Source organism: Herpailurus yagouaroundi, unplaced genomic scaffold (assembly GCF_014898765.1).
Source record: "Herpailurus yagouaroundi ecotype Mexico unplaced genomic scaffold, PumYag 162, whole genome shotgun sequence".
NCBI classification, from domain to species: Eukaryota; Metazoa; Chordata; class Mammalia; order Carnivora; family Felidae; genus Herpailurus; species Herpailurus yagouaroundi.
In genome coordinates this window covers 44052357-44124445 of record NW_024412403.1, presented here as the reverse complement: position 1 = coordinate 44124445, position 72089 = coordinate 44052357, and the positions used below count along the sequence as shown (strand labels likewise).

General features: G+C 35.4%; 1 long non-coding RNA gene across 1 annotated transcript; it reads right to left on the bottom strand.

Moving 5' to 3' along the window:
• Positions 1 to 29192: 29192 nt before the first annotated feature.
• LOC121035779 (uncharacterized) lies at positions 29193 to 52904 on the bottom strand. The gene is made up of 4 exons (XR_005793068.1): positions 52831 to 52904; positions 38012 to 38085; positions 30420 to 30660; positions 29193 to 29412 (listed from the first exon to the last, which is right to left on the bottom strand). It is a non-coding gene; the product is annotated as an uncharacterized LOC121035779 (long non-coding RNA).
• Between the last annotated feature and the right edge of the window lie 19185 nt (positions 52905 to 72089).

The following is a 72089-nucleotide window of genomic DNA, read 5'->3' as shown; positions in this document are numbered from 1 at the left end:
GCCTGCTTCAGGGTCTGTGTCTCCCTCTCTCTCTATCCCTCCCCTGCTCACACTCTGTCTCTGTATCTCAAAAATACACATTAAAAAAATTCTTTAATAAAAATAAATAAAATATAATAAAATAAAATAAAATAATACCTAAGTTTACCCAGACGTCCCTGAACACACTAAGTATAGATTCCAGGGTCTAAATGCTAGATTTAACCAGATTGAAATCTGGGTCTTTCATAACCTCTGCATTAGAGGAACATTGTCATGTAAATGAGCATAAAGAATAAATAATGCTGTAGGAACAAACCTCTAAGTCCACATATCTTATATTAAGTTCTATTAAGCCACTGTGCAAAGACACGGAGTTGTTAATTAATTCAAAGATTATTTGTTCATCAAACAAACATGATTAAGCATATAAACTATGTAAGATACCTGAATAGAATACATGCTTGCCTCTCAGGAAGGTAATGGAAGAAGAGACAGTAAAGGAATTTACTCTTAAAGATACTTCTCTAGCCTTGATAACCTTCGGTCATGTCAAGAACCTATCCACACACCTGAAAAAAAAAAAAAAAAGCTCACATTTAATAGTAGTGAGAAAACATTGTACCGATGCCTCAAGCTTTGACACACAGAATATGAAAATCAAACTAATAATTTAACGTGCTCATGATGAAGAGCAGATCTTTCACTTCTAGGACTTTGTACTTAGTATTACCTCCACCTGGAATCCTTCTTCTTCAGATGCCCGTGTGGTTCCTTCTTTCCTTCACCTTCCAGGTTAGAGCTCTAACTTCACTCTGCTAAATTCAGAGCTGTCACCCCCACAGTTTTTATCTCCCTCTTCTGAAACACGCATTTTTGCTATTTACTGCATATGTACTATTTTTATTGTTATTTGTTATTGTCTGTCTCTAGCATAAAAGCTCTATAAACACAATATTTTTGTCTCTTTTTTATCCACAGCTATGTTATCGGCATCCTTGAAAAGTGTCTAGTATAAAATAGCTCCTCAATAAAGACTTAAGTTGAATGAATGCTTTGGAACGGGGCGGGGGAGGGGGGTAGATTTAGAGGACATACAAAAATAAGTCAAAGGAATTTTAAAGGAAATTTTTCATTAGTTGATTAATTAAATGTAATACTTAAAATCCCCCCAAAAAACAGATTTACAAGTAGTCGACCTTGAAAACTGGAATGATAAGAGCAACCAAGTTTTAACTGCATCCTATTCACTCCACTGATGAGGAAGGGTTTCCTGCTTTGGGCGTATAAGATGGCAGAACACAAAATACCTGACCGACTGCAGTTTATTAGTCCTATATTCTCCCATCCCAGGGGAAAAGGACACTGCCTACCACTTAGGCAACACCGAAGTTATACTTGGGAACCACATAAACAACCAGGGACCGTGGGGGACAAGTTTTGTACCACCAAGAAAGTGACGTCTTCCCTGGTCTCCACAGGAGGATGTGACTGGCTTCTCTGAATAATTTCATGGGCGGTCAGAAACTCGAAACCCACTTCTCAGGGCTAAGCAGAAGCTCTGCTTTGTCTCTGGTAAGGAGGGCTGTTTGGCTCTGGGACTTCATCCATAGGACCAGAGAGGTGAGGAGAGCTTGTGGTTAGGTCATTCAAGGTCCTGCGGATTTTACCAAATATCAAGGCAGCACATGTGACTGACATTAAATTTAGACCCTACACAAGCTCATATTGAAGATAATGTGTGTTTTATCTTCAAGGGAGTTAAAGTTCAGGGGTGGGATGGGATAGGAAATTTTAGTGTCCCCTGGGCTGTTGTCAACCGTGGATACTTCATGGCCAGTGGCTTACACTGAACATGTCACAGTTGACTGCTGTTAACTCAGATCTGAGGATGAAAGAGGGAAGAAGGAAACAGACCTTGCCAACTAAAGGTAAAAAGAAAAATTCTGCAACCTTGTTTATAGAGAAAAAATCTGTTATTTCCTCTACAAAGAAAAAGGCAGATTGTCTTCAGACTTGTTTTTAACACTAATGCTAGAAGGAATAAAGCAATGACTACTGAGTTTCCAGAGGTGAAAAATTAAGGCTTACCCACACATTTTAAAGCCCAAAAGATTTTTCTTTTTTTCTGATGGAGACAATGGAAAATAATTATATATGTTATTAAAATTATATATATCATTTTTGAAAATATGGCATCTTTTTTATGCTTACAAAATAAGTATTTAAAAATAATGCTCTGATGAAATCGATATTTAATTAAAATAAGCAGCTAAAAATGGGGAAAATGAGTTATTCAATGAAAGATATTGAATGAAATAAGTTAGACATAGAATAATGTACATGATTACAAAACACAAAAAATTACATAAAAGGTTTTAATATCCAGCATTAGATCACCTGACAAAGAAAAGAATCAGAAAACTAAACTTAACTAAGTTAAGCATTTTACCTAGGATACAGTCAATATACATATGCAAAACCTTAATTATGTTTGAATAGTTAAAGCAGGTTTTAAAGTGAATATAAAATATGTGTTTATAGGTATAGTTAGATATTCACCATTATATATGATCATTTATATGTATATGAAATATGAGCTTATATAAATATTACACACTGCCATTCCTGAAATAAGTACATCTCAACATTAGTATCTATATCAGTTGGTATAGGATTAGGGGTCATTTTATTTTTGTAATATAGTTTTCTAAACTTCCTGCACACATTTAAATAAGAGACATTTTTTTTTTAAATTTCACAAAAGCAGAAAACATATTTGCATATTTGAAGAATTCCTGCAAATATATTTAAAAACAAGTCATTTTCTTCATCTGCTCCCTTAATTTTTGTTCAAATCCCTTCTGCTCAAATTCTTAAATCTGTTGGCGAGAGGGCTCGCTTATTATGCCCCTGACAGAAATGTTCTTGGTCGAAGATCAATATTATTCTCTTCATTATCCCTCTGCTCTTTTGATCATTGGATCCCAGAGGAGATTCGATCCCCACCTCCACTTGCCCCAGTACCCAAAATATACATAACTCCAAATTCAAAAGTCTGTTTTCAAAATTCCAAGAGTTGCTGTCATTACCTAATAATGGTAGGTGAAGGGGGCTGGGGGTAATGAAACATTAAGAATGGAGTATTTCCAGGTAAAAAGAGCTGACTCAGGATCTCTAGGGAATAACTGCTTTTCCAAAGATTCTTTTCCTCATCTCATGTTTGCTTGCATGACTTGGTACTTAGCTCGGAGATGCCTATTTGAATGAAATGTGTTATTTTCACAGTTTGTACATTGTGAGAAGTGCTTCTCACCATGTGAACCTCACTTCATTGCTGTGCTTGGAAGTTTTAAAAATACAATTTTTTAAATAAATAAGCACTCTCTCAAATATTCTTGAAACACTTGCTCTTTTTAATCTTCATTTTTAATAATAATAAAAAAACCCCACTATGATCCTAGCAAGACTGACATTACCTGTAAGGTTTTACTAAAGTCAACATTCTGTTTTAGCCAATAATTAATTTACTAATGACCATATGTCCCTTTGATACAGAGTATAAAAAACTTCCTTTGGCATTATTTTTTTCATAATTTATTAGCTGTCTACATACTAATTGGTAAAACAAATCAACGCAGTTCCCGGTTCAATGGCTGAAGTGCCTGTGTAAAGCAGTCAAAAGCAGCCAGGCAGAAAAGAGGAGAAAGAGGGACGACTTCAGATGTAAAATGTAGGATTTTTTGTGAAACTATTTACACTATTTCTAATATGTATTAGGGTCAGTTGTTAGGTCACCATTAGACAATTCTAAAGATGCACTATGAGGCACCTCTGATGCTCCTGGAAACTGCCGAGGATTCAGAACTCCCATTTCCCCAGGAAATGCTGATATTGATATTCTTTCCACAATTTAATAGAAGTAAAAGTCAGAATTATTGGTAAAGAGAAGATAAAATGAGCTATTCCATACAAAACCACTGTTCACCACATTAACATATTCTTTTCCATTTGAAAGGATAAAACTAATTATACCCATAATCCCTATTGTCCAGGCAAATACCCTTTTGTCTATAGGACTTGAAGTGCCCACCCACAATGTAGACAAACAAGATGAAATCCACCAAATGTCACCTCCACTTTACTCATCTCTGTCAATATGAAATTGAAAAAGCTCTCTGCACACTCATTAGCTTCTGACCTCTTATTTCCATCTGTCCAATTCGTGAACTCAGCTCATTAGTCTTCTCCTCTCTCCAACCTCTCCTCCCAGTTTATTCCCTGGAATGTCAGTTCACCAAGTACTGTGTACCCTCAAACACATTTCTGAATTTCCCCTTTGCATCTATTCCTTAAATAAGGCATATTTTACCCCCTCGGAATATATCATTTCCTGTAGTCTTTTCAATTGGAACGTTTTTTGTTTGTTTGTTTTGTTTTTTCACATGCCATATATCTTAAATTTGAGCAGAGAATTGGTGTTCTCCTTACTCTTCATTGTTGCTTCTGGATCATTAATTCTTCTCTGTCTTTGGAATTCTCAATATTTAGCCACATACCTGCTCTATACGTGCCCTTAGTGATCCTCAACCACAGTCTCAGGCATTATCCCCTTAGTTACAGACCTTATCAGATAGCCCAGAGCACTTAACTTCCACTCCATTCCTCTCTAGGATATTTCAATGCTCTGTGGACCTCATCTTTCTCCTGAAGATCCTAACATATTCAATTCTAAAGAATTTTCCTTTATTTTTACACTATTACAGGTACACTATTATATTACACTATTATATGTGCATGTTGTCATTATCATAAGATGAACTATCTTTTGAACCAATTCAGACTTCCTACTATAACATTTCCCCAACATCAGTAAGAAGTCAAATGTATTGATCTTGCAAATCTTTCTATGTGACTTTCAAGTTATTTAAGTTCTGTATGTCTTTGTTCCCTCATCTGTTGGATGAACATAACAATATTACTTTTTGATGGATTTGATGTAAGGAATAAATTAATCCATCCAGATAAAATGTTTCAGCAATTCCTGGAAGATAGTAAATGTGCATTAAATATTAGCAGTCACTATTATTAATGTTATGATTACTTTCTAATCTTCACTATCATTTTATCATTCTTTCTGTTCTTAATTTATTTAAGGATCACTTTCCTCTCATGGGCCCTCGATACCACCCAAAACATCTCTTATTTTATTTACTTATTTTTCCCCTTGGCAACTATGCTTTTCCAACAGGATGGAGTCAATTTCATTCTACTACAACATTCCTCAATCTCTGGCTCCCATCTCATTTTCAACTGGTGTGTCTGAAAAAAAAAGAGAAGGCATCTTTCTGCCATCAAATTTATAACTCATCCATAGTTGTAAGTATATGTATTCTTTTTCCCTCATTTCTTCACTTGTGTACTCTATTCTGTTTATTTCTCATTATTCCCATTATGTTCTCCATTAGGATATTCAACTCTTTAGTGAGAAAGAGTCTTCTGAGTCTGTCTTCTGAATCTTTCCGCTTCTTAACAGAATCATATCCATATTCATTCAGACAAACTCCAGTACAGAGATGAAGAATAAACTGTCTTAAGGGACAAGTAAGTTATTTTCTAATTGTGACAAAGCCAGATGCAGGATAGGCAGTGATAGAGCTCAATGCAAACTCAAGAAGACATATTTCATTCTTTGAACACGCTGCTACCTACCAAACATACTTGAAGGGCAAACTCAGCCAGTAAGAGGCCAATTTATTCTCATATCTCCCAAAGTAAAAACAAACAGGTAAATAAGAATAAGATAGACATGTCCCTTTGCATATCTACCACTATCTCTATAAAAATAGAACACTTGAAATTTATGCCTCCAAAATGTCTTTTTTTGGTGACACTGGACCATTGTTATCTGTCTCTTATTTTGATATGCCCTAGACCTTGTCATTTTTTAATAATCAAAACCACTATTTACTAATTTATTCAAGTCAGAAACCTGGGAATCATACTTTACCTGTTACTTTCGCTTAATTACCATGTCTAACACAAAAACTTACTAGTGGATTCTACCTTAAAAATATATCTTACTAGATCAACTTCTGGCACGACAGTGTGAGGACCTCCGTTGATCTGCTTCCCATTGAAACTAGTGAAACTTATACAAATCAGCCATGTAAAGCCCCTGGAAATGTTCTTAAGGACTAAAAGCCAATAAAGAAACATATACTCAAAGAACATCTTCAAAAATTGCTTAATAAAGGTGAGAGTCTGTGATTTTGAACCAACACCACTTCCTCTTTTCTTCTCCCTCCCCCTCATCTCAATGATGTGCCAACTCCACTCCAGCCTCCACATGGCCAAGACCACAGTGATCTATCTCTTCCCAGATCTTAGAGGGATTTTTTTCCTGGGAGCAATAAGGTGTCAGTGTTTCTGATCCAGCCTCCAGCTAGGTGCACTAAGTCTCAGATGAGGTCATAAAATAAACTTCAACAAGCTTAGAAGAATAGAAAAAATATAAAGTATTATTTCATTTATATATGGAATCTAAGAAACAGAACAAATGAATAAATGACAAAATAAGCAACAACAAACAGAAACATATTCAGAAGGCCAGAGAACAAACTGGTGGTTACTGGGCAAGAAGAGAGGGCAAGGATGGGCAAAAAAAAAAAAAAAAAAAAAAGTGAAAGGGATTAAGAAATACAGGCTTCCAATTATTATTTTTTTATTTTTTAAACAATTTTGTTAATGTTTATTTATTTTTAAGACAGAGAGACAGAGAGAGAGAGAGAGAGAGAGAGAAGCAGAGAGAGAAGGAGACACAGAATCCAAAGCAGGCTCCAGGCTCTGAGCTGTCAGCACAGAGCCTAATGTGGGGCCCGAACCCACGAACCGCGAGATCATGACCTGAGTCGACATCGGGCACTCAACCGACTGAGCCACCCAGGTGCCCCACTACCAATTATTTTTAAGAGATGGGGAGGGGTAAATAAAAAAAGAAAGAAATGGTAAACTACCAAATAGGAGAAAGTATTTGGAAAAAATTATCTTTGGTAATGGTTGCACATATCTGCAAATATGCTAGAAACAATTAAATTGTACATTTTAAATTGATAAATTATAAGTATGCAAAGTGTATCTCAATAAATTTGCTAAAAATACATATTAAATATATCTACATTTCTATCCACAGCACAATCCATGCCACTGTCCTATCTTACTTAAAACTGTAGTATCCCTGTAATATCTTCTTTTACTTATATTTTGCCTACTCCAATGATCTCACTACACAGAAGAGTGCATTTTAAATAAATTTTAATTAATTTTTTTTTAATGTTTATTCATTTTTGAGACAGAGAGACACAGGGCATAAACTGGGAGGGTCAGAGAGAGAGGGAGACACAGAATCCAAAGCAGGCTCCAGGCTCCGAGTTGTCAGCAAAGGGCCTGACGTGGGTCTCCAACTTACAGACCCCGAGATCATGACCTGAACCGAAGTCAGAGGCTTAGCTGACTGAGCCACCCAGGCGCCCCTAAATAAATTTTAATTAAATCACATCACATTGATGCTTAAAACATTTCAATGACTTCTAGTGACATCTAGAAGGGAATACAATCTTCATAAAATAATTATTAGAGCCATATATGATCTGACTTCAACGTAACTTTCCAATATCATATCAAGCCATTCTTCCATTTTGCTCTTTATGTTTGAGATTACCTTCTTAATCTTTCATTATGGCATGCTTCATATCCTCCCCCTTGCCTCTTCTTCCTGGATGCCTACTCAGTTATGTTGGTATTTTTCCGATTTCCCAGACAGGGCTCCCCGATCACACAATTTGAATTAGCTTCTCATTTTATATTCTTGTTAATATACTGAAAATTAATGTACTTTGTAGACATTTTAATATTTGGTATTACTTTTAAATGTCTATCCTATTAATTGATATAAGCAGCCTATTTAGAAGGCACTTCCATATCCTCAAAAGCAGGGTGGGGGGGCAGGATTGAGGGAAGGGAAAGAAAAAGAAGAGAAAAAAAGAAGAGAAGGAAAAGAAGAAAACACTGGACAAAATGCTAATTCTAGACCTAGGTAAAGGAGGTAAGTAAATACATGCAAGCACACCGAACCATGCTTTAAACTTTTTAGTATATATAAATTATTTTAAAATAAGGGATGGGAGAACTGAATTCCTACTTCCATAACCCCAAGACTGTAAACTTCAATGGAAAGGAACAAAGTTACTAAAATAATGTCTGGCTTTTAATAGGCGTCTAAAATGTTTGCTTAATAAGTGTATGCACATTATTAAAATTCTATTATTTATGGATTGATGTAAAGTCAATTTCCCTCAGAATATAGAACCAGGAGATTTTTGTCCCTCTTGAATTAAAGGTATGTTCCTGTAAATCAAGCAATATAAACTAAATTTGACATCATGACATCATTTTTTCTTATCAACCAAGGGGTTTAAAATGAAATGTAATCATGAAATTCAAGGTATGTATTAACTTAAGTTCATGATCAAATATTTCCTCATTATTTACCTTGTTTTATATGTATATATCATTATTATTTTGATTTTATGCTTATATAAGCAGATGAACTATGGAAAATGCTATTCCAATGGTTCATGTTGTAAAATAAATTACCTAAAAACTCAGTGCCTTATAACCACTTTATTTAGCTCAAAATTGTATAGATCAGAACTTAAGGAAAGTGGGCAAGACTGCATAGGATTGTTATCTGTTGTAAATGGTTCTGCAATGTGAAGGTTTGCTTTGGCTGGACTTTCAAGATGATTTATTCTGAACTGGCAGTTCAACCAGACTATCAAGCAGAGTGCCTATATATGATCTCTCCAAGATCTTAAAATATTCTTTCTTCTTACACCATAGCTTAATTCCTCCAGATGAAGCTTTTTAAGAGGCTCCTAATAGTTATTTCCCTTTTATAGCTGGATTCATGGAGAAGAGTCATTTAAGACTCTATTCCTCCAACTTGAGTCTTAAACTTAGCAGTAAACTATCTACTTTCTTTTTTAAGTCAGTTGGAAGAGGGTGCATGGTGGTCAATGCTTCTGTCAGCTTCAGCACATTAGACTTTTTGCCAGAGACCATTAGGCTCAGAATGAAGCATTGCCTTCCCTTTCAAGTCCAGAGTCTCTTTTCCATCATTATCACACCTTGCAAGAGACATCCACCAGGATCCTCAGTCTCCCTCCAACCTCCCCAGTAATCTTTACTACAGTGTCTTGAATGGCTTTCATGGATCTAACATCAATATGAACTGAAGTGTATTTTCTTTCATAGAAATATGGAAAAAGACTTGGGGGCTGGGGACATTGAGGAAGTTTTAAAATCAGAGTTAACTCTCATTGGTATCAGTAGAGTCTCAGGGGTTCCCAAGTATGTTCCATTGGTGTTTGAAGAGAAAAGTACCTGGGCAGAGGAAAGAGCCAGTGGGTCTTTTGAAATTCTACCTCAACCATATATAGGGGTATTGCATAGGTCTTTTCAAGAAAGGCTTCTGCTACTAATTTTCTAAAACTGCTAACATACATAATATTCCAATAAATCAATTCAGTTTTCAATGTAACATTGATGTTACTTGTCCAGAAGTAAATAACCCTGAGGAAAGAGTTCATATTTCATTACTCTTTTGATCCTGTTTAGAGATTTTAATGCTTAGCTGTGCATCTGGTGTTGCAAAGGGAAATGCTGTTGAGATACACTGTTTGGCTAAGTCATTTAACCCAACACTTCAGGTTGGCATTTTGCACAGCTAATACTTTAAAGCTGATATTTCACAAAAATATCTTTTAAAAAAGATGTCCTCTCCATTATATACTTTTTGTAAAGGTTAAGTGCACCGTGTTTCACTTTTAAGGTGATTCTTGAATTGATAACAAAGTTACTCCCTTGTTTTAGAGATGTCAACCATAATACATGGTTCATTAAAAAATGACCCCCTGGTCTTTCTTGCTCTTAATGTCTTCCTTTTGGTATTTGAAATAAAAACCTGTGCTTGACTCCCTCACCTGAAAAATTTATTGTCATTGACTTTTCTATGTAAGAATTAAGCAGTATAATTCATCTCTTTGTACACCACCTAAAATGATTTATTTTTCTGTATAAGTTAAACCAATTGCTGGTTGAGGTTAGATATGCATGCTTCTTCTAGTTTTTGTAGTTGTTTTTATATATGCATGCTTCTAAATATCTGCCTTTGACCAACCACAGAAGATAACACAGTGCAGAACATAATGTACTGTTCACCTCCGATAATGTGAAAATATGTATGTTAGCTAATTGTTGGTAGTTCAGATGACATTAGATTATAAGTAATGGTTTATTTATTTTGTAAGGTGCAATCAAATGAAATGTTATACAATTATGTGAATAGTATATAGATTTACTGTGACGTTCCCTGTTCTTAAATCATTGAGTAGATGTCTCCAATTACACAGAAAAATTCAAACACACATACACACACACAGACACATACACATGGACACACACACACTGGTTTAAATAAATGACTTTGAGAACTTTAGAATTCAATCTTAATATGCATACAACACATTGACTTCGGAGTTTTTCAATAATTCCAGCTGAGTGATAGATTATGTCTCCTTTAAGTCCTGAAAATGAATGCAAATTAATGCATTCACTAAAGCAAATTGGTATTAAAGCTTTATTTTATTTTCCTCTTCTGCACCTGACAATACAAAAAACAAAAACAAAAACAAAAACAAAAACTCTCTTTTGAACCCTGCATCGGTGTGTTTATGGTATGTGATTTTAATATTGCTGTTTTTTCTCTTTTGATCACTAATTGATCCGATTATGATCGGTTGGATTTATGTACCTTTGAACAAGTATAGATGACAGAAACGATTCCTTACAGACTTTGTCACTATGTACATAGTGAATGTGAACTTTGGTTAGTGTCACATTCTTAAAGGGTACTTCCTAATCAGTGAAAATATCAGTGCGAACTGCATCGCCTTACCTGAGAGCCTAAGAAACCAAGACTCCTACTCAATAACTCCTTTATCAAGTGTTTCTCCTTCCCAATCCTTGCTTAGTCTTCCTCTGTTCAAAATACTTGATACTGCAAGAAATCTCCCATTTCTCCACATCAAAGAATATAGGGAGTTTCTGAGCAAAAATTGATAAAATTTCTTCTCTAAAGTATTTTATTCTCTAAAGTGTTTATTAACAATAAATATGTGTCTCTTTTTTCTTTTGAAACCAGAACAACAGCAGTTTTTAAAAATCTGTGTTTTCTACCGTGTAGACAGGTCTGCCGTCACTCTTTTGGCTTTTGTTATACCCAGCCATGTTCTCCCCCACTCAAAACTACAACTTTCTCTCCAATTCCAAGTGCAGGGTGCAAAATAATGGACTCTATACTTTGTACTCTCTTAAGCAGCATTTGCATGGTTAAATGCAATTCTGAAAAAGTGAGGATAAAAAATACAGTATGTTTAATATTTAAGAATATTCGAAGTCTTTATGTTTTATATACCATCACACGGAGGAAGGGGAATATTAATGTTGGCTTCACATATACTTTTCAAATGGACAATACACATCGGAAATAACCTTTCAATTATCAGCCACAGTTAGCTCCATGAAGAACCCTGACTATTTGGCTGGGTTTGAAGCAGTTCTGAAAAAAAACCCTTCCTAACCAAACAGCTGGAAATTTATTGCTTTTTCACTTTTCTTAAATGACTTTCACACCAAGTCTCATCTCATCCTAGTAACCACAGTGGGATTTTATATTTTATTTTATTTTTTTTTGCTTCAAGTAAGCTTAGATATCTTAAAATTGTAAACAGTTATTTAATTACTCAATTTTATCCTGTCTTTCGACAAATTTCTTGATAGTAATAAGCAATAACATATGATAAATAATTTTACAAGAAATAAAATCCAGTATAATGACTCCAAAACAACATTGACCAGCCAACATTATTCCTCAGAACAAAAGCTCATATTTGAAATAAATGCACTTATGAAAAAATGATAATTAAAAAAAATATGCCTAGAGAAATCTCCACATGTAAACCAGTTCTGCATCAAATCGGTCATGGAATCTTCCCTGCTAAGTTGTTGTGGCTCTTGCAACAGAACGAAACTGAGAGACAATCTTTTGGATAAGAAAAATTAGATTAATGGATGGTTTTCATAAAAACAACATATCCTTAAAAACTGAGGCAAATCCCCAGATACTCTGAATTATTAGATGTTGATCAAACATCGGCACATGTAACCAAAATTTTGATATCCTAACGGTGGTATAATGACAAAAATTCTAGACCGGGAGCTAGGAAGCTGATTCTGCCACTAATGGGACAGCAGGGCTCAATTTCTTCTGCCTATCAGATATCTGTCATTTCTAACTTTCTGTGAAATTCTGCATTTACATATTATGTACATAAGTATAGCCAGAGAAATGAACAGGGATTCTAAATGCACATTTGTTTTTGTGAGCTATTGCTTTTGCATGTGGATGCTTGTCAACACAGAAACAATTCCTGCCACTTACTATTCTTCCTACACAAATGAACGAGAGCGGGTACACCAATTATGCTCTAAAAAAAAAAAAAAAAAAAAAAAATTCACACTTATCTTGACTTCTAATTTTAGTTACTTTTAGGATTGAAACTGGTGATCTCAAATGTAGTAAATGAAATATTTTACCATAGCCGACCAAACCACATTTCCCACCATGTATCGTTTATCTAATCTCTACCCCAAGTAGATTTTCTGAAATCATCAGAGGTGAAACAATAAATGGCTAAAGTGTGCAATACACATCTCAGGGTTGGTAATAATAACAAAAAGGAATTAGTCTTCCTATTAGAAAATGGTTAAAGGGGCGCCTGGGTGGCTCAGTCGGTTGGACGTCCGACTTCGGCTCAGGGCATGATCTCGCGGTATGTGAGTTCGAGCCCCGCGTCGGGCTCTGTGCTGACAGCTCAGAGCCTGGAGCCTGTTTTCGGATTCTGTGTCTCCCTCTCTCTCTCTGACCTTCCCCCGTTCATGCTCTGTCTCTCTCTGTCTCAAAAATGAATAAATGTTAAAAAAAAATTTAAAAAAAGAAAATGGTTAAAAAGATTATGATTTTTCCACATCATGAAATAATTCATAGGCATTAAATCACGGTTTTGAATCATATTTACTGGTTGGGAAGTGTTGACAGTATGTTTTTAAAGAGATAAAGAATTCAAATTTTAGAGATAACAATGCCAATGGTGCAGGTGTGTGTGCATGTAAATACTCTGGACTTTGTAACAGTAGTGTATGTTTTTTACAATCTTCCTAAACTGTTCTGCATGCTTCTTTCTGCATGATGCTTCAGTGTGGAGTTAGCTGAGCATTAGGGGGTGAGGTTGGAGGAAAATACAGCAAAGAACCTAGTTATTAGAAGGCAAGAGGTGAAGTGAGAAATGTGAAGCAGGGGTCCCTAGCAGGATGTGACAAAGGAGAAACCGTGATACATTTCTGCAACTTGTGAACAATCTTATCAGCTATGCTAAAGAAGGATATGACAAAAACTGAAATTCTGCATTTACTCAAGTTTGGGGACTCAGATAACATCAGTTACATATTATTGAAATGAGAGCTGGAGAACCTGGACTCGTGTGCATTGTATGAAAATCACGGAGCAGTTTTGACACCTTACTAGCTCAAAAGCAAAATGCTTGAAACATAATATAGCATTTTATCTATTGTCTCATTATAGCAATCTAATTTATGAAAGCTAGAATGTCCTCTTGTTTTCATTTCATGGCTTCCATTTATTTTCTCCTGACTAAATGACAAGGTTTTGTCCCTAAATCATGATAAGTAACTATAAAACTTCAGTTTTTCCCTGATTTTACTGGTCATTTCTATTTAAAAAAAAAAGTTAACAGTAATTATCCAAGTAGACCTGGTCTAATCCTGGACTATATTTAATATGTTTAAAGCAAGTTAATATAAAAATACATTATGATATTTTTGATGTTCAGTTTTTGTTTTTAAACTTTTTTAAAAAGTTTATTTAATTTTTGAGAGAGAGTGCGAGCAGAGAAGGGGCAAAGAGAGAGAAAAAGAGAGGGAATCCCAAGCAGGCTCCACACTGTCAGCATGGAGCCAGATGTGGGGTTTGAACCCATGAAACTGTGAGATCATGACCTGAGCTAAAACCAAGAGTCGTATGCTTAACCGACTGAGCATTCAGGCACCCCTTGTGATGCCCAGTTTACATCTCAGTAAGGTCACCATAGAGTAGGACATAGGCTTTCAACCAGGAAATCCAGAATCTTACAGTTTCCTTCATCTAGTGATGGTCAGGTTCTAGAGAATGTGTTTCTGCTACTGAAAATCACATGAAATTGAACTGTTTCATAGCAAATTTATTCATAAGCCTGGGTCAAGAATCACTTTGTTACGTACTTACACACCCCTCTGTTAGCTCTATTCAGGAAGTAAATTCATACGTCAGCTGATTGCTTTAAACATGAAGCAAACACAACTGCAGATTTTCAACCATGATTTTAAAACACGAAACAAAAGAAAAACACTGCAATAGTCATTTGCCATTAGAAAAAACTTAGCATTTGAATTTTGCTGCATAAAGAATAAACCATTTTCTTTCTTCACTCTTTTCATAGAATCTATGAGCTTCCAACCTTCAGAAAGCCATGATTAAATATTACGGCACCTCATTTATTTTATTTTATTTCCTAATTTCTTTTATTCCCGAATTTTTGCATGTACTCTCTGTCCCAATTTTAATCAACAGTTCTTAGAGTTTCTTGAATAAACTTTAAGCCTCTTGTGTTACTTTCAGTTAGATTCAATTTTCTCCTGCCTGACCTACTGCATTCACCTTTCACTCTTTTTAGATGCCATGCAGATGGCCTCTTGCCTTTCAACATCTATAACATTTTTTCTCCAACCTCTCTATCTGTTTCTTGGCAGCATCATGATATATTTGGACTTAGAATGAGGTACATGAGTAATTTTTCAGCAAGTTAGAGATCTTGAATATGTTTTTTATTTATTTTGCAAAACACACTTATTGCTTTTTTGGCAGACATAGGAAAGTTCCTACAAAATAACTGTTGTTTACCTCCTATGCTTTTATGAGGCATATTTACCCTAAAATATTAATATCTATGACATAGTCTGACTTCATTTTTTACTATTTGACAGCTGATGGCCTCCCAGCCCCACCTCGCCTCTCTCCTTGCTATGGTCTGAATGTTTGTGTTCCCTGAAATTCATTATGATGAAATTTTTAACCCCAAAGATGATGGCTTTAGGACGTGCTGCCATTAAGACATGCTAAAGTCATGAGAGCGGAGCCCTCAGGGATGGGATTAGTGCCATATAAAAGAAACCCCACTCAGCAACCTAGCTACTTCCATAATACAGGCAGACCCAGTGAGAAGCCGCCGCCTAAGAACCAGTAAGCAGGCACTCACTTGACCATGTGGGCACCTTACCTGGAACTTCCAGCCTCCGGAACTGTGGGAAGTAAGTTCCTGTTGTTTATAACCCACCCGGTCTGTGGCGCTTTGTTACAGCAGCTCAAATGAACCAAGACACCCTTCTACCTCAGGTCTGGGTGAGCTGATACGAAAGCCCATGAGCTCCCTGTTTTGCCTCCGAAAAGAAATTCAAACCTGACAACGCCTGGCTGACTAGTGGGAACTTCTCCCAGGTGTACTCTCTCTCCGAACTCACTCTCTGGCTCACTCAGCTGGGACCATCTTGAACCTGCCATGCTCTCCCCAGGTTTCCCTTGTAGGAGTAACAAATTATCTTGCCGCGTGGAGTATCATCAGACTCAACATTCAACTTGTTAATTGGGAAGGAGCCTACCTCCATGGGTGACTACAAAATACTTAAAAAGCTGTGCCATTTCCCTGTGTTTAAATGGCAATGCTAAATCACAAAAGTAGAAAGTCCCAAGTACCTGAAAAAGCAGAAGTCGTTCGTCTCGCAAGGTTACCCAAGAAGGGCTATGAATTCACCTAAAACAGATCTCATTGTCCAGATTTCCTGTCATTTTAGCACTTGAGATATAAATTTAAAAGCATGGCCATGTACACATGTTGGGTGTGAACTTTTGAAGTGAGCCAAGAAAAGTATGTAGATATATTATTCTACGTGAAACAAATCCACATTTAGATTTGTAATAGTAACCACATGAATGAACTACACATGCTATCACCTACTCCCCGTTTTACAGAAAAAGAAGACTCATAAATGGATTTAAATAAATCTATAACTGAATTACCAAAAGAGTTCAAATAATTGACTAGGTAGGTTACTGTCAGAAATTATTGAGGTTTTGAAAAAGTTATTGAGAAAGATAAAATTTAATTTATCAGATATACAAAAGCCTAGAAATTTCTAAATTTTGTGTTTTTTTTAATTTCTAAATCTTGGATGTGAAATTATACATCTGCATAGTTTTATATGAGAATTCATTAAAATAGGATCCATAGTGAAATATTTTTCTTATTTTTGTTGTGATTAGATGTATAAATTTATATAATTGACGTAAATCTTTCATGTGTTAGTTTCTTCATTTAAAAGGTATTAAAATCTATAGGACAGTTTTATATTGAAAATAAATTAAAATAATATAGTCGTTTTTTATGACTTGTCATGTGAAGATCTACATAATTGATACTTCTAACCGATTTCCCCCCTTCCATATTGACTAAAACTATTCTGTTCTGTTTTAAATAAACTTGTAAATGGATTTTGATCTACTTTTTATTTTCCATTTAAAATTACATCTGGGGTGGGGGACACCTTGGTGGCTCAGTTGGTTAAGTGTCCGACTCTTGCTTTGGGCTCAGGTCATGATCTCATGGTTTGTGAGTTCGAGCCCACATCAGGCTCCATGCTGACAGTGAGAAGCCTGCTTGAGATTCTCTCTTCTTCTCTCTCTGCCCCTTCCCTGCTTTTGCTCTCTGTCTCTCCCTCTCCTTCAAAATAAATAAATAAAAACCTTAAAAATTTAAAATTACATCGGGGAAATATGTTAACCAATTAGAATTTAAATAAAAACTTGAAATAATTAAATAGGTAAAATTACATCTGGGACATTGACTTTTATATCAAAATTTGTTTCACAGATTCTACCTTTACAATAATTCATACAGTTTTAAAATTTGATAGTCAAATTGGTGCCTGGTATAATTCTGTGATGGAATTGCAATTTACTCATTGGCTGTACAGGGAACAGGTTTGTGTATTGATTCTAGATCCGTATTTACACAGGTTAAAAAAAAATCACATTACACACTTGTTAAAAGTCCTAAAATAAAACTCACACCAAGCAAAGAATGAATACTATTTTTAACAAAAAGAGAAAGAAAAATATAGAATCAATAAGATAAATGCTATACTTCCCTATCATTACTTTTTGTTGTACTTTGGAAGATGACTCTCCATCCAATAGAATTCTTTGTTGTGTCACCAATTAGTTTATTTTCCGAAACCTTCAATGACTTTGACTCCGTTCTAGGGCCTCCAGCCAACAGTAACAAACAAACAAACAAAAAATGTTTAATCTGTTACTTTTTCACTGTTGAGGTAGGGAATTGTTTCTTTAGCTCCTTTATTTTATCTTTATCAGATTTAAAAAAAAAAAATGTTAAGACCAAGCTGTCTGGGTAGTTGAATTTTAGACCTGCACCTGGTACTCACTAGCTTTATTGCTCAGAAGCTTCAGATTGTTGTCACTTGCATAAAGAATGCCAAACTAGATTTTTATCTAGAGACTCCTTCATCTTTAAAATTCTATGTATAGAGTCTTCATTATTTCTCCTCTACTCATGCATGTCAGATTATAATCTTTCTCTAAGGGGTAGAAAGAAGGAAGTAGAAACTATATGCAGCATTTTTTTTTCTGTTAAATCTTGCACTTTCTCTAAAGAAAGACATTGGGAAATGTTATCTTTTCTCTCATTTATGAATTGACCATGTTAGCTAAAACTTGTTGTATTCTAAATCCTCATATACAATGTATCTTTGCTTTTTTCAATGATTAGCAACAACTTTAAACAGAAGTCTTATTCAGGTTCAAAGATGTTAATGATTTACCAGAGAAGGGAGATTTTGTTAAGAAATTTGCAAAGAGCATATTTTTAGAATCAGTTGGTGTCACCACACCATCTCACTGCGTTTCTTCTTATTGATTATATGTGAGACAATGTAACATAATTCATAAAAGTGATTAAGATATTCTCATACTCTTATGGATAAGGTAAATATGTTTTGTCTGGTTGCTTGTTTTTTGTTTGGTTGGTTGGTTGTTTTTCAGCTCTAGAGCAGATAATCTATGAGTTAAAATATTGGTTTTGTTGCATAGAACATCCAGGCCTTCAGAAGAGCCACCGGTTTACCCAGAGGGGTTAAAAAAAATAAACCTTTATGTTTAGAGAATTGAAAACAGTCAATATTAATGGTCAAGTTTGGATCTTTGAAAATTGAGAAAGGTTGGAGATCCTGAAAGTGATGAGGACCCAAAAGTGAGTGCCAGTGGGAGGTGACACCTCAAAGGGGAAAAGGAGGCACTTGGTGTAGTGATTGTACAGTTCATGAAGTTCCATGTGTCTCAGCTTTGCAGAGCCAGTGTGGAGATGATCATCTCGAAATGGATCATCCAGATCAGGGCAAGAAGGCACCATACTTCTAATACTACATATGTAAACGTAGATTCTCCACCGTTTTCCTAGGGCTACATAAGCCTCTGGTTCTGGTATTTCACAATGGATAGAGACAGATATCCTGTCAATGACAAATACTAGATTATTGCCAATATTGGTAAGGATTTCAAATAATTTAGAGGGCGTCAGGGTGCCTCCATCATTAAGCATCTGACTTCACTCAGCTCATGATCTCATGGTTTGTCAGTTTGAGTCCCACATTGGGTAAGCACAAGTTTTGCTTTGGGTGAGCTGGAGCCCAGCTTTGGGTGGGTTCTGCCTTTCTTATGCCCTCCATCTCTCTCTCTCTCAAAACTTAATTAATTAAGAATAAATTAGAATGATTTAAAATAATTTTTACCATGTGGCATTTACTGACATCCAATTGCTCTGTAGTAATTTATAGATTTTACACACACACACATACAGCATCACTTCCTCTGTTCCAGGAAGTGTAATAAACATGAGGGATACAACATTCAAGAGGACAGAATTCATGCAACTCTATTCCATTGAGAGAGATGGGGAGGGGGGATAAATTCAAATATAAAATAACCTCAGAAAGTGATAAATGTCATGAGAAAAATAAAACAAAGTCCTTTGACAAGTTATTCACTAGAGAAGATGAATAGGCCCTCAGAGGAGGTGCATGTAACCTGTGACCTGAATGATAAAAAGGCGTCAGCTTTAGGGATATCTAGTAATAATCAAGGAAGAAAAATAAGTGAATAAGGTCTGAGTGGGATCCTGTTCACATTTTAAGAATTGAATATATGCTAAAATGGCCCCAGGAATATTACCTCCCATCAGATTTCTCTTTCATTATAAGCTGCCTTAGGTTTCCTGGTTGGGTACAACTGATTTTAGACTTTTCACATGGGATTATGGTACCTCTCATTCCCTTTTTGCCTCAGGAGAGAGGGGCATATATCTTAAGGATTCCCTAGTAGCTTAAATCTGCAGGAGTTCATAAGGCATCAGGAAAAACGTCCACATTCTAGAAAATATCAGTAAAAAATCAGTAAAAATACATTTACAAGAGTGATATATTTAGTTAAAGAAGGGACAAATCTTTTCAAGATACATTTATGGTTAGCCACATACCAAATGTAATAGTACCATTAAACTTAAGTAAAATTCTTAAAACAACAACAAAATAAAAAAAAAAAAACAACTTTCATCCATTAAGGACCTTCCTTTCCATTACCTAAAATCTAAGCCACAGGAAAGAAGGGTAAAAATTACCATGAAACATAGCTTATTTGAATAGAGCCAGTGGAACAAGAGGCACCAAATTTTTCATTAATTATCAAAGTGTGTTACCAAGTAATGCTGAATTAATTGCTCCGCTCTTATTTTGGATATTTAATCACCTTTCTAAGGAAAACAACTGACAAAACATTTATCAATGTACCTTGAACATCCCTGTTCATGCATTTTTCTCATTTAGCTTCTCTAGATTATAAACATACCTATTTGCATTAAAATATCCCAAGAATTAGCTTTCCGTGCAAATAAGAACACGCTAGGAAATACACCAAGATTCCCATGTGTGAGCACTATTCTCTGATTTACTTATCCCTGTTTTCTCTAGTGCTGACTCCTTGGAATTACTAGATAATCAGGGTAGAGATTTCTCTCACATTAGTAAATGTAAAACTGATGTTTCTCTTAAGTGAAAGAATTTGTGAAATTTGCCAGCAGTCTCATCTCAAGTGTGCAACCCAGTGAAATATTTTTTTTTATTTTTAATTGTGGTAAAATAAATATAGCAAAAAAGTGACCATCTTAACCATTTTTAAGCATATGATTCAGTAATGTTAAAGACGTTTAAATTGTTGCACAGCCAGTCTCCAGAATATTTTCAACTTGCAAATCAAAACTTTATATTCATTAAACAACTCCTTCCTCTGGCCCCTGGCAACCATTGTTCTTTCTGTCTCTATGAATCTGACAGTTTTAGGTACTTCATATAAGTGAAATCACACAGGGCGTGTCTTTCTGTGACTGGTATATTTCAGTTAGCATTTTTTCTGATGGTTCATACATGCTGTAGCATGTGTCAGATTTTGGGTTTTTTTAAGCTGAATAATATTCCGTTGTATGTATATACTACATTTTACTTATCCATTTGTGCACTGATGGACACCTGGGTGGCCACCACCTTTTGTCTATTGTGAATAATGCTGCTATAAACATAGAAACTCACGTCTCTTCAAGACCCTGCTTTCAATTCTTTTGGGTATATACCCGAAAGTGAAATTGCTAGGTTACATGATACTACTATTTTTAATTTTTTGAGGAACTACCATGCTGTTTTCCATTTTTATCCCTACCAAAATTGCACAAGATTCCGATTTCTACACATTTTTGACAACATTTGTTATTTCTATTGTTATCTGTAGTCATCCTAATGGATGTGATGTGATATCTCATTGTGATTTTGATTTGTATTTCACTAATTATTAGTGATGTTGAGTATCTTTTCATGTACTTATTGGTCATTTGTATGTCTTGTTAGGAGAAATGTTTATTCAGAAATGTTTATTCAAATCTTTTACTCATTATTTAATTGGGTTGTTTTGTGTTGCTGACTTTTATATACTATGGATACTAACCCCTTATCATGTTATTAGATTTATAACCTTAACAGGTAAATGATTTACAAATATTCTCTTTCAATGGGTTGCCTATTCAACCTGTTAGTTGTATTCTTAACGCACAGAAGTTTTAAATTTTGATGTAGTCTACTTTATCAATTTTTTTCTTGCCTGTGCTTTTGCTGTCATAGCCAAGAAATCATTATAAAGCCTTTCCCTGTTCTTTGTTTCCTATGAGTTTTATAGTTTTAGATCTTATGTTTAGTTTTTTTTTTTAATTTTAATTCCAATATAGTTAGTGTACGATATTATATTAGTTTCTGGTGTGTAATATAGTGATTCAACAATTCCATACATCATCCAGGGCTCATTATAAGTGCACTCCTTAATCCCCATCACCCATTTCACTCATCATCCCACCCACCTCCCCTCTGATGATCTTCTCTATACTTACAAGTCTGTTGCTTGGTTTCTCTCTCTCTCTCTCTCTCTCTCTCTCGATATATATATATCTCACCTCTTCTTCTTTTTTAAAATGTTTATTTATTTATTTATTTTGAGAGAAAGAGAGCATGAGCAGGGAAAGGGCAGAGACAGAGAATCTCAAGCAGGCTCTGTGCTGACAGCACAGAGATTGACATGCGGCTCAATCTCCCAAACAGTGAGATCATGACCTGAGCCAAAATCAAGAGTTGGACACTCAACCAACTGAGCAACCCAGGCACTCCCACCTCTTCTTTATCTACTCATCTGTTGGACACTTGGGCTGCTTTCATAATTTCACTATTATGAATAATGCTACTATAAACAGAGGGGAGCAAGTATCCCTCTGAATTAGTGTTTTGTATTTTTGGGGTAAATCCCCAGAAGTGCAATTACTGCACAGAATAATACTATTTTTAACTTTCTGAGAAACCTCCATAATGTTTTCCAGAGTGGCTGCACCAGTTTGCATTCAGACCAATAGTGTATAAGTGTTCCTATTTCTCCACATCCTCATCAATACTTGTTGTTTCTTATGTTTTTTTTTTTATTTTATCATTGTAATAGGTGTGAAGTGATATATAATCAGTTTCAACAAAACTGATAAACTTCTAGCTAGACTCATCAAAAAGAGACAGAGAAAGAGAGAGAGAGAGAGAGAAAGGACTCAAAATCACAAATGAAAGAGGAGAAATAACAACCAACACCACAGAAATACAAACAATTGTAAGAGAATACTCTGACAAACTATATGTCAACAAATTAGACAACCTAGAAGAAATAGATAAATTCCTAGAAACATATAACCTATAAAAACTGAATCAGGAAGAAATAGAAAATTCAAACAGACATTATGAGCAAGGAGACTAAATAAATAATTTAAAAACTTCCAACAAACAAAAGTGCAGGACCGGCTGGCTTCTTAGGTGAATTCTACCAAACATTTAAAGAAGAGTTAATACCTATTCTCCTCAAACTATTCCAAAAAATAGAAGAGAAAAAACTTCCAAATTCATTCTATGGAGCATGCATTAGCCTGATACTAAAATCATATAAAGACACCACAAAAAAGAGAAATACAGGTCAATGTAGCTGATGAACATAGGTGTAAAACTGCTTGAAAAATACTAGCAAACTAAATCCAACAATACATTTAAAGAAATTATTCACTATGATCAAGTGGGATTTATTCCTGAGTTGCAAAGGTGGTTTGATATTCACTAAGCAAACCACATTATCTATAACATCAATAAGAGAAAGGATAAAAGACGTATGATGATTTCAATAAATGCAGAGAAAGAATTTGACAAATTAAAGCATCCATTTGTTATAAAATCCCTCAACAAATTAGTTTTACAGGGAACATACCTCAACATAATAAAGGGCATGTATGAAAAACGCACAGCAAACATCATACTCAACTTTCCCCTAAGGTCAGGAACTAAACAAGGATGTCCACTCTCCCACTTTTATTCAACATAATACTGGCAGTCCTAGCTATGACCATCACACAACAAAAAAGAATAAAAGGCGTCCAAATTGGTTAGGAAGAAGTAAAACTTTCACTATTTGCACATGATATGACACTATCATATGCAAACCTGATAGACTCCACCAAAAAGAAATTACCAGAAATGTTGAGATTTTTGATACATTTTTAATTTATTTTGTATATAATGTAAGGTAAGGGTCCAACTTCATTTTTTTTTTTTTTTGCATGTGAAGATCCAGTTTACCCAACACTATTTGTTGAAGTTTTTTTCTCCATTGAGTAGTCTCAGCACTCTCGTTCAAAATCACTTGACCAAATATGCAGGTGAAATACTTTAAACTACATATAAATTATATTTTGGTCTCAGGTAACGTGTATTACCCTGATTAATGTGTTCAAATAATGCCAAAATCTAAATAATGAAAAGTGAGGCTTACAACTTTAAAAAAAAATATTAGTCAAAACTGAACATCTTAAAGTGATACTTTTTTCCCCAAAATACATTTTTTTAACGTTTATTTATTTTTGAGACAGAGAGAGACAGAGCATGAACGGGGGAGGGGCAGAGAGAGAGAGGGAGACACAGAATCGGAAGCAGGCTCCAGGCTCTGAGCCATCAGCCCACAGCCCGACGCGGGCTCGAGCTCACGGACCGTGAGATCGTGACCTGAGCAGAAGTCGGAGGCTTAACCGACTGAGCCACCCAGGCGCCCCATCTAGTGTTTCTGAAGCTTAAAGTCAATGTCATGTCTTAAAGATTAATTGAAAGACTGAATCCATTGAAAATGGGAATCATGTACCTGAATGACCGAAGAAATATTACCTCTGTAAAATATTTGTTGGGGGTAACCAAATAAAAATAAAACGAAATATTACTTTCCATGTCTCTATCACAAGTGGTTCTGACACACTACTAGGGTATCCTGAGGATCCCGAAGGCTGCTGTCTCAGCTGCCTGCTGTGTAGAGGCACGTGTCTTCACTATCAGCAACCGATTACAGGCTCAACCCGCACATCTTTCAGAAAAGCACTATCCTTGCCCCACTCCGTTTCAGCATATTAGCCAATTATCTGACACCCCCTCATCTAACGTACAAACACACTTATGATAAACTAACAATACACAGGTGGGATTCAGGGTGGAGCTGGTAGAATCTGAGTCATCTGCAAGCGTCCAAGAGGTGGTGTTTTGAGAGGAAACCACAGTGAACGGCAGAGAGGCAGGCTCCATGTGGCATCCATCTGAAGGGAATGTTGAAACTACCAAATTCAGGAAATATATAAAGCCCTGTGTTGGGAGAGGCCATCAGGAAGACATGGTCACCAGTTGTCCCTCAGGTTGGACCCAGGAAATTGAAGGTTCCTCACTCCTTCCCTGGTTCTTGGAATGAGCATTCCACTTGCCTTCTGGGCTCCAAAGATACAGCCTTGAGATAGTAAAGTGATGATGAGACTATCTGGACAATGTCTGTGACTGAACCTAGTTAAAGGCCTCTATGTAAACTTTTAAGATTATGGCAGCTAGATTTGGAGAGCTACTTGTCCTGTGGTCACCCAAGTAAGGTCCCTTCCTTATTAAAACTGCCCCCTATCAATCTAAAGTGGTCTGCATCTTTCTTCAGTCTCCTCTGCTGGTTTCAGATTACATCCAGAAAGCTCCCAAGGTTGTGAAGCAACACCCTGGTATCCCACACTAGAACAGGGAAATGAAAAAAACTAAAATTCATCCAGTGTATCAGACAGTGTTAAAGGATGCCTAGGACCTTGCTATACTTGTGAAGTAAACCAGGAATGATTAATGGACTGGAACATAGTTTTAGGAAAGTGAAAATTAGGGAGAGAGAGGAAGAGAGAGAGAGAGAGAAAAGGGAGAGAGAGAATGAGAATAAGAAATGGAAGGTATACATTCCTTTACTTGTAGTAACACACACACACACACACACACACACACACATAGCACACACTGTTAGATAATAAGTGATAAGAAAAACTTAAAGCAACAAAGACCTAAATAACAGGGTGAGAAGAAAAGTTACCTTTTTAGGTAGGATGGTGGACAGGAAAGGGCTCACTGAGGAGGTAATATTTGACATAAGATCTGAAAAGAGGAGATGCATCCAGCCATGTGCTTAGCTGTATACTGGAGACAAGCGTTCCAGGTAAAGAAAATGACAAAGGGCAAAAACTCTGAAGCGGGGCATGTCTTGTTCAACCCAGGAAGAGTATGAAGGCCAATATGGCTGGAACAAAAGGAGCAAGGTGGGGAGTAGGAGACGAGTTTGGAGAGATAATGAACACTCATAGACAGCCCCTTTGAATATTTATGCTTGAGTGATGTAGGACACCGTTGTTGTTTCTGAGGGGAAAAGTAGGATAACAATCTATTTGAAATGTGTTACTCAGGCTGCATTGTTGAGAATAGGCTTAGTGGATCTGGCCAGTCATTTAACTATGGCTCCATAGTCCACGGTTGCATGCAGTTTGCTGTGGAGTTATAATGTCACAGACATTTTCAGAGATAGAGTCAACTTTCACTAATTTATTATGTGAGGCAAACAGAGAGAATAGGAATGAGAGTATGTCTGCAACTGTCTTCACAGATGACAAAAGAAGTCAGTCCAATATAAAATTCGGTTCAAAGGAAACATATGATCACCTCACAAGTCATATTTTTACCTAAAGCTTAGCATAATCTACACGGTAAAATGAGATTGAAAATGGTTGAATTCTAATTCACTTTCAGGGGAGATTTTCTGTCATTAAGCACTTTGCCGGCAATAAGATTTTGAATAAAAAGAGAAAAATTCAATTCATTTAAAAAAAAACATCAGAGGGTATAAAAATTCATAAACATGTGCAAAAAGACTTCTCTATCCTACCATCTGGGAAATTATAAAGATCATTTTACACAAATTCTATTGCAGGTGGTTGAGCTGAAAACTCTTGACATTCTGATAGTTATAAGAGCAATAAATGGTATATTCACAGGGCTTAGAAAATATGCAGAAATACAAGCATGCCGTTTATTTATAGTCATACTGTAATTTGCTTTAGTGTACAATTATATGAAAACAGATGTTAGAGATTAGTATGTACTGAAAGAACAAACTTCATCGCATGACAATAATATACCCTTTATTAAAAATAAGAGTTCTGAAATAATAATATATACAATTGCTATGAATTAATATGGTCCTTTTAATATTAAGCTGTTAATATTCATTGGTTTATAGTTGTTTTCACATTTCTTATTGATTTCCTTTCTGCTTGCACTAAGCTATCTGTTATAAACTTAGATTTATTTAGAAAAACACCTTCTGCTTGGTTAGAGACAATCAGAATTTAGGCTGTAATGGCGTTTCATACCTCTTTTTGATCCCTGTAGAGAAGGAAGTCTCAAGTTGACCTTCATGTACCTATTTAAGGAAGGCTATTATTGAACTGCTGTACTTGATAAGGTGATCTAATTCCACAGGAATAGTAAAAATGCAGAAGAGGGTAATCATATTTGAAAAAGGGTAGGCTTATTCAACCAACAGAAAATAGAGAGGAGCAAAGCAATATTAGGGATGATGTTCTCATTTAGGATAAGACGAAAAGAGGTTTAAAAATTGACACTGGTTAAAATTACCCCAGAATAAATTTTTTATATTAATTTACTTGTAAACAAAGACAAAACTCCACAATTTCTACCTTACGTTCTTTGTGGTAACTGGTCACATATTGAGCAAGTGACTAATTTATATCACGTTTGAGATTTCTATTAGAATACACAGGCATATAATGTTCATTTATAATATTTAAACCACGACTATAAAATACACATCAATTGGTATTAGTATGAGTTACAATGACAAATTTTGATTAAGAAACAAAAGTTAGGGGCATCTGACTTGGTCAGTTGGTGGAGCAGGCATCTGTTGATTTCAGGGGTTGTGAATTCAAGCCGCATGTTGCGTGTTGAGATTACTTAAAAATAAAATCTTAAAAAAAAAAAGAAATAAAGGGAAGTGTAATGTTTTTCCTTCCACAATCTCCATTTAATTATATGCATTTGACTTCCAAACAGAGTGCCAAGACCATAGAAAAACTTATAATTGAAATGATAGACTTAACAGAGAACACTAGAGAGCTTCCAGAAGTTTAAAAAATCTTAAATTAGAATGCTAAAGCTAGTTAGTTCAAATGCAGAGTGTTCCAATCTTCTCAAGAAACTGTTTCCTTCATACCTGTGGCCAATAATAACCCACAAGATATAAGCTTTCATCCTTAACTAACCTATCTCTTAAAATTACCTATATTCACTGAATAAATGTCAACTAAGGTAACAGTTTTGTGTTAGATTGAGATAATGACAAAAAGTAATGAATATTTCCTTCCTTCCAAGAAATATTCTCCAGGAAACCTGCAAGTATTTTTGCATCCTCTTGGAGGTAAGTACAACATAGTATGATAGTAAAAAGGAAAAGTAGGTTAAGAAGTGTTTTGTTTTGTTTCTTTTCTCTTTTGGTGGGGTTTAGCAATTAATTGATTGTTGGCAACTTGACCAGAGAATTGTCGCTGAATTGCTGGACCTAACCTTAGATTATATTAAGTGGAGCAGGTTGAGATAACCAAGACATTGAAAGAAATGAGATAAAAATGAGACTGTCCCAGGAGGGAATAATGAGTTAATTGGCAGAAATCTTAAAATCCTAAAGGGACCAAAAGTTCTCATTGTAATGCTAAGGCAAATAGTTTGGGGGAAAAAAACCTTTTGCATAAATTCTCATTCAACTAGTTAAGAGTTTAAAGAGAAATGTTCATCGGAGCTCGGAGCTCGTGGGTGGCTCAGTTGGTTAAGCATTGGACTTCCGCTCAGGTCATGATCTCAAGGTTCCTGGGCCACATCGGGCTCTGTCCTGACAGCTCGGAACCTGGAGCCTGCTTTGGATTCTGTGTCTCCCTCTCTCTCCCTCTGCCCCTCCCCTGCAAGTGCTCTGTCTCTCTCTCAAAAATAAATAAACAAGCATTAAAAAAAAAAAAGAAATTGTTCCTTGTTATTTTTCTAATACATATGCATATAATATAAATAAACAGATAAACTAATTTCAGAAGAATTTTTATTTTAGTGACATTTATATTTAAGTATTACAAATACATTTATTTAATATGGTGGCTTTTATTGATTATTGCAGGTCTGAATACTCCTAGACTTCATCCAGCCTGCACTATTCTGAAATCATTTTAATGGTCAGATCCATACGTTGTTAATAAGTAGGCCCTCAGTCATCACCTTATCCCACATTCAATAATACCTATTAATTAAAAAAAAATGCAAAACTTGGGAATAAAGGGGGAAAATGATTGCATTTCCCTTCAAAATCATGCTAGAACATCACCTAACAAAATCACCTCAGAGTTAATTGTCTAGAAGAACCTAATTTTGTTTGACTTGTATTTGCTATTGATTGGAAACCAAACTCTAGTGGTTAATTTGTAGACAATCAATCATGTGAAACTGATTCCTCATCTGGCAAAGTTACTTCCAAAGGTTACGATTTAATTCTCTTTGAGGATACAGACCAGTTTTGTATGTCAGTGAGCAATCTTATTCTGTCATCCTTTGCTCTTTACTTATATCTTTTCTGAACCAAGGTTTTTGCCATTCTGATTCCATCCTTAACAGGTTTAGTAGAATTTAGCCATATAGTAAGTATTCATATAAAAATCATATTTTGAACATTTTGAGAATTTAGTTTTTTTATACCTGGGACAGTCCAAGGGGACATTTAGCATGTGATATTACCTTCTGATGGGCCCTATGATCACAAGTTATAACTATTTTACTTTACCCATCATTCATATATAGATATATATAGATATATATTAGTTTTCTATTGCTACATAAAAATTACCACAATCTTAACAGCTCAAAATAATACAAATTTATTATCCCACAGTTTCCATGGGTCAGGAGTCTGGCATATCATGGCTGAGTTCTGTGCTTAGGGTCTCATATGGTTGAAATTGAGGTGTCATCTGGGCTTCTGTTTCATCTGAAGTTCAAGATCCTCTTCCACGCTCTTTTAGAGGGTTGGTATAATTCAGTTCCTTCCAGATGTAGGACTGAGGCCCCTGTTTTCTGTTTGGATATAAACAAGGATTGGTTTGGGGTCCCAGTGGGTACCCACTATTCTTGCCATGTGACCTTCTCTATAATATAGCATCTGTTCCTCAAGGTCAGCAAGAGAGTATTTCTGTTGCTTTCAAACTTAGACTTGCTCTTTCTCCTACCTGTAGACCATGTGATTAGGTAAAAACTACCCTAATAATCTACCTTTGATTAACCTAAAGCCAATTGATTAGTAACCTTAATTACATTGGCAAAAATTCCTTTCAAACTATAATTTATCACAGGAGTGATATATCACATTTGTGCTCACATTCAAGATAAATATGTGAGTTGATGGATGGGTTAAATAATTCAGTGTGGGAAATCCTCTCACAATTTATCTGCATATAAAATAACCACATTAAATAAATCACTTTAAATATCTTATGATTTTATTTGTCAAAACATCTCAGTAAATGTTAAAAAAAAAAAAGACGGTGTAGTTTAAAGATAGACAAATAGATCAGCGTAACAGAACAGAGTCCAGAAATATACTCACATACGTATGGACAACAGATTTTGACAAAGATAAAAAAGGAATTCAGTAGACAAAGTGTAATCTTTTACCAAATGGTACTAGAACAGTTGATATTCATATGTGAGACAAACTTCAATCTATACCTTCCACCACACACAATTACTTAATTTAAAATGGATTACAGACTTAATTGTAAAATTTAAAACTAGTTAATTTCCTTAAGAAAACATAGGAGAAATCTTTGTGACCTCAGTTAGGCAAAGATTTCTTCAATAAGGCACCAAAAAATGATCTACAGGAGAATACACTGGAGTTCTCTAGCAATGTATCTCTCGCCTATTTTGTATTCTATGCTGTAAATTCTAGTTGTCTTTGTCTTCCTAGACCATCACTTCCTCAAATCGGGGAGTCCATTGTGCTCCGCCTGAGTTTCCCCTCCCTGTACTGTAACCTATTTTCTCTCCAGGCAGTTATTAGCCAGGACAATCACAGGATTCACCTCATTTGTTTCCCATCTTCAGGGGTCATTCTCTGATGCCCATTGTCTTGTAAACTGTTGTTCCATATATTTCCATTTGTTGCTTCTCTGTTACTCAATTTCCTACTTTAGACTCTTGAGTGTCTCTGCCTCCCTTTCTCTTGTTCTTTCCATCTTCCATTCATCGTCATGCCCTGCAGTAGGCTTTGCTATGATTTTGAATTCTGGTACCATTGATCTTTAGGTGCCTCAGTCTCCTGATCTACAAAATAGTGATAATAATAATATTTAATAGGATTGAGAATGGCGAGGACTGAGATAAAAAGTTTTAAGCACTTGTTCTCATACTGGCTTTTCTCATCTTGAATTTTTACCCTCTTTATCTATTACCTTCACCTAAGATTAATGATGCCACTTCAATCACAGAGATATGGTGGCTGCTATTTCAGGTCAGCCATAGTTACCAAATTGTTAAACACCTTTCACATTTTCCAATGATGTTTATTACAATGTATAGACATAGGGACAAATGAAAACTCAGAAAAGCCCAACTTGGTGATCTGTGATCATCTATGTGAGAGAAACTCATATTTGCACTTATGGTATAGGAAACTATTAAAAAAATAGACATGATAAAAATAATTTAATGGAGAGTCTATGGGATTTTATGTTCTATGGGTAATAAATGAGAGGGCGAATCATCATAAAATGGGAAGAAAGAGAAACTATCTGATTTGACATGGATTGGGGAGATACCAATCAAATGATACCATTTTGAGATAAGTGAGAGATTTAAGTGGATATATCAATTAAACAAATTTATGAGTCTGCAGCTCAGAACGTAGGTCTCCACTGGGGAAAAAAGTGAGATTATTCACTATATAAAGATATTTAAATTCATGATGTGATAACGCAGAAGACTGATTATCAACGACTCGTAAAAATCATCATTTTTAGCCATCAGCAAGGACAAAGATTCTATTGATTGGATTAAATACATTCCATGTGAAATAACCCAGATCTTTCAGACATGGATTCAGAAAAGGAAAAATCATCACTCCCACTTTACTATATGCACTGTGGTTGAGGATTAATGAACACGGTGTGAACAATGTGTGTGGAAACATTCCCAAAAAAGTCATTTGCTTTTGGGGCTCCTCGGCTTTGCATATAAAAGATGTTTGCATTCCTACCTCTTATTCTCCAGGCAGCTATTCTCCAAAAGAATCCATAAAGTCTCAAGTGCATACAGGTAGCAACCTAGGCATGTGGGCAGATCCTAATGAAAAGCCGTTTCTTTCTCAGTAGAGAATAACCACCCTTGTCCTTCCACTAGTAAACATCGCAGTGTATTTATAAGGAAGTAGAACCCTAGATCGATCTTTCACACAGTAGTGCTGAGAAAGGTAGTAGCGGTATTATCCATTTCTTGAGGCCAATTTCACTTTTTATTTATTTTTTTTTCCTGGCCAATAATTTGTATATCATTGGTGGATTTCAAATCAGTCTGCCTAATATTTTCTCTTGGTGGTGGGGGGGGGGGGGTATAGAGGGTACCATATAAATAGGTTTTGTTCTATTTAATTCTATTAATGGATATGCAAATTTTTCATTACATCATACTGCCGTGACATTAGAGATTTAAAAGTTACACTATCATGTTCTGTTCATTCCCAGTAGAAATTACCTGTTCCCATGTTTCAGTGACGAGGATAGCTATCCGAAGCCACTAGTCAGTAAAATTGCAGATTCTGTCTGGTTTATGGGTATGTGCATGTCCAGGATATCATAATATAAGCTTTTACAGATATAGTTTCCCAGATATTATATGACATTACCCATTTCTCCCCACATAAGAACAAAATGGTGTTGATCCTTTATGTGCCCAGTCCCAGTTGAATCATAGGAGAAGGAGTTTCTTTTTTCATCTTTGGAATCTGAGATATTAGGGAGTGACAATCATGCCTTACTCCTCTGGGGCATCATCATAGTTGATGTTATCCATAGCGTCCCCTAATACATACCACCTTATCCTAGGTCATTAACCTTACTGACTATAGATCTTTAAATATACCAGAACCCATACTGTCCTTTTAATGAGTTTGGGGTTTCATCAGTTTAATGACATGACTAGCCAACTCACAAATTATTCATCATTCCCAAATGACTGCTGATGCCATTCTCCTCAAATAGAGGGTCCATTAAATCCCAGAATCATAAGTCAACTAAAATTCCCATATCGCATCCTGCCTAACGTGTCCAGTTGTCATGAAGTCACCACATGTTGTTACCAGGGGGTGTTTTGGCATGAGACGGAAGAACTGTGTAGCCCATTAAACTCTCCACCGGGCAGAGTCTAACTCTGAAAACAGCTCAGGATGGGTTGTCATAAATGACACATCTGCACCTCGAAATAGAGTTATTTGTGATGTGTGACTGCCATATAAACCTGCATCCCCTTCTCCTGAGGTTACCCTGTTTCCATGACAGTTTTCTTTTTTTTTTTTTAATTTTTTTTTTAACGTTTATTTATTTTTGAGACAGAGAGAGACACAGCATGAACGGGGGAGGGGCAGAGAGAGAGGCAAACACAGAATCAGAAGCAGGCTCCAGGCTCCGAGCCACCAGCCCAGAGCCCGACGCGGGGCTCGAACTCGCGGACCGCGAGATCGTGACCTGAGCTGAAGTCGGACGGCCAACCGACTGAGCCACCCAGGCGCCCCTCCATGCCAGTTTTCGTAAAGGTACTTAATTTACATTCACATTTCAGTATATTCAATGAGGCAAGTCAAGTTCTGACCTTCTGGAAGGGTGGTAGCAATTGGCTTCCTATCATATTGTGGCAGCTGCCTTTATTTGTCATCTCATTTCAAATTAATACCATGTGCAGAAGCTAAGCAGCATGATTCAAGTGTAATAATCATCTCAAGATGTATTTTAATGTTTATTTATTTTTGAGAGAGAAAGAGAGACAGAGCGTGAACAGGCGAGGGGCAGAGAGAGAGGGAGACACAGAATCCGAAGCAGGCTCCAGGCTCTGACCTGTCAGCCCAGAGCCCGACATGGGGCTCGAACCCACAAACCGTGAGCTCATGACCAGAGCCAAAGTCGGACACTCAACCAACTGAGCCACCCAGGCGCCTTTCAAGATATATTTTAAATTTTTTTTTCAACGTTTATTTATTTTTGGGACAGAGAGAGACAGAGCATGAACGGGGGAGGAGCAGAGAGAGAGGGAGACACAGAATCGGAAACAGGCTCCAGGCTCTGAGCCATCAGCCCAGAGCCCGACGCGGGGCTCGAACTCCCGGACCGCGAGATCGTGACCTGGCTGAAGTCGGACGCTTAACCGACTGCGCCACCCAGGCGCCCCCAAGATATATTTTAAAATAAACAATGGAGTAAATATATAGTCCACAAATCATGCACCCGATGTTACCTCTAACTGGTTGAATCTCAGGTGTGCATTGTTATCTTTTCTCCCCAGATAACCCAGATCAAGTTTTTAGGCAGAACCCATAAATCAGCATAAGTCAGTTTTCATTCTTTGTATGAAACAGGTCAGATGACTTTTCCCATATTTGCCATTAGTTAATACTGGATCTTAGATAGCTGAGTATTATTCTCTTGCTCTGAGATACCCTTATGGGAATACAATTACTGCATCTTTCCCTGGAATTACAAAACAAATATTAGGTGCCCTTCCCATTTGCTATAAACTTCATTTGTCTTGTATTACCTGTTTTAACATATCCTTCCTTCCTTGATTGGGTGCTCTGTTTGTTCATAATTCTTACGTATAAACAGACAAAACATAAATATTTGTCTCATAGGCCCTGTCTTTATCCTGTTTCCAGGAAGAAGTCTTAGGACCTGATCGGTCAAAAGTTATAAGACTGTCCTTGCCACTTGGTAATGAGGACATAATCATAATTATGTCGAAATTAGCTACCAGGGCCAAAATGTTACCCACTCTAGAGTTCATTTAGAAATTTTCGCTGAAAAATGTATCTAATAGATATTGTATCTTATGTATCAATATCATTCTCTGTCTGGCCATAGGCAAATGCAGCTGTTGTCTTAGGGTCACCAAGTCAAGTAGATGAAAAGAAAAATTTTGCAAGGTTGGAGAGATAAAAAGTTGCATAATTGTGTTATGTATTCAGTGAAACCTCTACTCAGAGGGTATTAAGGAACATGACATATCTGGCTTAAAATATTTTCCTGCTTACAGCCATACATTTGTAAAGTGTGCATGTTGATCAGAAGAAACTGGCAGTCCAAACTGATAGCCTGTTTGCTATGGCAAACTTCAATTGTATTTTCTACAGTTGCTTCTGAAACTGAAGAAACACATGAAAAGCAAAAACAAAAACAACTCTAAATTCTAAACAATACCCATGTTTAGCTCCCTGTGGCTATTGGCAGGAGTCCAGAAATTCCAGCGAAGTGCAGGCCTCTGAGGAATAAGAATATTATCCAGAGCCATCTTAAGGAGATTTCTTTCCTGTTGGTACCAGCAAAGAAGCGGAGTCTCTTACCACATTAGTGGTTTTACTTGATTTGAGGTTTTACTTCGCACAGCCTGATCATACCTATGCATGCTCATTTCATGAACTCAGGATACTAATTCTAGGGATCTGATTAAGGTATCTCTGATGATTTCCAATCTGTTCTCAGCATCTCTTCTCAGCAGGCAAAAAAAAAAAAAATTTTTTTTTTCAAGGATTTCTACACGAATTACCTTGAATCTTTCTGTAAATTCCCAAGGAGACATCCATAACTGAGTAACTTAAACAGCAGTGGAGTTTGTCATCTAGTTAGCTAGAATTTCCCTGTCTCATTATACTCTAAGGCCATTGGCTATAGCACAAGGTCTGCAAATGTCCAAGTGGTGTTCTCTGTGTGGGAGCCTAATTCCACCTGTGTCTGTTAAATGACTTGCTCCCAGCTTCACCTAGTGTGAACTGTTTCTTCTCCTTCCCCACTAGGGTTTTATACTGTCTCTCAAGTATATTGCAACCAATTTCCAAAACCGCCATTCAACCCTAAGTTCTAGAACACTAATTGTGGACCAAATAGCATAATGGGCTTCGCTGAAAGGGAAACATAGGGTTTAGACCGTACTGAGATGGGGAAAGGGAGATCCCTCAAGGGCTCTATCATAGGACTCTGCAGGCAGTGAAGAAACCAGGTCTGCATGAACTCAAAATGAGACTTTCCTGATCATGGTTCTGGATCTATCAACTCCACTTGATCTGTGAACATTGCTACACTGCTCTCTCTATGGAATGTCTCCAACATTACCTGAGACATGACAGCTAAAAGTTCTCAAAATTATCTGATATATTTCTGTGGCAGTGAACAGTTGTTACTCTTTCAACACCCAGTAACAAATTGGAAATTGTCTCTCAAATAAGCTATAGAATTGGCTGTGAATGGCAATTTTAGAGCTCCAAATGCAAGAAATTTTGGATGGATAGTGGTATTTAATTTCTACCAAAGGGTTCAGTCTGTATGAGTTCTGGTTGCAAGCACATTTAAAACCTTGCGAACCATTTAGAATGTACCAGTGAGAATTCGTAAATAACTGACTTTTGTTAATCTTTTTATATGTCTACTTAGAGCCAATTCCAATTTGGAGTTCATTTTGGTGACTTTAAGTATAGAAGCCATCAAAGCTCCTAAGTGGGAAGTGGGGTTCATTAGAACCCCGCTAGTCTAGCTAGACATTGGAATATTATGGTTAGAAAACTATGAATGTGCCTAATGTTTTCAAGGATACCCATGATTGAATTGGCAAACATACTAAAAATTTCACAAATTGGGCTGAACCTTGCTTGATATTTAGCTGGATTCTTCATGCACGCTCTTTTTTGCTAAATGTATAACTCCAGTCCTTAACTTGTCTTACCCTTCTTTCCATTAGTCAGTAATCTTGGTATTACCAGTGCAGGGCACTAACTTATAATTAATGATTTTCAAATCCAAATATCTACAACACTAGATTAAGACTGTACTAGTGAATTCAAATATCTTTGAGTCTAGACCATGAAAGTATAATGCATATCATTCACATATTTATAGCCATGACACCTTTTGCGGGTTCTAGGCTCCATTGAAGCCTTCCTCGATTCTTCCAACAAAATTTTATTCAGATATTTCTGGATGGAAAATGGTGTCAAGATATAAAATGAACTGATTAGTATCTTTTTCAACTTTTTTTAAAAAACTGAAGAGGTGAAAGACATTGTCATCTTGTTTAGTCAAGAATTAAAACCATGAAGTTCAATAACTAATGCAGTCTGGTGTAAAGAAAAAATAAGATTTTTAGAATCTGACACAGGTGGGTTTCTATCTTCTCTTTACCATTTAGAAACTGTAATATGCAATATTGAGAAACTTAATTGAACTATCTTTACTTGCAAACTATTTTCATCACATTTTTCTTTTAAATTTTTTTAATGTTTATTTTTGAGACAGAGAGAGACAGAGCATGAACGGGGGAGGGTCAGAGAGAGGGAGACACAGAATCTGAAACAGGCTCCAGGCTCTGAGCTGTCAGCACAGAGCCCGACACGGGGCTTGAACTCACGGACCGCGAGATCAAGACCTGAGCCAAAGTCAGACGCTCAACCGACTGAGCCACCCAGGCAACCTTCATCACATTTTTTCAACTGAAAAATGCGAATGCTAATATATCTTACATTGCAAGACTAAGAATTAGAGAACATTTCTGGAAAGTGTTTCCCAATACAGTAGTCACCCCCAAAAGATTAGTGTTATTAGTATCAATAGACGAAGGTAATACTTATATGAGATAAAATAGCATAGAATATTAAGAAAGAATTATTTGGTGGATTGGGTTAACCAGTCAGTTCTGTTGATACACAAATCATAAAAAGACAAGATCAATTGGATGTCTTAATCGAATAGATAGTGATTATGTCAGTATCTAAAATAATAGAGTAAGGGGTATCTGGTAGCCCAGTCAGTTAAGAGTCTGACTTCAGATCAGGTCATGATCTCACAATTTGTGGGTTTGAGCCCCGTGTCAGGTTCTGTGCTGACAGCTCAGAGCCTGGAGCCTGTTTCAGATTCTGTGTCTTCCTCTCTTTCTGCCCCTCCCTCACCCATGCTCTGTCCCTCTGTCTCAAAAGTAAACATTTAAAAAAACAAAAATAAAAATAAAATAACAGAGTTAAATACCAATATTTCGTGCCTTATATTTTAAGCCAAACAGAAGTATTTTCCTCAGTGATTTTCTTTGGTACCTGACTTGATTATAAATTCATAGAATTTTAATATTTTATTATGACCCTGTATAAAGGAATATTTTGAAATATATATATTTCTCCAAACTCATAGCTTCTAGTCTTCTTCCTAGAATGAAGTCTCATTGTATCTGTATAATAGTATTTTACATTACTGATTTGAGAGAGAATCACAAGGATTGTGCAAGGGAGAATCTTTGTAAGAAAAATAATTAGATTTCCACCTGTTTTTAATTTACATGCAAAATATAAGTTTCACAATTAGTTCCAAATGGGGAGATTCACTCTGGAGAGTCTGTCTCTTGACCTCCTTCCTCCCACACAAACCCATCTTCTTACCTCTATCCAGGCAGGTGTAAGAGGCAACAACAATGTAGACAAGAATGTTGGTACCAGAGATTCAAGTCGGTCCCCTATGAAATATGAAATACGTTACAACATAGACATCCTCTTATTAGCAAGAGTAATTAACCATGATCTTTTGCTCATAGCCCATTTCCTCTGGCAACTGTGGCATGCTTTGCTGACACTGCAGTAAACTTCTCGCTCACTAGTAGCAAATTTTGATCTCTATGTTTCTGTAGATAACAAGACTCTGCACATAAGGATCAGCGATTACAACATTTTACATTCCTTTTGTGCCAGGGGCTTTATTGTTCTCTTGCTTCTTTTTATTCCTCTCGATCACCTGTAGCAGCTTCTGCCCATTTAGATTAATTCTTTAGGCCAGGGAATCTGTTCTGCACTACTGACTTAGTGTGCTTTAATAAAAACATGCTGATGGCAAACTGATAGTTCTGAGATTACCTTGATCACAGAATTAAGATTTATTTTCAATAAGTTTTTATTTCACAATTATTAGCAGGGGATTTATACTTGAATTTATATCATAATTTAAAGAAAAAATTTTTTTAATGTTTTTATTTACTTTTGAGACAGAGAGAGGCAGAGCATGAGCAAGGGAGGGGCAGAGAGAGAGGGAGACACAGACTCCGAAGCAGGCTCCAGGCTCTGAGCTGTCAGCACAGAGCCCTGTGCGGGGCTGGAACTCACAGACCCTGAGATCATGACCTGAGCCAAAGTCAGATGCTTACCGACTGAGCCACCCAGGTGCCCCTATCATAATTTTTAACTGTTAAAGGTTATGTTTTAAAATGATAGCAAATGCATTATGAACACAAAACCCTGCTGAAATATCTACTATCACGGAAAGTTATCTTAAATGAAAATATAACAGGATTTTGTCTAAACATACTAATATTTTGTAAAGGGAACTTTTGTGTTTGTATCACATTTTTGAATCCATCTTCAGTAGAGAATTAAATATGAATACATGAAAATATGAAAGATCGCACGCATTAAAACTATAATTCTCCTTTTTCACAAAGCTAATAATTTTGCAGGTGTATAAAACTAAAAGCAAAAGGGTAAAGGAAGAAAACAGATTTGGGAGACATACAATTTATCATTTAAAAAATCAAATTGAAGAAGAAAAGTACTGGGTAACACAAAACAGAAGACATGAATTTCTATCACTAGACCTGATTTCTTCCAAATACCTTTCTATCTCTTTCACTAAGGAAATAAATAATCTGTCACTCGACTTAGAATGTGGAAAGACTAATGTAGAATTTTATGTAAATAAGGAGTCAGACTTCACATTTAGAGAAGAGCGGTTTAAATTCAAGTTGTGGAAAGTTCCACAGGCTGTGTAAGCTCTCCAGTTGGAGGACTCCGGAGAAGCATGTCTGAGTCTGAGAGCCAAAAGTAAGTACCATTTCAGTCTCTGCCTCCCCACGGAATAGTGGAACACCATCAGGCAGAAGGAAAGGCAGCTGCCACATGGTCACGTGGCGGTCCCAAGCGCCCGCAGAAGGGGATCAGGGCCCCTTCTGTTATCAGACCAAAGGGCAAAAAAAAAAAAAAAAAAAAAAAAAAAAAAAAAATTACAGTCCTTTCTCGGGTGGAAAAAATATCCTCAGAAAACTGAGGATTTAGGGTAGGGACAGAGAGACAGATTCAGATTATTTGAAGAAACGGTTATGAGCCTGGTCCATTACACTAACTCCTTTTACAAATACGCTAAAAACACACAGTGTAGTCTCTGCCTTTATGAACCTTGTATTTGAGAGAGAAGGTAAATCCACATGAAACAGGTCTTCAGTTTCTAAAATGGACAATAGAAGAAAATTATACATACATACAAACATTCATATATATATAATATGAAATATAAATTTAATCCGCCTTTAGCTTAAATGCTCCTTGGTGTTCAGATTTCACCTACTTGAAGCTCAGATTTCACCTGCTTGAAGCATATTGACAATGCTTTAGAAAAAGAAAACTTTATTTCCCGATTTTTTTTGAGAAGATTACTAATCAGAAAGTGCAAAATGCGTAATGACATACTTTGCTTTTATTATTGAGCAATTAAACCAAACACATTCCTGTTAATCAATCAGGTGAGCATGAAGGAGGTGCTCTCAGCAAGATCCTCTTTTCAGTCCTTCAGCAGTTACTGTAAATGGGAGGCTACTAGGATTGCAGCACTCTGTGTATGCAGAAAAGGGCTCTCCCACTGTGCTTTTGTGTGGCTTCCCTTCCAAAGGATGAAAAAAAAGAAATATTACCCTCTATGCTATAATATTGCTCTCGGTGTTTGGCGCTGTGCAGGCTTTCAGATTCCTGAACTAGAAAGGGATGCTTTATTAAGAACAGAAAATAAAAACTGGCTTTCAGTGTTGTCTAAAGTGAAATGTGGGATTATTGACTTAAGTAGAAAAAGAATGATTCAATGTTAATGGCCAAACTATGACTCAGAAATTAGATCAAATACTATTTTCAAATACTAACGACATCAAACAAAATTTGCACTGTGATATAAAACAATATAACTATTGTTATAACAAATGGAAAAGAACAATTTCTCCTTGTTAAGCTTTTGTTCTACATTAGTATTTCCCAAAATAACAGTATTAGAGGTACTGATTTCAGAGCATTGCAAAAGTCCTCACAGAAAGAGTGGAAGGTAGAGGTAGGAAGGGAGAAAGGCAAAAAGAGAAAAAAAGAAAAAGAGAGAGAAAAGGAAAGAAGTAACTAATTGAGAAACAGAAATATTAATATTGTAGAGTCACACAATGTAGGCTATGAAATTAGAGTTTTCTATCAAATAAGACAAAATTTACATTACCTTCGATACTAATGTAAATGAGTATGCTTGAGGCTCAAATATTTTTGTATACATATATATTTTATTTTTGCTTTGGTTACTGCCTAGTAAACTTTTAGGAGGCCCATGATTTCATCTCTCTAGATTCATCATACTCTGCTCTGGAGTTTCGACACTGGTAAATATGCACAGAACACTCATTGCCGTTTTACTGCTAAGAATCTCACTCCAGACAAAGCAAAACTGTTCTCCCTTAATGTGTTTTGCAACGTATTGTCTGTGCCCAAACCCCCTCCATGTTATAGCCTTTTAACATGGAGGGCCTAAACTTTTGGAAAAAAATTATCAAGTGTACACATGCCTCTTTTTTAAATTCTATATCTCATACTTTTACCTGTACCCTGTTTAAATGGAAAAAGAAAAATACGAGGACAAAAAGTTTACCATATGTCTTAGTCTGTCAAGGCTGCTATAACAAGATAGCACAAGTTGGGTAGCTTGTAAATGATAGAAATTTATTTCTCACAGTTTGGAGGCTATAAGTCCAAGATCAGGGTATCAGTATGGTTCCGTGAGAGTCCTAGATTGCAGACTCCTGTACCCTCACATGGAGTAAGGGGAGCAGGAGCTCTCTGGGCCCTCTTTTATAAGAGCACTAATTCCCTTTTTGAGGGCTCTGCCCTCATAACCTCTCAAAGACCCCACCTTCTAATTTTTAGAATGCTGTCATCATATCTACATCATCTATCTTAGAGCATCTTTGTCCTGTAGAGTAGATGCCTGTGAACTAGTTTGACAATTGGTTCCAAAATTTCTTGCTTTATCAAATCTGAAATTGACCCCTAAGATTCTTTACCAATTACTTCTACCATCTCACACCACCCTACATTCTCTCATATGTCTAATCCTAAAAAGTTTGTTCCAGCCCCTCAAAAACAGATACAACATCTCTCCCTTTCTTTCTTTCTTTTTCTTTCTTTCTTTCTTTCTTTCTTTCTTTCTTTCTTTCTTTCTTTCTTCTTTCCTTGCTCCTTCTTTCTTTCTTTGTATTTTCCCTTTCTTTCTCTCCCTCTCTCTCTCTCTCTCTCTCTCTCTCTCTCTCTCTCCCTCTCTCTCTCCTCTCTCTTGCATGCATTATTATATGCCAGTAACTCAGACTGTTCTTATATTCTAATACTTAGAACAATACCTAGTATGGAGTAGGCTTTCAATAAATCTTTATGAAAGGAATGAATGACTGTATGAGTGAACAAATGAATGTCAAACATGAAATTGGGGCCTGTTATAACACAGGCTATCCACTGTGGCAACTTTTGGATCAGAATAGAAAGAGAAAGATATAGTCAGTAGTCTTAGGAAAATTGGAGATGTGAATAGGATGAATCTGCTGATCATGAAGGCACTTTCATATTTTGAAATCTGGAAATGTAACTAGATGGTCTTATCTGAGAACCCTACACTTAATTTGAAAAGACTCGAGGCAGGTGTACTATAAGGTATAGTGTCTGGGAAGAATCATACTAGGATGATAGGATTAGATAGGAAGGGAGGATGAGAGGTAAGTTGGTGTTTGCTTGTCCATTTGTGTATTTTCAATCTGTGATGCTACAACATTAAAAGTCAGATGCTACAGAATATGGGCCATTTATCTCATAATAAAGACTTTACTTCTGGGTTTTCAATGGCTGGTCTTAAAACATCACTGGTCCTGAATACAGGGTAAACCATGATTCTTACATTAATTGCCATCTCCTATCCTTGACCATTAAACATGCCAAACATTCAGACTCCTGAAATTTTTTCCCTGATGATCAAAAGTGATGATTACTTTGGATGATACTTTTGCTGTTATCACAATGTGTGAACTAAAGTAGACGCTCAAAACATACGAATACCCTTTTCCTAGTGGATGTAAATTAATCTTCACTTGCCTCAAAATTTACCACTATTTGTATAGTCTCTACAATAGGATAAAATAAAGTAGAACAAAAAGAAATTTAAATATTGTACAGTAACATTTTTGACTTAATCTTATAGCCTCCCTATGGCTTCTGAATACACAAGGTTGAAAGAAGTCTAAAATATGAATTTTTAAAATATTCTTTGAGATAACCTGAAAGAAACAACAAATAGCGATAGCTGACTTTACCAATGCAGGGCTATAGAGATCACCTTCTTTTATCCTATCCATTGTATGCAGAATAAAGAACACATTTATTATGTAAAGGTCTGGCTTCGTGAATGGATGGACTAGGTGATATGAGTTGAGGGATTCTGTGCCAGGTCAATGCCTACCAAATATTGTGTTCAAGTCCTGATGCTATCCATGGGATCCTGTAAGTTCCCTTCCATGAGAGTCTCCCATAAAACATAAATACTCATAGGGATTTTTATAATAATAATACTTATTGCTTGCAGTGCAAACAATGATGACTGACGACATGGCTAACACCTTTATAATGTTTACTACGTGCTAGGCACTGTCGTAAGCACTTTGCATATATGAATTCACTTAATCATGGCAATAAATAGGAGGAGATACTATTAAATTCCCAATTTTACAGACACAAAAGCTGGAATACCGAGATGTTAAGTTGTCCAAGGTCACACATCTAATATTAAAAAAGCCAGCACATATTATATAAAATCTCTCTGTGGTGTCAGGGACCACTCAGAATTACATTTCCCCCAAGGAAAGGAACACAATGGACTACACTAAAAATATATAAGGTGTCTAGGTGACGAAGTATATATACATGAAGATGGGAGATAGGAAGTAAAAATAAAAATGGTGTATCACTGATGAGAAGAACTAAAATAACTCAAGAAAGGAAGAAAGTTTTAATGACGTTTCAGCTACTCTAGGGTTTTTAACTACAGCTTTAATTTTAAATGGTTTTTTTTTTTTGGATTGCATTTATAGAAAATGCTGTTTGTTGAAAATCTCCTTCTACTCATCAACCAAAAATGAAATGTCAGTGCCTTTATTCTTCCTTATTTATATTTAAAACTCAAATCTCCAATTTCCAATAAGGTGTTTATTATGTATGTTGATCAAAATGCCTGCTAATGAGTAAATACACTTCTTACTTAACAAGTAAGCAAATATTGTTGCTATTGCTTCTGAGGATCTTGCTAATTTGTGTCATGAATCCCCCTGACAAGCTTTCATTCTCTGCCCTGCTAAAGTACATTCAACTACAAAATCTCTCCAAAACACCAGTCAATATTTCCTGGATAGTTCTTCCCAGCAGCACCCATTGAGAAGTGATTCTAAAAGGAAATTCAGGCCAAGGTCAAACTGGCTGTTCTTCTAAAATCAGTTTTTACCTTGGGCTCCTCATTTGGAAGAGATTTACAATGACTTACCCCTCATAAATTCATTCATTTTCTTTCCATTTTTATGGTCAAATCAGATGGCAATATAAAAAGGGTCAAAGACATTTTAGAAATTGATGAGTTTCAAATAATAATAGCTAATACACATAGAGCAGTTAACCACATTTCAGGTATTAACTTTATTATAAAAGGTAGGTACTATTATTATTGCCTCTTTTGTGAATGAAGAGCCTGGACTAAAAAGTTAAGACACTGAGGCACATTGCCTGGTTGGTCAGTAGCAGAGCTTGAGTTCTAACCCAGATAGTCTGAGGCAGAATCCACAACCCTCACTTCTTCTACACTATGGAGATGAATAATTGTGTATAATTATTTAAAAGGGATCAAAAGAACTATGTCAAGCTCTTTGGAAATTAAAGAATTTAGTAATGCTTTGCAATAAGTCTCCATTTCAACCCTCTTGGTATTGGTAAATATGTCATATCAGGATAAAATAATAATGCAAAGTGTGGAAAACAACTGGATAAAAAACTGAACACACATCAAGTTTTGTTGTTGTTCCTAGTAACTACCAGTATTTATAACCACCACTGCAACCAACTATAGACTATATCCACAATGCCACGGTTTCTTTATGACCCCTTCCAGTCAATATCCGCGTCTCATACGAAACCATTGCTTTGATTTCTAGTACTAACAGAGTAGTTTTACCTGTTCCTGAATTTCATATAAAAATATACCATATAGTACTTATTGTCTTGTGTCTGGCTTCTTTTACCTAGTATAATATTTTTGAGTTTCATTATGTTTCTTGTATGTTAGTATTTCTTCCTTTTTTTTCCTATTTTTTTCTTCTCTTTTTTCTTTTCCCTTTCTTTTCATTGTTGAGTAGTATCCCATTACATGAATATACTACATTCTGTTTTCCTAGTTCTTGAGTATGGGCATGCAAGCTTGGCCAATCATACGTTCTCTCCTATGACATAAAATTCTCTTGAGCTAACACAAAGATACTGTCAAAATAGAGCGATTATTCACAGAGGCAGCACTGAGAGAGTCCAGGGGTAGCAAGAATCCAATGATAGTGACAGTGGTTGGAGTGGATCCTGAACACAAAATTTCAGTTGTGTGATCTTAACTACAATTCTTGCTAACAAGTTTTCATTAGTCCTGGTCCATTTTTCTAGACCACTCCAGTTACCCGTGACTTCTCAGAGCTTCTTGCTATCCTTCCAATTAAAATTAAGTTTCTGCTTAATTATCAGTACTGCTTTCTATTGCTTGCCACCAAGAACCTTTATTGGCCAACTCATTTCCTTCAGGACCTCAAGATTACCATCTGAGGTAACAAAAGTTTAAAAGCTCTGATCATAGCAACAGAAGTAGTTATTGACAGAGTGGCTAAATTGCCTTGTCCCTGGATCAATTATTGCTCTTAATTCTGAAAGGTATCAAAGTCCAGGATCATGAATTTTCTTATGTATTTATTTACGCATTCATTCATTCATCGAAAAAGTAAATAAGAACAAAACTGATATAGCAAAATGTTCACTGCATGTTTTAGGATAAATGCTAATGTACATAGGCTCATAGTATGTAAAACACATGTGTGAACATTTTTGTACATATACCGAGGTGCTGCATTACAAAATTGAAACAGTATTTGTATGGAATATATATTTTTTAAGTTTATTTATTTATTTTGAGAGAGAGGAGGAGGAGAGTGGGGAAGGAGCAGAGAGAGAGGGGGAGAGAGAGAATCTCAAAAGGTTCTGCCCTGACAGCGTGGACATGAGACAGAATCTCAAGCAGGATCTGCACTGTTAGTGCACAGCCTGATGTGGGGCTTGAACCCACAAATGGCGAGATCCTGACCTGAACCAAATACTAGACTCAGATGCTTAACAACTGAGTCATCCAAACACACTGAGATAATTTTTAAAAAATCATATTATTAGGGGTTTTTTGTTTTTCATATTAAATATAAATTGCTTTAAACTAAGGAAAAAATAAATTTTATAAAACTAAGTCAATGCCACAATCCAATTGCAATTTTGTTCTCTGTCTGGAGTAAAGAAGAAGCTTCAGGGGCACCTGAGTGTCTCAGTTGGTTAAGCATCCGATTTTGCCTCAGGTCATGATCTCGCAGTTCGTGAGTTTGAGCCCCGCATCAGGCTCTGTGCTGACAGCTCAGGGCCTGGAGCCTCCTTTGGATTCTGACTCCCTCTCTGTTTGCCCTTCCTCTGCTTGTGCTCTGTCTCTATCTCTCAAAAATAAATGAATGTTGAAAGAAGAAGAAGAAGAAGAAGAAGAAGAAGAAGAAGAAGAAAGAAGAAAAAGAAGCAGCTTCAGAGAGAAGGAAATGTTGTCATTCTTCCTGGAACCTGGAAGAAGGTACAGTGAAGATACATGTTTTCAGGGAACAGCGTGTGGCTAGAGTAGTAGAGGAGTTGAAAAAAGTGGAAAAACCGAAGATTGGGAAAGAAAATTAGCACGTTATACCTTAGAAAGATCACTGTCTAATCTTCTATTCCAATCATCCAAAATGAAATTTCAGCTTGGTTCAAAGCTGCTTTAAAAAATCTTGAATGATGACTATATTGATCTTGCTTTTAACAAAGCAAGGGCAGCTTTTGACAGATAATAGTTTCTAGAGAGAATTTTCTTGATTTCAATGAGTTTTATTTTGACAGTTAACTTCTATTAATGACAATTGGTATTGAATACATGTTTCTTTTAAAATAAATTTATTGAACTGTAAAAAGTCATTGATGTAAGTTATTAATGTAAGAACAATGTTGAATAACAGAATAGGTGGGTCTGATACAGAGATTGGGTAAAGTAACAAAGGCATTGTGATATTAGTTGAGGTTTGGGAAGTTTAACATAAAGTAATCGAACAGTTTGAGGTTTTGAATTGAAGACTGACTTTCCCAAACGTATCTATGCAATTCAGTTCCTTTAAGTGAGGTCATATATTTTAAATAAGTTTTTAGTTTTTTCCTTCATAATCATAATTATGATTGAAGATGTGTGGCGTAGTGGAAAGAGAAGCAGCCATGGACTCAAGGTTTCTATTCTCTCCGAGTATTTCTGGATATTTATCAAGCTTACTTCTGCCATCCACCATAAGACCGCCAATAAGTCCCTCAACAGCTTAGAATTTCTTCCTCCCTTCAGACGTTCCTTTTTCTTCAAAAGGATCCCCTTACAAGCATATTGATAAATGAAGTCACCGGATCTATCATTAATTTCAAGTCCATGCTCTGATTTTAACACAGATCCTGTGATGGAGGAGATGGAGTGGTCAGAAACAAGAATAAAGGGCTTTTCTTCTCCATTTCCTCCATTCCTTCTCACCTGAACAGTTTGCTATTTATACCTTTCAAAGATCCTATTCGATGGAAGCACCCTGGAATTAAATTTGAAAGCTTCGAATTAGATTTTTCCAAAAATCTTAGCCAATTTAAAAAAAAAAAGGATATATTCAATTGATTCCATGTCCTTGTTCATACTATTTTCAACTATTCAAAGAAAATGTATCTGCTTTATGGGTAAAATTAAAATAATATATTATAAAATTTGAATGATCGCAACCCATGTACTGTTAAAATGCGTGGTTTACTTCTTGAGACAAGAAGGTGCTACAGATCGTCATATAGCTGTTTCTCTTGTGGATATCACAATTTATTCCTGGGAAAGCATTGCAGAGCTGCTGCCTAATTAAATAAACTTTTCAGTACAATCAGAGACAGATGCGTATAGTTCTTACCAAAAGGTTATTTGTTTTTCTCGATATTTCATATAACACACACACACACACACACACACACACACACAATCACATTCAAAAGTCTCACCATCAGAAAAATGGAGCAATTGAAACACATTCAGATTCATTTTACAGTTTTTTTTTTAATAAAATGTAGTTTGGCATATCTGCAGAATAAATCTATTTAAACTCAATAGGGCACTTATCTCTTTCTTTCCCTGAGGCGATACTGTAGGATACTGAGTAGAGTAGCATACAGCAATTACAGTCACATTAGAACGACAAAATTTTGCTTCTAAAAGGGTTAGAGGACTCGGGTATGAAGGAGAAAAAGATTTTAAAACTCAGAGACACACAATGCAAAGCCATTAACCATTCATTCCCGCACACAGGAGAATTTAAAGATGCATTAAAGAATCTGGGTGTAGATTTTGCTATCATTTACGGCAGGTGTTTAGGGAAAGGGTAAGATTTTGATTTTGATGTAACAATCACATGAATAATAAGACTTTTCAGATATGGAAATGTATCTTTTATGTAATGTAACTGTTTAATAAAGGCTTCACATTTTTTTTTAATAGACTTTGTTTAAAAACATTTTTTTAATGTTTATTTATTTCTGAGAGACAGAGAGACAGAGTGCAAGCAGGGAGGGGCAGAGACACAGGAACACCCAGAATTTGAAGCAGGCTCCAGGCTCTGAGCTGTCAGCACAGAGCCTGATGTGGGGCTCGAACTCACAAACCGTGAAATCATGACCTGAATGGAAGTTGTACACGTAACCCGCTGAGCTACCCAGGCTCCCCTAGACTTTATTTTTAAGTCGTTTCAAAATTACAAACAAAATCAGAAGATGGTACAAAGAACTCACATATACTCCTTCACTGAGTTTCCCTGTAATCACTATCTTACATTAGGATGGTATGTTTGTTGCATTTAGTAACCAATATTGATACAGTACTGCTACACACTTTACTCAGATTTCCTTAGTTTTTATCTAGTCTTTTTTCTGTTCCGGACTACAACATTACATTTACTTGTTATGTTTCCGTGGGTTTTTCATGCCTGTGAGTTTCTCAGAATTTATTTCTGCATGTGATTTTATAGGACTTTGCAGGATTCCCTCTATTGAAATTTCTTTGATGTTTTTCTCATAATCAAACTGAGGTTATGATTTATTGGGGCGAAGACTATAGCTGTTAACGTGTCATTTTTTCACATCGTATCAAGGGTACATTACATACTATCAGTATGAGTTATCATTGTTGATGTTGACCTTGATTACTTGGTTGGGATAGTGTTTGCCAGGTTTCTCCACTCTACTGCAAAGTCACCTTTTCCTCCCATGTCTCCATATTGTACTCTTTGAAAAAAGAGTCACCACACACAGCTCACACTTAAAGGGGGTGAAGTATTCACATAAATTACACGGAATTATCCTATAAGGGAGGATCATGTTTTCCAGTTATTTGTTTACAAAAAGTGTTTATTTATATCATATGAAATTCTTACACTTTGGGTTATAACCCAAGAGTACTTTATTGTTTAAATTGTTCCAGTTTTGGCAATTGGGAGTTCCAATTGGCTCCTGGATATAATCCCATGCATGTAGGTATTTTATTATTATTATTTTTGAACGTTTCTGTTATTTCTGGCAACGCAAGATGCTCCAAGTTCATTTTGTATAGTTTTATGCTCCATATGTCCATTCTAGATTTCTAAAATCAGACGTTTCTCCAAGAAGCTCTGACTCCTTTTTTGTTTTGTTTTGTTTTTTAGATAACCGTACTCAAAACCAAGATATGTGCATTGGTGTCCACACTGCGACTGGAGTGTTGATATTTCCAAGCTCTTTTAGCTTAAGTAGCAAGAAAATATACACTACTCCATATATATATATATATACACGGAACTATAATTTATATTCAAATATGTATAAATGTATCTATTAAGCTGTAAGTTTATACTGTCTCCACCTATAATTCATTACCTAGGAATCGTTCTAGCCTCCTCCCCTTCCTTATCTGCAAACTGTGAGAAACCTGGCTCACAACCTACCATCCATTACTCAGTTGCTCATTTCCAGGATGTACACACAGCAGTATCAGAATTAACCTGCGGATCCAATAAACCGTGTTTTCAACCATAGTACAATGCTTATCTGCCATCCTTTGCCTTTAATCTCACCGTGTGCACTCATTTCCAAAGTTTCTCTAAGGCTGCATTTTTCCGTCCATCCCCTTTAGTGAAAGTGTTTCATGCATTTGTGATACAGTTGGCTTGTTTTGCCACATTCTGCACTCCATCCGGTGATCTCCCATCTCTTAAATGATTTTTAACAAATTGACACATAGTAGGGCATATCTTGTAAAGTTCTATGGGTTTTGATATGTGCATATCATGTATCCACCATCCCAGTATCGTATAATAAAGTTCCATCACCTAGAAATCCCGTGCTTCACATCGTCACCCTCCTTCCCTTCTCCAGAGCCTCCAGCGACCATAATTTTTTAGTGTCTCGATAGTTTTGCCTTTTCAGAATGTGATATGATGGAATTCATACAGTACATGGACTTTTAAGACTGGCTTTTACATTTTGAAATATGTATTTACGTACATCTGTGTCTTCATGGCTTGGTAGTTCATATTTTTCATCATTGAATAATATGCTGTAGAATAGATATATCACACTGTATTTCTTCATTCTCCTGTTGATGAATATTCTTGTTGCTTTTAATTATGGTGTTTAAGAGTAAAGATTCCGTACACATTCTTGTACAGGCGTTGTGTGAATATCAAATTATTTAAGTGAATACGTGGGAATATAATTACAAGACTTATGATAAGACTTTCTTTACTTTTGTAAAAAAATTACATACTGTATTCCAAAGTGGCTGGGCCATTTTGCATTCCCGCCAACACTGAGCTAATTTTCTCCAGCAACTGGTATTGTTAGTATGATAGGCAGAATAATTGTTCTCAGTCTATGTGAGAGAAGGCTCTTATAAAATCTTTTACAATAAAGAGTAGGCCTTTGTTAAGGAAAACATACTGACTGTATTTCACAAAGGTTACTGTTTCCATCTTTGTGCCTCTGAGTTTTCTTGGTTCTTTACCTTGAAAACCTGGTGGGGTTCCTGTAAGTAAACTCATGAGAGTGTGAGGGCTCCCTAAGACGGACTGGGGTCTCTAGAAATTTCTCACTTTCTTGTTAGTCCACAATCCTCATCACTGAAGTATTCCTGTCAGTATATGACTTCAGTGGCTGTTGGTCCACAGCAGCTGATCTCAGCTCTGATTTTTTTTTTTTTTTTTTTTTTTTTGGTCTCTGTCTGTCTCTCCAGAGTCCTAGGCAGTGGTTTGCATCGACTTCAGTTCTCTAATGGGTGGAGAAAGATTGTCAAAGCCTGAGTTTGTTCAGCTTTTATTTAGTAAAGATGGAGATGACTGCTTCCAATCTCCTTAACATGTAGAAGCTAGAACTGAAGTTGGTTTCCAGTGATATTTTTTGTGTGAATTTAGGATGCATTTGCTAATCATCTGTGGTCACTCTGGTACGCTGAATTATTTTTTTTCTCACAGAATCTCATATCTTCTACTAAATCTTGCCACTGTTACAAACACGTGAAGTCATGAATCTTCCCGCACATCTTCAATTCATTTTCAGTGTAAAGTGCCAGGAGTTATGCACTCAGTCACTTGATACTCTTGTGCCTTGGTTCCCTAATTTCTAAAAGGTAATCACTACAGGGTACCTCTAGAATGCTGTGCTAGATTGTCCACAAATTCCCATTGTTAATATTCTAGGTAAAGTTGTGTATAAAAATAAAGTTTTGAAGATGGAATCACAATTTGAAGCAATGGCTCTCAAAGGAGTTAATAAAAGCAGCATCAGCTTTATCTGGGAACTTTCTAGAAATGCAAGTACTTAAGGCCCACCCAAGACAGAAGAAATTAGAGAGTGCAGGTGGGACCCAGGATCTGTGTTTCAACAAGCCGTTCAGGTGATTTGGACACAATCTACATTTGAGAACCATTGCTTTAAGATAGTGTATGCTTTTACACAATCCCATTCTGAATATTTGCTAAGTTAAATAATCATAATTAATTTATATGTATTGTTTCTATCTGTTTAAGCTTTTATGTATTTGTTTTCAAAACAACATTTTTAAGTGTACTTATAAATATGACCTCTTGTATACGAGTACCTCCTAATAGTGTAATTTAGTTTTTTGACAAGTCTGGGATTATAGATATGTGATCACTTAGTATGTCTACAGATTCAGCTGGGAGCAATGTCATTATAAACGGAAGTGAAGCTGTAATGTTACAGGGTTTCATGAGCAGGATTTTTAAAATGAATTTGTAGTAAATGCTTAGAATTTGAACTTCCACGTTGACACAAGTGAATGCAAATGAGAATAAATTACCAGCTATGACTACTTTATGCTACGAGATTTTATAATGTGAACAAAACTGAAACTTTGTTCCTAATAGGCTTAAGGGCTTCGCTCTTTCTTTCTTTCTTTCTTTCTTTCTTTCTTTCTTTCTTTCTGTAAGGTAAACATTTGGATGATACTTTCTTTGACCACAAATCATCCCATATTTTCCCTTTCTGTACCTACTTGCTTTGAATATGCATAATATGTGATATACATCAACATTTATGGCAAGACTACATTATTTTCTCAGGTGATCAAGCTTTAAAAGCATAACACAAATGCTTTCTGTAGAGCTAAACCGGGTGAGGCTCAGTATAAGATAAATGGTTTGTAATCTGTGAACAAATAGTTTTTTTGATGAGATTAGAAGTGTTCTCTACAAATTTAGGTAGATGTTGAAAAAGATGAAGAAGTCGGGATTTTCCACAAAACTTACCACTATATCTCCCTCAGAACACAACCATTTGTAGGGGCACCTGGATGGCTCAATAGGTTAAGCATCTGACTTCAACTCAGGTCATGATGTCACAGTTCATGGGTTTGAGCCCCATGTCAAGGGCTTTGTGCTGACAGCTCGGAACTTAGAGCTTGCTTCAGATTCTGTGTCTCTCTCTCTGCCTTTCCCTGCTTGTGCTCTCTCTCTCTCTCTCAAAAGTAAAATAAACATTAAAATTTTTTTAAAAAAGAAAACAACTATTTGTAAAATATATTTTAATCAAATCCATCTTCTCCTCTATGTGTAGACCAATGATTTCCTATACAAAATCTTTGTATAGGAAGGAAATAATGATTAAGACTGTGTGTTGTTTCATCCAAAGAATACCTGAAACAGAACTGATGGTGATGTTTATTAAATATACAGATTTCAGAATTAGACCAATGAAATAAAAATGAGAGAATCTGGAACCCAAACATTGGCTCAGAAACCTAGAGGAGCTCTGGTTTCTGTTAAGAAGTAAGGTCACTTTTAAAATCTCTTCAAAACACTCAGAATTGTTATTGGTCCTTGGTAGTTAATACTGCTTGTTTACTGTAGTAAAGGTAACATCTCCTTAATGGACCAATTTATTAAAGTTCTACTAGTACAAATGAAATGTGTTGTTAGATTCACTGTAATGATGTCCAAATATAGAATTTAAATATTAAAATTCTGAAAATGTTAATCTGCTACATGGTTAGCAGGTAAAGCATTAAATGGAGTGTACCAGTAGTTATTTTTTCACAATACTGGTTTTCCTTTCCAAAGACATACAATATACTGGGGAATATTTCTTTTAAAATACAATTTGAAATAACTATGATTATTTCATTTTAGACTATCAGAAAACAATGCATCTAAATTGGGAAGTGGTGACATAAAAAGTAATCATGGGTTTTCAAGCCTTCTGTTTCTTTTCTTTGTGTTCTAAGGGAAACCAAAGTATATTTAAGACTGACTTCCTTCGTGATCTTTTCATCTTGTGCTATAGGGATGGTTTCAGGTAGCTATGGTAGCTAAATTGAGAGGCACTGTTTGCTTTTAGGACCCCATTGATTTTTCCACATCTGTTTTATGTGTCACAATGACTAAAGCAATACTTTGTTAGCAAAAGAGTGAATTAAGAACCACAGTAAAATTCACAGTAAAAAAAGGGTGACCTGAAAAGAAAAGGCTGGTTATATTCATACCAATACTCAGAACAATTCCTGGACTATATTGGGAGTTCAACAAATACTGTTGACTGAAAATATATATCAAAATTAATTAATCAAAATTACTAATTATGTACTTAGGTTTTTCACACTTGGGTTAATTTAATAATAATATAAATATTTGAAAATAAATTGTGTTGGGGCGCCTGGGTGGCGCAGTCGGTTAAGCGTCCGACTTCAGCCAGGTCACGATCTCGCGGTCCGTGAGTTCGAACCCCGCGTCGGGCTCTGGGCTGATGGCTCGGAGCCTGGAGCCTGTTTCCGATTCTGTGTCTCCCTCTCTCTCTGCCCCTCGCCCGTTCATGCTCTGTCTCTCTCTGTCCCAAAAATAAATAAACGTTGGAAAAAAAATTAAAAAAAAAAAGAAAATAAATTGTGTTGGAATAAATTTATATAAAATTTTAATGGTAAATATTCAACTGTATCAACCCCAAATTCATTTTTACGTGTATATTTAAAAAATTATTTTCCTGCTTACATATTTGCAAGTATAACAACAAAGAATTTTAGTTGAGATATATCACAATTTTAAAATGAAAATTATGTAAATCAAAATGACATCTTAAGCTTATGAAAATTTAATGAAATCTTTTTGAATGATTTTGTACAAATAAAAGTGTAACTGTTGGCAATATAAAGAGTTACTACTTTTCAGGAAAGTAACACTCAAGCTTTATATAGACAAATTTAAGAGTAACATGAGGTAACACTGCCGTACATGCTACAGTTGTTAGGTACAGTTTTGGTGTACTACATTAATGCATATTCCAGAACCACTCGAAACATAAAGAAAGCAAGAAAATGGATACCTCACATGACTGAGAAATTGTGCCAGCTATATAACTATCTGAGAGGAAAACTTTGACAAATTAATATATTTGTAATTCTCTAACTTAAAAGATTCTACTAAGTATACACATTTTTTATTTGTCAATCATACCTCAATAAGGCTGAAAAAATAAAATATAATGTAATAGCTCAAACTTATTTTAAGGGAATAAAAAAAAGATTCCCTGTCCAAATGGTCCCTGCAGCTTGAAACATTTTCTGTTTCTGTTGGAAGCACTACCCACAATATCCCAAGACTTTTAGATACAGTCAACCTCCCTTTCAAAGATATAAGGAAAGTGACGTAGAGATTTTTCTTGGATCTGAAGTGTTGTCGGTCACCATGAAGCTGATTAAGATAGAAGTGGTATGGTGATTAGGTTAAGTATTACTATGCTCAAATATAAATTTGTGTATTAACATACATTTTAGCCAATTTCACATGAAATCTTTCTTGTCATTAATGTTTTCTTTTGGTTTTGGTGAAAATAGAATGTAACATTGTTTAGAATTGTTCACAAATAATATCACTTCCTCTGATGTAAGAGGATTGCTTATCCACACCTTGGAGTTAGTCAAGACCAGGTGACTTGCTGTGGCCAATAGAATAAGAACAGAATTCACATGTAACTTTCAAGTGCAAGTATACAATTCTTCAACACCCTCTACAGTACCATGGGGACTGGTATTCCAGATGGTGGAAGCCACATCCCCTAAATTTTTGATCCAGGAATGAGGGCAGTGGCCTCAGCCAATTCACAATGGACATGCAGTGTAAATGATCAATCAGTCCTACTGTTTTCAGCCCCTTCATCTTAACCGAGCCTATTTTGTTTAAAATACAGGAAGTTTTCTAGTAGTCTAGTCATTTGAGTTTTGCTTCAATGAAAAGTTTCTATGAATACTTAAGATGTGATCATGTACTTACTGTCATTGTATTATGATCCTGCCAAATAAAACAGGATTTAAATCATGTCATATTTGTAAATATACCTATCAATTGTTTTCAACAAAGATTTTGTTTTATTAAATTTAGGAAAGCATATAACAAGTGTTCATACCTATAGGGTTCCAGGTTACCTTAGTTTTTATGTGTGTTTGTATGTGCATATTTGTTTTCCTAAACAGCCAAATTTTCTGTTTGGTAAATTCCAATAAGTTAACATACAATGGAATATCAGTTTCAGGTGTGGAATTTAGAGATTCATCACTTACAAACACCATCCAGTCTAAAGAGCCAAATTTTTAAAAGCAGAATTTATTTGTATTTCCATGGGACACATTAAGTTATGATCATTTTCTCACATGTCAAAATGCTTCTGGAAGCAATTTTAACTCATCAAATTATGACCTCTTAAAGTGATAATAATAACCATAATGAAGAATGAAATGAAACACGGAAATAACTGTATGCTGCAATCTAAATCGATATCAGGATCCTGTATGCATTCTAGACCACAGATAATCAATCTAATGAGAATCCCCACGAATTCCTGTCATTTGGGAAGTTTATGGATGGACATTCTTTAATAGCAATAAAAAAATGTGTCTTAGAAATTCATTTACTACTTTTACTGATAAGATATAACAAGAATAATTGTGTTAATGCTTAACAGCTCTGCCTTTAGAATAGTCTGTTTCCATAGTTGGGGAAGGCATGCACCACACAGATCCAGATTTGAATCCAAGTTCTGCCAATGTACTTGCCCAGTAGTCTGAGACCCATTAAGAAACTTCCTGAGTCATAGTATCTTATTTGAAAATGGAAATTTAATTGTAGTGTGTCCTATAACTGATTCATATACCTAGCATGACTATCAATGAGACAATGCACATAAAATATTTAGTACTTAAACCAATTACACAATACATAATAGCTAATATTAGTCTTGGTAATTGTAGTAATAAGAGTAACTATTGATGATGATGCAACCACAAAGATAAAATGTTTTCATTATTTAAAAAGATAAATAAAAATGATATATAATCAAAAAACACTTAAAATAAATATTTAAATAACTTACAGGAGTGTATCTCTAACCACTTATCTGAGGTAGTTTATGTGTATATGGACATTTAGAAAACTATCTAGGTTAAAATTTGTTGAAAATGATATGACAAGGAATAAAATTATGAAAGTGCTAACAAAAAAATCTTCGAAGTTATTCCAAAAATCCCATTGTATTCTCTGTGATCGAAAGTTAATATGTAAAAAAACAAAACAAAACAAAGTTAATATGTATATTTTACTTCTAGATGTTGCTTTCCTTCCACATTGGCCAAATAGAAACCTAAAACAAGTCTTAAGCTACAGAATGAGTTTCCTAATTTCCAAGTTGGTATTAAGACAGGCTTTTAGAAACTTATGATGAAATTTTGTCATGGTGGTACTGTTCCATAAGATCAATTTTCCTTTTTGCAAGGAATGCAATATAATTCATAATCAAATATTTATTGAGAAACTACTTTTCCCCCCAAGTTTTTCAGCATGAATATTTCTTAGCCATCAAGTTGAATTTTGTTTTTATTTTTCTTCTTCAGCTTAAAAGAAATAATCACCAATATACAAAAGGCTACACTACAAATGCTCTTGAACACACACACAGATACACACACACACACAACTTTTGTAGTTAACTACATTACACTTTTCATAATACCAAAATAGGTACTTTCTCCAAATATCTTTTCTTTGCATTGACATATTAATTCTTCTATATCAAAAAATTTACAGGAAATGTCAGTTTACAGATCTGGTGATCTTTCTATTTTGAGAAAAAACAAAATGCTTCCAAAGCATCTTCCAAAGAAATTGCAAATATAAAATCAAATGGATGGTAGTTGACTCCTTAATACTTCACAGTTTTTCAGAACTTTCCATGTGATCTTTGTTTATGTACCTACATGAATGTGTATGTGTGTGTGTGTGTCTTAATTTATGGCACAGCAGGCAAAAGAGACAGGACAAAGATTTAAAAAAACATTTACAATCTAAAAAATAACAAGTCATTTGTCGGTTTAAAATGTGTGCCCTGGAACCACAAAAGTTTGAGTTTAGCATCTTAATCTATTTGACAATATCTAGTAGCACTTTACTGACACCTCTCTTTATAATTTTTATTCTCTCGTATAATATAAGATACTTGACAATACATAAATATTTGACAATAAAAACTGAGTACATTTTAATGAGAACTATTTTAAAATTCAAGGAGGTTTTAGCAGCAATTATTTAAATGAATTATTCTACTTCATATGTTCTTAAAAGTCACTTCATTCAACAATTCACCACCTCTGTAGGCTGATCTCACTTAATTGATGTAGTTCAGGATTTTTTTCTTGAGTTTGAGATATTAGAGATAGTTGTATACCATTCTCCGGTGATTTAAAAATTCCATGTTTTCATAAAGATCATCTTTCACGTTTTCTAGATACTTGGTTATTAGAGGAGTGGATATTGACAGACATAAAGAAACTGGAAAGTTCATTACTTCTGCTGGGCACCATGTATAGCCACAAACGGTATAAAGGTCAGACAGATTTTACCACATAATTGGAATCGACCTTAGAGATACATAGACATCTATACCATTCCTTCTGGCCTCCTTTGCTCACCTGGTCTCTGGACTCTTTATGTATAGCCTTACATTGAATGGTTTTCGATTTTTCTTTATGACTGAATAACTCCTTTGGAATCAACTTTCTACCTTTTATGTGTACACAGATATGATGAAATTTTAACTCCTCCACAGCTTTGAGGTCAAGTAACGGGCTCCAGTTTGTTAGGAAACTAAATATCAGAATTTGCAACACTGTCATCCCCCTTTCTTTAGACTTGTCCCACTAACAAAACTAGAAGATTTATTTGTTACAATTGTAGTGCTTCCCTACCCCCTACCCAATGTAAGGGAATCCATTAGAAAAGATAAGAAACATTTGAGGTCTTGGATATTTAAGGAAACAAATTAATAACCACTAGCATGATTAGATTTTCCCCACTTTTGTTAAAAAGTGTTTTTTCCACTTAAGTTAGTTCATAGCCTCATCATAACAGCAATGCAAAAAGTTTAGATGGGTGGCTTAGTCGGTTAAGCATCCGACTCTTGGTTTCGGCTTAGATCATGATCTTATAGCTTCATGAGTTTGAGCCCCACGTCAAGCTCTGCGAGCTGGAAGCTAGGAGACTGCTTGGGATTCTCTCTCTCTGTCCCTCTGTCTATGCCCCTCCCTCACTTGCTCTGTCTCTTCTCTCTCAAATAAATAAACAATTTAAATAAAGAACTAAAAGTTAGGAATCATATTGAACAATTTATTCTTTCCACTCATATTCAATCAGTTAACATTTATTCTATCTCAGAATTTCTTGCAATTGTCCTACCCCTGTTCAATCCCACTCCCAGTTCCTTAGTTCAGATCTTTTACTGTTTCTCATCTATAGTCTTTAATGACTCTTACTCTGTTCCCCACTACCCATAGGAAATCAATACTCTCATACATATTTTAGTCTGATGCCAGAGTTATTTGTCTAAAAGGAAAATAAAAAACGTATCAACTCTCTGCAAATACATGTTGATCCTCAGATTTCTATGTACTAAATAAAATATAAAATTTAAATCCTGACATACAATATTATTTACTAGTCAACCTTACACATGCTTTGAGTTACACCTTCTTCCATGTCTGGATGTCCCTATTTCTATTCCTTTTAATCTTGCTGTGCCTGACACATTTTTTAAGGCCTTTGAGCAATTCCCTGGGAATAGCATGCTTAGCCTGGTTAAATTTTAGTCATTCTTCAAAAACCAGCTTAAATATGAATCCCCTAATCTCTGCCTCCTCTTTTGTAGCTCCATAGTAATTTTATACTTATATCTCATATTTTAATAGTTTATTTTTACAACTGTATCTTCCACCAGGTCATAGTCTCATCAAGCACAGAGACTGTGTTATGTTATTCCATATCCTTGGCCCCAAATAAGTTTTTGTGAAAAAAAAAAAAGCATGTACCATTTGCGTAATTATGGGTCCAGTTTATAGCAAGAAATGATATTAAACATTCTGCCCCACTCTTCCTACTATATGCATTTACCATAAATTCATATTCTAGTTTTGAGTCTAAAAGTCAGCATAATTAAATTAATTTTAGAGCTAATATTTAAATGTTGAGATTTCTAATTCAGGAGGTAAGTGTAAGCTTATGAAATCTGAAAGGGTTCGGTGCCTATTCTCATGTGTTTTCCCATCACAACTAATTTAAATGTAATAAAAACGTCTGCATGGTTGTTTACAAGCAACTGGGGGCTTGAATTCCTTCATCCAGTGCCACTAGAGACTCTAGATAAAGTACTAGAATAAACAATTTAATGAATAAATAATTAACACACAATTAAAAAGTTATTAAAACAGACTGGCATTAGCTATCTGTGTATTGAAGGTCTCATAGGTCTCCTGTAGGTTAGCACTTAATACGTCTACCTCAATTATTAATCGTGCTTAATGGCATTTTTAGTCTTAAGTAAGAGAATTTTTATACTATTATTTCTCCTAAGATCAAAAGGTATATAAAGCCATACAATCTAAAGTGCTCAATTTTTGTGTATGGATTTTTAGGACAATATAGCTGAATTATGTTTCTGTTTGATTTTAAAAACAACTTCTAGATGAAACACGACCAATCATCACAAGTGCAATATTCTCATAAAACAATTTGCAGTTGGCCCTTGAGTAACGAGCTTACTGCCCCAGAAATTCTGGAATGTAGTGAGCAAATTAAATGATTTATAATGCTAGCCACTTAATTTTTTAAGTAACTTCTTAATAAAATAGTTTATAGGGTCTTCTCTCATAACTGTGCTATTTCTATGCTACGGTCACAAGCATAGGGATATCCCAAGTACTTGTCCAGATTCCAACACCTGTTTCTTTAATAACTGTGATACTCTCCTTAAAGTTAGTTTTAGACTTTCCAAGGCCCTAAAAGAAATGATGCAGGCATAACTATTTAGATGTTCCATACTTTCATTCGCTTAAAGGACTATTATGATTCAGAGAATTCTGAAATGCTCCATGAATCGCCTGATATATCCCAAGGAATATAACATTTTTTTTCTTAAATAATTAATGCAAATTTCAAACCCTTGGGATCAATTGCTAGGGAAATTTGCTATTTAATTTTCTTAATAAAATGTATGTACTTCTAAAAACAAAAAAATATATATTTATACTCCCATAAACCCATTTATACACACACATGCACATGCACACTTTGTGAAGTGAAATGTTACAACACGGTTGAAAAACACTCGCAGTTGTGAAATAAAACATTGTTCCATTTTATCATCGTCATTAAGCACAAAATAAGACACTGTGAATATTATCAAAACTTTGACCTGGCACTTTGATATCATTCCTTCAATTTTTTCATTGTCATAAGTATAAATGTAAAACACTCACAAGCCTACGAAAATCCTTCAGGAAATTAACAAATAATTTTTAACCAATGTTTTATTATGTATAGCAATAATGCCAAAGTATGTCTCTTTTAACATTCAATTATATTGTAGCAAATGATTCATTGTACATGTATTTATAATAGTCACTAAAAATCAGTAATATTACTGATAATCTATGACATCATACAAGCATTAAAAACTGGTTGCCTGGGCCTTATTTTCTCTAGAATAAATGTTTCATTGTTATCAACTATTTTTACTATATTACCACCTACTTAAATAGCAGAGAGAAGTAAGAAAAGAAAAACATATATGAAGTGCAAATTTTCAGGTATGTTTTAAAAAGAATCATTTGGTGGCAATACCATGGAAACATTAGCATTTGTATTTCTTTGTTCTTGTTTATGTTAATTTATATTGACAATGAAATTTGAAATGAAAAAATATGTACATAGAATTACATAGAGCAGTATGTATTCTCTTGACAGTTTCTGTGACCTTTTTTACTTGAGTTGATGGGGATATTGTTCTTGATAAAGTACTTATGACACGTGCCTACAATAAAGAGGAATAAATATGGGTAGTGAAGGGAACAGGAAGTGGAAAATGCTTAGTGAGGCTGAACACAGAGGAACAGGGTGTAGGGATAGAGGGGGAAAGGCAACAAGAAATCGGAGGTAAGGACTTGAGAGGAGAGAAAATAAGGGAGAGAAGAAGCTAAAGACCTTGTGAGAAAACAGTTTGGAAAACAGATTTTTTAGAGAACAGAAAGATCACAATTTGGGTTTTTGTTTTGCTTTGTTTGCTTTTTCGTCTTTTCGTTTTTATGATTTTGCTGTCATTCTGGGCTCTATAACCTCTCTTTCTTGCTTTATTTCACCTCCAGAGAATTCTGTATCTTCCACTAACACACATGTGTGAGTGGGAATTTAGAAGAGAGGAAGAGGGGCATCTGGGTGGCTCAGTTGGTTAAGACTCTGACTCTTGATTTCAGCTCAGGTCATGATCTCATGGAGCCCTGGGTTTACTTCTGTGCTCACAGCTCCAAGCCTGTTTGAGGTTCTCCCTCTCCCCTCTCTCTGCCCCCCCCCCAGTCCCCACACACTCTCTCTCTCTCTTTCTCTCTCTCAAAAATAAGTAAACAAACTTTAAAAAATAAAAAAAAAAAAGAAGAAAGGAGAACAACTAACACCTGCTGCCACAGGTCTCTGCTTGTACAGATGATGGATGTATGATTACAACATGTGCTATGCAGTTACAACAGAGCAATAGGTAACAATAACAAAGCATCATATTTAGGAAAAGACAATGGGTTCCAGACTATAATAATTAGGTTGAAACTCCAGTACCGCAACTTGATAGTTGTATCTTGGTAAATAAACTCCCTTCTTAAGTTTAATCGTGTGGGAAATGGGACAATAATGTATAACTCACAGTGTTACAGTATTGTTGTGAGGACTCAATGAAAGTATATGAGGCCACCAGAACACTGCCTAGTGCATTACGTGTGTTTGGTCAATATTCCTTTCTTAATTCTCAAAAGAAAAAAAAAAGAGAGAGAAAGAAAAGAAAAGAAACAAAGAAAGAGAGAGAAAGGGAAGAAAATCAAATCAATATTTGTTAATTTTTTCAAACGATTGCCAGATAACTCTCTTGTAAAATTCTTCAAAAACTCGCATGGGTTTATCAAACCACGCATGAAGGCAGATGCTTCCAACTGTTAGGCACAAATGTGTAGATGCTTCGATGAATATCCTATAGAAACTTATGTTCATAAAATGTGATAACTAACTTCGGAAAGGTATTACCTCTTTCAGAAAAGTTCATTTTTGGGAGTTTTCGTTTTCAAATTTTCATTTTGAAAAAGGTTTTGGTTTTGCATTTTCTATTCAGCACTTACATGCGCTCATTTGGAGGGAACTGAATAGCTGAACAGTTTGGAAGCAACAGATCTGCCCCTTCGTGTGCTAATAGATTAGGTCTGCGGATACCCAAGATATCAAAGCAAGCGGGCAATTTTATTCAGCTCCACTGAGTTACCTAAGCAGATAAAGTAAAGTCATGAACTTATTTTTAAATTAATATTACTGCTGCTATTGTTTTTCTTAAATTAGGAATATTGTTAGGTATTGTTTTAATTTAATTCAGGAAACTAATTGAAGGAATCCTTTGCTAATACCAGCTTTCTGCCCTGAAACAAAGGCCTGCGTGGGGAAGATGAAACAGTGACTTTGCTGAGGTTGAGAGGGATTGAAACTCAGAAAGTCTGATGCAACAGGAATTTTTAAGACAGAATAATAGAGAGTAGGGAGTTATACAGAAGAAAGACACCTACAAATCTGTTTAGGTGTACCATGGATTTTGGCTGAGTAATAAGGTACATATAGGGTAAAACCCAATTAGACCAAGTTCAAATTGTTCAAGTTCAAATTGTCCACACTGAGGACCCAACTTTCAGTGAAGCCCCATGTCATGTCTTTTAACCTATCTGGCCCTGAGGTTTAATCTAGATAATAAAATGTATTAATAACACCTGAAAATATCAAGTTGAGCCACAAACATTTTTGCTGCTGACCAGAACAAAACTAAACATTCTTAAAGAAAAACAACAAATCCAGATACACAACAACAAAATTCTCATTGTTTACCATTGAAGAAAAATTTATAGGCAGGGAAATGTCTTCTTTGGTCCAAAACAAAATCAGTAAATAACAGAGAACAGAAATAATGGATATAATGTAGTTATCAAACATGGTTTTAAAAACAGCTGCCATAAATATGTACAGAACTTTTTAAATGAACGTAAGAAAGGAATGAAATTACAAGAAGGAAACAAATGGTATTCTATATTATAAAAATCTGCTTTGAAAAACATTACTGACAAAATAACAGATCAGACCCTATAAACAAAAAATATCAAGAACCAAAGCCTAATGACAGATCAACAGAAACTATCAAAATGAAACATACTTAATATAAAGGCGAAAAATAAATAGAAATTCAGTGACCTAAAGGAAAATAAGTATCTTAATATATGTGCAATTGGATTCTATGGCAATGTGAGGGGAAAAAATATTTGAAAAAATAATAATGAAATATTTTGTAATTTTAAGAGCAATATAACTCCACAGATCCCAGAACCTGAGTAAAATCAGAGTAGAATAAAAATAAAGAAAATAACCTCAAGAAATCCTGATAAAAATTCTGGAAACCAATGATCGACAGAAAATCTTGACAGTAGCCAACAAAGAAAAATACATATGTACAGGGAAATAAATATAAAAACAATGGCTGATTTTGCATTGGAAACAATGCAAGCCAGAAAACAAAAGAATAAATTATTAATAGAGCTAAAAACAAACAAAAACAAAAACAAAAAACTTCTCAAGGTGGAATGGAATGTTACATTCAGAAAAAAAAAATTAGAAAATATTTTTATTTTGCCTTTATTTTTAATTTATTTTTCTAAAAAAATTTGAGAAAGTTCACAATATGAGAAATATTAAAAGATATTCTATAATGTAGAGGAACACGATTCCAGTTAGAAACTCAAATCATTAGAAAGACATTAACAATGTTGCCATTGATAAGAATGTGAATAAATATAAAAGATTCTTTTTCCTTTAAAAATACAAGTTGATTCAAAACATACTTGATCCTTTAAAGCAAAACCATACCATTCTACAGTGAGAGTTATAACATAAGTGAAATAAACCATATGACCTTAATAACACAGACAACAGGGGAGAAACAGAAATATATTTTGTGATGTTTTTATTTTTTATTTAAATGTTTTATTTTTTAATTTTACTGATTTGATCAGTAGAACAAAGAACCCAGATATAAGCCCCTTTGTATATGGTCAATTAATTACAACCAAGAAGCCAAGAATATGCTATGGGAAAAAAAAAATAGTCTCTTTAATAAATTGTGTTGGTAAAAATGGATAGCTACCTGCAAAATAATGAAACTGGACCCCTATCTAACACCAGTTACAAAAATCAGGTCAAAATAGATTAGAGAGTTAAAAGAAATTAAGACCTGAAGCCATAAAACTCCTAGAATAAAACCTAGACAGTAAGATCCTTGACAATGGTTTATGCTATGATTCTTTTTTATATGTATATGATTTTTTTTGAGAGAGAGAGAAAGAGAGAGATAGAGAGCAGGTAAGGGACAGAGGGGGAGGGAGAGAATCTTAAGAAGGCTCCACACTGAGTGTGGGGGTCTATCTCACTGCTGTCAGATCATAACCTGAGCTGAAATCAAGAGTTGGTAGTTCAACTGACTGAACCACCCAGGTGGACCTTAAAATGATTTTTTTGAATTTAGCACCAAAAGCAAAGGCAACAGAACCAAAAGTAAACAAGTAGGACTACATCAAACTCAAAAGCTTCTGCACAGCAAAACAAACCATCAACAAACTGAAAAGGCAGACTAGGGAATCAGAGAAAATATTTGCAAATCATTTATCTGATAAGGAGTAATATACAAAAAATATATAAAAATCAATAGCCAAAAAACCCAAACAATCTAAGGGTGATGTTTTTAGATTATAGGTAAAGTAATACAATGGTATTATAGTGTTTTTTGAAGGTGCATGTGAGAGGTTAAAAATACATATTGTGAACCTTGGATAAAACCTCAAAAGTAAAAGGAAGAGAAGGGAAGGGAAGGGAAGGGAAAGAAAGGGAAGGGAAGGGAAGGGAAGGGAAAAAAGAAAAGAAAAAAAGGAAAGGAAAGGAAAGGAAAGGAAAGGAAAGGAAAGAAAAGAAAAGAAAAGAAAAGAAAAGAAAAGAAAAGAAAAGAGAAAAGAAAAAGGAAGGAAGGAATGACGGGAGGAGGAAGGAAGGAAGAAAGATGGAAAGAAAGAAAGAAAGAAAGAAAGAAAGAAAGAAAGAAAGAAAGAAGAAAGGAAGAAGGAAAGGAAGAAAGAAAAAGAAAAGGAAAGAAGACAGGCATGCAAGCAAGAAGGCCGGCAAGAAAGCTAACAAACGAACGGAGGCGTAAAATTAAATGCTAAACCATAATTCAAAAGAATTCAGGGGGAAAAAAGCAAAGAAAATGGAAATTTGCAATTGAAATAAAAATCCCTCCAGTTTTTTTTTTTAATGTTTATTTATTTTTGAGAGAGAGAGAGAGAGAGCCAGAGCACAAGCAGGGGAGGGGCAGAGAGAGAGGGAGACCAGAATCTGAAGCAGGCTCCAGGCTCTGAGCTGTCAGCACAGAGCCCTATGTGGGGCTCAAACTCATGAACCGTGAGATCATGACCTGAGCTGAAGCCAGAGGCTTAACCAACTGAGCCACCCAGGCACCTCAAAATTCCTCCAGTTTTGATGTGTGATATGTGTGTGTGTGTGTGTGTGTGTGTGTGTGTGTGTGTGTGTTTGTAAGATATTAAGAAGATAATTTCAAAATATTTCTGGAAAAGAAGAAGGAAACAAATCCAAGAAAAGACACAATAAAAAAAGAACAAAGTTGGAAGAATTCTCGTGCTGTTATTTCAAGATACACCATACAGCTATGTGAGTTTGGTAGGCAGAAGAACGGCCCCTCAAATATGTCCAAATACTAATCCCTGGAACCAATGGATATGTTACCTTACATGGCAAAGTTGAGTTAAGGCTGAAGAAAGAATCAAGCTTGCTTATCAGCTGACCTTGCAATGGAGGACTATACTGGATTATCTGTCTGGGCCTAGAATGGATCCTCACCAGTTGAAAAGAAAGGCAGGAAAGAGAGGAGCAGAAAGATGATAACATGAAAAGCATTCTGCCTGATCTTGTTGCCTTTGAAGATGGAGGAAGGAATCCATGAGTGAAGAAAGTGAGTGACCTATAGGAGTTGGCAAAGGCGAAGAAAACAGTTCTGGCAAAGGCGAGGAATGCAGTTCTGCTGACTTCTTGATTTTAGCCCTATGAGACCCATTTGGTACTTTTGACATCCAGAACTATAAGATAATAAATGTGTGTAGAAAAAAAAAAAGAAACACGAAACATATTTCATCAAAATTAAATATTATGGTCTTCAAAAGATAACAGCAAGGAAATGCTTAGGTAAGTCACAGACATGGAAAACATGTTTGTAAACATATCTATCTAATAAAGGACTTACATCCAAAATATATATGGACATTTTTTTTAATTCAAAAGAAAAATGGCCCACAAAGGGACTACTACACAAATGATCAAAACCATTTGATTTAAAATGACCAAAAATGGAAACAAACCTAATACCAGTTAATTAGTGAATGGATAAATAAAGGCACGTATATATAATGGAACATTATTTGTAATAAAATTTATGAAATTCTGATATATATACAACAACAAGGATGAGTCTCAAAAAAATATAATGAGGAAAATAAACCAGGTACAACTAGGTGCAAACAAGGAAGTACTGTGTAACCATTTCTTTAAAATCTAGATCAGGTCAAACTAGTCTGTATCTCTGGTAGAGATTGGATAAGGGTTGTATGAGGTGAGAGGTCAGAGTGGATTGACTGAATCAAGGAATCAGAGAATTATTTTAAGTTATAAAAACACTCCAGATTTTGATTCGGGTAGTACTTGCCCAAGTGCCTATGTTTATTAAAACTTACTGAACTATAATCTTAAAATGATTCTATTTTATTGTATGACAATTATAACTCTTATCATTTATTTCAAAAATGAATCAAACTCAACCATTTGTCATATTTCACCTATATAATATGTGATCTATCATAAAATATAAAATCTCTTGGTTGCAAACTCTCACTCACGTGTTGAATATTTAGTGCACATAAGTCACAGATAGGCTTCTTCTATGTATCTCTTCTGTTAGGAAACATTATAATGCAAAGTCTATTATCTTGAGATTTAAAGAGAACTGGGTTCCATTTTTGTCACTCTTTTTGTTGAATAACACTAAAATTGTATGAGTCTCAGTTTTTTCATCAATAAAATTTGATTAATAATGCTTACCCTGTATGGTCATTTTGAGTATGATTTTCTCTTACCCTTATCTGTTTCGCTTCAAATTTCTGAGATAGGCAAGTCCAGACTGAATTAAGTCACATCACAGGACACTGAGTGCACCAAATTAGAACAAAACTCTACCCATGCTCTTTTCAATAACCTGGGATGGGGAATAATGTCAGATCTTTTTAAATTATTTTTTTTGAAATGAAAAAGAGATTAAGTGATCATATATCTAAAAGACATAAAGAAATCAAGCCTCTTTCATTTGTACCTTTGAAAGAAACAGAAAAGTGATGCTCTGAGTTCTTTTATCTACCTATTTCTGTTTCTCAGAACTAGAAGAAGAAGAAGAAGAAGAAGAAGAAGAAGAAGAAGAAGAAGAAGAAACAAGAAAAGAAAGAAAAGAAAAGAGAAAAGAAAAAAGAAAAGAAAAGAAAAAAAGGAAAGGAAAGGAAAGGAAAGGAAAGGAAAGGAAAGGAAAGGAAAGGAAAGGAAAGGAAAGGAAAGGAAAGGAAAGGAAAGGAAAGGAAGGAGAGAAAAGGAGAGAAAAGGAACGAAAAGAAAAACAAATAATATGGTCTCTTGGTTGAGAGGTACCTTCCACTTTGGAAGGAAAGTGGGGCCCAAGATACAATCCAGGAAATGGTCTCTCACCCGTGGCTGAAGTTTTAGACTTTCAGGAAGATGAATAAAAACAACAAAACAAAATTAAGCATAGGGCCTTTTTTTGCCAGTATAATAAAGCAATTAGGGACTGTAGGGAAAAGACCAACCAGGAATCAAGACTGCGCATTTCTCTGGAAGGTCTCATCAAGAAATTGAATTCATTGGTAGAGAGATGTAAAGAGTCATTAAAGCAGAAAGGAAGTTGAATAATAATATATATGAAGAGCTAGCATAGTGCCTAGTTGGAAAGCTACCTGTGTAATAAATATGACTTCTTTCTCTCTCCATCCCACTTGTGCTTAATCATCACTCTGCAACTACCAGGAACCTAAATCAGAGGGAGAGCTGGTTGGGACAGACAGGAGCAACATTATTGCTTCTAATACGTGAGCCAGGAGGTCTGACATCAGATGTTGAGTAGCAATTGCATTTTTGGCGGCTCCCCCCGGTGCTTTGGGGCAATGCCGTCAAACCAGGAAGCTGGAAGCCGAAGCACATTGGTTACAAAGATGGGAAAAATAAAAGCATTTCAGTATATTGCAATTTAAGTAGAAGAACTCAGAGAGGAAGGCTTTCTTTCATGGAAGATCCCCAAAGGTTCTCAGTTAATAATAAATCACTGACAGAGCTCAGGAATCCCTGCTCAATTTCCAACCCCACCATTATTCCACTTCAACTCAGTTTTGGGTAGAAATGATTTTGAGGTCACACTCGTCTTTAAAATGTCTGAGAACACTGATCAAATAGGCTGCACCTTGAACCCTCTTCACTGTATTTACCTGTTACTAAAATGCAAATGAATTATGGAAATAAAGCTTCAAACATGCTAGGTACATTTTTTTCCCTTATTTTAAAAGAAATTTCTATTACTATCAGAAAAGTAGGAAGAAATCTGCATTTGTGTTGCTAAATTAAGTTTTAGAAAGACTATGGTGTCACTCTCAAAGCCACAGTGCAACATAAACAGTATTCTGCTGTTTTTACCTCATTCGTGTAAATAGCTTACAAAGTGAATCGAACAGATGATGCAATCTTTCTGTAAATATGCTGACATCACCTAAGTACACAGCTGCTCTGTTTCAAGGGAAAACATTCACTCATTATCCAAAATTTTATTGAAACCTAAATATACATGCGCTCGTGTAGAAAATTATTTTGTTGTGACACTTTACAGTTATGGACAGGTACCAAAAGTCAACTTAAGCAACACTCTCTATGAAGATTATTGCTAAATACTGTACATATGTTATGGGCTGCTTATCACAAGGAAGCAATTATGTTATTTTAGCTTGGCAATTTTTTTTTTGCTGTATGTTTTATTTATTTATTTGTTTTTTTAATTTTTTTTTAACATTTATTTATTTTTGAGACAGAGAGAGACAGAGCATGAACGGGGGAGGGCCAGAGAGAGAGGGAGACACAGAAGCGGAAACAGGCTCCAGGCTCTGAGCCATCAGCCCAGAGCCTGACACGGGGCTCGAAATCACGGACCGCGAGATCGTGACCTGAGCTGAAGTCGGAGGCTCAACCGACTGAGTCACCCAGGCGCCCCTCTCTATGTTTTATTAAGAAGCCCTAATTACAGATTCAAATTAGTGAAAATAGCATAAATGAATTGCTATGACTACAAGGTGATATAATCATGAAATTTTAGCCATATTATTCATTTGATTTTATATTAAATTTCTTAGATTTAAGTCCACTTAACTGTAAGCAATTCATATACAAATAATCAATGTTTTTCTTGTGGTTGTACATCAATTAATCCATGATTTTGACTGATTTCATTTTGAAATATTAATTCTAATCATATTATTCAGAAAAAAAATGATAGTGTCTTGAAGAGTAGAGCATACATAAACTATCAGAGGAATTAGTAAATATTTTGGATGAGTTGAGAACTTAATTTTTTACAGTTATTCAGTTGGTAGCATTCATACTATCTTTAGCTATAAGCAATATCTACATAAGCAAAATGAGTTATTTAAACTTTTTCAGTGTTTCATCTTCTCAGAGTCTATTTCACTGAGAAAATCAAAAATTGGAGCATGATTCTTATTAAATGCGGGTCAGCTATCCTAACAGCAAAATTGGAACCGAGCTGCATCGAGGTGTAAACCTCACAGCCATTTGCGAAATCTGAATAACTGCCACAAGTTCTAATGGAATGGAATTCAAGCAAAATAGCTAATACTAGAATACAACGAACAAAAAATAATATTCTCAAGACACTGCTGCTTAGGAAAAGAACGTAGGCAGAGTGTGGCGTGCAGAAGTAATCCTGGAAAAAAGTTGCTGTTTTCCATAGTTTTGACCGACTCCTGTTCCTTTTTTCTTTTGTGCCTGACAGAGTAAATGTTCGATTCTCAATAAACATATTATGTTGACTTGAACCCAGATTAAGACTAACTCAGCAGGTATTCAGCCCATAATGTAGCAGTTACAGCAGAGGTAAGTCAGGGAGACAACATAAACTAGATGAAGGGGAATAAGCAATGTGAATGAGCTCCTCATAGTGAAGGGATGGAACTCTGGAGAAACCATTCAGAAAAGAAGTGCTCTTAAGCCAGAGCATGGACGCACCATGTTGTATATGTATGTTCTGTTATTAAATTTGGTGGTCAATATACAGTCAGTGTTTGTGTTTTGTTGACATATCTGTTAACATATTCGCTTTTTCTTTTCTCTGTTTCATATGTAGATGGAAAATAAAATAAAGTTCGGGCACTAGTAAAAACTTCACTCAAAATTCAGTTTTATTTTCAACATCAAGTTTAAGTTCACAATTTGCGATTGGGAATGCTGCATGAGCAATGTCATTTATATACAAATGAAATGTTTTTTTCTGAAATTCCTACAAATAGCCTGCTTCTACCATGAACTCTGAAGCAGAATCAGGATATCAATGTACAATTTTGAATACTTCTTTGATTTTGACACTTCTATATAGTCTAGTTTGATTTTTAACTTGAATTTTGACATAAAATTAGAAGACAATAGCACTCACTGCTGCTGAAAACAGGGAACAGAATAAATCTGTTCCGTATGGTTATGATGGGATATACACCACATCTAAATTGCGTGTGCTTTGCTAA